Source organism: Vombatus ursinus, unplaced genomic scaffold, assembly GCF_900497805.2.
Source record: "Vombatus ursinus unplaced genomic scaffold, bare-nosed wombat genome assembly UNPS02011767.1, whole genome shotgun sequence".
Lineage (NCBI taxonomy): Eukaryota > Metazoa > Chordata > Mammalia > Diprotodontia > Vombatidae > Vombatus > Vombatus ursinus.
In genome coordinates, this window is record NW_020951545.1 from 4,629,792 (window position 1) to 4,701,880 (window position 72,089).

Below are 72,089 nucleotides of genomic sequence, written 5' to 3' on the forward strand. Positions count from 1 at the left end.
TAACCTACCACTCATCTGATCCACTTCCTTTCCCTGACAACCCTTCCAAACTAAGGCCTAAGTGACTTATTTATATAGATCTAAGTGACCCTTGTTCATACATGCCAGGAACAGTGATAGGAATGGCTCATTTTAACTAAAGCTTTCCTTTCCCAGCTCTAGGAAGTAGATCAGAGACAGGGCAAAATGAAGCAGCTCAGTGGGCAAACAGATGTGCTTGTTGCCAACGACAGAAAAAAGGGAAATATTTCTTTTAATCCTGTGTTCCCCAAAATCCCAATCACTTCAGGACAAAAGTGATTCTCAGGGCCACAAGTCTTAACTACTATTGTACTTGGCAAAAACAAAACAACAAAATAAAATAAAACCCCTAATTCTACCTCTGACTCAAAATATGTGTTCTTGTGATTTTTTCAATAAATCAATTGCTTGATTCAAAGATCAGAATAACAGAATATTAATAATAAATTCCAGCAGTTCCATTTCTGAATAAATTGCTTCTTCTAAGTCAGACTTACAAATTGAATATGCTCATTACTCCCCAAGTTTGGCATCACATGACCAACAAAAATGAGGACTAGTTATATTTTCTGATCCCTACAACCTGTCAAACGTCTCCAAAATGGGAGATAAAGCAATTTCATCTGTCTCCACTGCCTAGAACATCAAGAACCCACACAAGGCAAAAATTCAATGAACCAAAAACAAAAAAGACTAATCCCTAACTCCTGACTCACTCAACAGCTCCTCCCTTACCACCACCTATCACACTCCCACCAGCACAGATGCACAGATGCACAGGCTTGCAAAACCTCAAGCTGGGACAATACTAAGGAACAAGATAGTAGCAAGGAATGGTACTGCTTTGTGCCACATTAGAACTGGGCCAGCCAACTGAGGAACAGGGGCACATGTAGGGGGCTGTGTGGCTCTACTAAGCTGGAGGGAAAGAGCCTAGAACTAGGGCCAATTCTATCCCCTCACCCCCCACCCCTCCACCCTCAAATTCAGCTGAGGAAGAGACTGAGGCTAGAGAACTATGAATTTCCCAGTGTGGGAGAAGGCTGAAACAGCTTTGAGATTTAGCTCCTGAGAAAACTTCCACCAAAGGGGAGGGAGTCAGAAAATAAGGAATAGGGGAAAATTGGGGGGGGGGTGGAGCTGAAATTACCAAAGATCTTGGGAAAAAGAAAACTCAGTAAAAGACCTTATGCACAAATAGAGAAACCAACAGGAAAGATATCAATAATGAAAGGGAAAAAGTCCTCCAAATCAGGGGAAAAGATTCAGGCATCTATGAATAAGTATTGCAAGACAAAGAAAAATGAATCAATACGTGATAAGGCAGAGGACCCTGAGGATTTCCAAGAGAGTACGAAATAACAAGCTGAATGGTTTAAAAGAGAAATAACAATTATAAGAGCAGAATTTATAGCCTGCACAGGAGAAATAACTGTCAAAATAGGAAAACTTGAATCCATGGTAGCAAGTGTCATTAAAGAAATAAAAAAGATAACTGATTAGCAATGCAAATACATAAAAGTGAAGAACAATCTGCAAAAGAGAAGCAAAAAGCAATAAAATTAAAAGAAAGCATAATCTCTATACAAGCAAAACACATCAATCTTAAAGGCAGAATGTATAGATACAACTTTGGAATTAGAAGTCTCCCAGGACAACACAAGTCCAAAAACTTTAACAACATTATGCAAAAATGATACAAGAAATCAAAAGAATTTACAGGTTGCCTCCAGAAAAAATAAAACAAACAAACAAAAAACCCTTATGCTACAAACTCCAAGATACGGTGGTTAAATTTAACAATTCCATTGAAACAAATTTTGCAAGTATCTAGAAGAAAGACCTTCAAATATAAAGGAAAGGAAGTTTAAATAACACAAAACAATTCTGCACCCAATAGAAACCCCAGAAGGTGTTCAAAGCATTCCTAGGAAAAAACTAGACCTTCAGAAATAATTTGCTTCTCAAACAGTCCAGATAACAGAAATACAAAAAGGGTAAATGAATACAATAACCATGGACAACACAACAACAATAACAACAAAATAATAACAGAAACCATTAAGAAATTCTTTTCTAAATGTACATAATGGGAAAGGGGTAAAAAGAGGTGAAATCAGTAGTTAAAAAGAAGTGATGGTGGAGAAATGGGTCTAAAACATCAAGAACTGACCCTCACAACATCTCACCTATAGACAAATGATGTTTTTTGTTGTTGTGTTGTTGCTGGGTTTTTTTTGGGGGGGACTAAATTACAGAATGGGAGGGAAGACAAAAGGAGGGGAGAGGGAAAAGACAGACAAGAATATGTGAACCAAAGGCTAACAATGAAGGGAAAATAACTCTTTTAGTCTCTCAGAAAGAATAGAGCCTCAGGAGAATGGGCAAAGAAAAGGAAGGGATTGAAAAAGGTGCGAGGGAAAAAGGGGAAACCTTGTTTCAGTGGTGGGAGGGGGTACCTGATGAATGCTCCTATGGAAGAAGGTAGTCTAGAAGCAGAAATGGAGACTTTACAATGGTCTGAAGGATTGGGTGCTTAGAGAAACCACTTATCCTGCCTCAGGAGAAAGGGAATTAGAGCTCTTGAGAGGAAATGACACCCAAAAGAGTGGGAGGGCATTAATCCTGGGAAGAGACTTCAAGGCAAATGGGGGAAAAATTTACCAAGTAGAGGACAAAGGAGAATAATGAACTGCACAATCACGGACAAAAGAAAATTCCTAGTGTGAGGCAATATCATCTCTTTCACCTGCAGAAATTGGGATTTCTAAGAGTGAGGCATGACAGAAAAAAGGGGGCTAAGGCCAAGACCTACAAGGCAAAAACAGAAATGTTAGAAATACATATCCAATATAAGTACCTCAAAAGGCTTAATCTCATGAGCAATACAGAGAAAAAAGAGTAAATAAGTATGAGCCATAAATCAAAAAAGTCTACAAAATAAAGAAAAGAAAGATAAATAATGAAGAAAATGAGGAAAGAAAATCATTTTTAGAAAAAAGTGCAGAGAATGTAATTTTATAACTAATGAACAAAGTAAGTTGAAGGGGAGGAAAGAAGAAGGATTCTACTTGATTACTTAATTGAGAAAAAAAGAGGGGAAGAACTAAATAACTAAACAGAGAAAGAAAAAAAAATTAATAAGCAAAACTCTAAAAGTAGAGAAAGGGGTAACAAACAGAAAGCGAGAAGGTAAGAAGACAGGGAAGAGAGCCAGTAATAATGGGGTTGGCATTGAAACAGAGTAAGCTAAAATAACTTAGGAGACATAGTACTATGTTTACAATGGAGAGGGGCGAAGGGAGAATCCTGATTTTGGGGAAAAAACATTATTAGAGACAAATGGAGGAAAATATAAACCTAACCCTCATAACTTGACATGTGAATGAATTAAATAATTCAATAAAATGAAAAAGAGTAACAGAATGGATAAGAAAATAAAACCCTATGGTCTGTTGCTTACAAGAAACACATTTTAAAAACAGTGGTATACACAAAATAAAACTGAGGGATGGAAAAAAAAAATTACTATGCATGCATCATGTGAATCCAAAAAAAAAAAAACAAAAAACCAGAAGCTGTAATCATGCTATCAGACAATGCAAAAACATTCAGAATATAATTAACATAAACAAGTAAACTCTTTTATGCTGAAAAGAACATAGGCAAGAAAAAATATCAATATTAAACACTTCTATGTTACAAATGTCATAGAATTCAAATTCACAAAGGAAACATTAACTGAGCTATAAGAATATACAGACAATAATACAATAGTGACAGGAGATTTCAATGTCCCTTTTCCAATTTAGGTTAAATCTAACATAAAGATCAACAAAAGGAAAAAAAATAAGGCACATACACACACGTAAGCACACAAATACACGTGTTTTTTTTTTCCTCAACACCACATGGAACTTTTACAAAAATTGACCATGCATTAGGATACAGAGATATTACAAACAAAATTAAAAAGTCAGAAAGAGTAAATACATTCTTTACAGACCATAAGGCAATTAAAAAAATTAAGGGACCACAATCAAAAGATAAAGAACCAAATAGACTTAAAAATAAAATCCAAAATAATGAGTGGGTTAAAAAACAAATTATAGAAACAATAAATAATTATGTAAAAAGAAAATTTTAATTATGAAACAATATGCCTACATTTCTGAGATACAACTAAAGCTGTTCTCAGGGGGAAAATCATATCACTACAAACATACGTTAACAAAGTATATCGGATGGCTTTCTGGGAAGTACAGGGAAAGGATATTGGAGGAAAACTATGGTGATGTAAAAAAACAAAAGACATTAATAAAAACTTGCTTTTTAGAAAATTCCCAAAATGTCATACTGCAAGAATCTATGATTTCATTGGTATAGGCACTCCCTCACTGGATCAACACACCCAATTCTTTTTTTAAGAAGTTGTAGCATCTTCCCCCTCCTCCCCCCTGGGAAAAAAAAAAACCCAAACCATCACCTGATAACCAACTTCTTGATAATTAGATTTTCTGAACTTAGCCAGGCTGGGCTTGAATGACACATCATCTGTTAATGGAATCCTATCTGAAGGCTTTCAAGCTTGTGAGGACCAATGAGAGCTTGCACTCTTCTGGCATAGATATTGAGAATACAGGGTCACTTCTAAACTATAACACATGAAAGTAGGACATTGACTATAAGGAAGATGCCACTTCTTCCTCCTCACCCAATGTGTGAGGGGACAGCCAGTAGGGAAACTGGCCAGGGATGCAGTGTCTTCTATTAGGACTCAGTTTTCTATGAAAGCAAGAAGATAAGGTTCTGAAGGACATAAAGAAAGGGGAGAAATAGAACAGAGAAAGGACTCAGGAAGGGTAGAACTGACTATGGTAAAAGGGGACGAGAAAGTGAAGAATGGTGATGTCTTCCTTGACATCACCATGTCTCTCCTAGGAATAGGATTTGGAGGGAGAAGAGCACACAACAAGGTATATGATCGAGTACCGTTATCTGATTGAGGCACGAGGGCCTTAAGACAAAGGAGGGCAACAGCAACTTATTCAAACACCAGTAACAGGGGCAAAAGAAAATACTTGGTGACTGGGGTCCTTGGAGGCTTGACTGGGTGCACACTCAGCATCAATTTCTTTGCTACATTCCACAATATGAAGTCAGAAAATATTCTGCAAGTGTGGCTGGTGCCTGGTTAGGCCTGGTATTTGAGACCCTGCTCAAGAGGTTCAGGTGGCAACAAGTCTAGTGTGTGAGGCTCTGGTCCTGGTGGCAAGAAGTCTGAAAATTTGATAGTTACAGAGAGTTGAATGTGGTTGACTTTCTTTTTAAAATTAATTTATTTTTAGTATTCAACATTCATTTCATAAGCTTTTGAGTTTTAAATTTTCCTCCCCTCCCCCCCTTCTCCAAAACAACGTGCAATCTGATATAGGCTCTACATATACATTCCTATTAAACATATTTTCACATTAGTCATGTGGTAAAGAAGAATTAGAACCAATAGGAGGAACCATGAGAAAGAAGAAACAAAACAGAAGAAAAAAAAAGAGCAAATAGTATACTTCAATCTGCATTCAGACTCCATAGTTTTTTTCTCTGGATGTGGACAGCATTTTCCATCATGAGTCTTTTGGAGATGTCTTAGATCCTTGCATTGCTGAGAAGGGCTAAGTGTTATGGTTGACTTTCTAAATAAGAAAAAACAGCTGACTGGCTCCATGGCAAAAGCTTTGGTCCTGGTCAAGGTTATTGTAGCAAAGTTCTCAGACAACGGTTATGGAAGACTGAGGGATTTATGGATTTCCTCACCCTTCTAATACGATATGGCCACACCTACTAAATGCAGAGCCCTGTGCTAGGTACAAAGGTAGACACAAAGTTTAGATAAAACATGGTTCCTACCCAGTGGTCCTTGAACTCTAAAAGAAGGGCAAACTATAAGGGTCAGTCTATGCTTGAATAGTAGTCATCATCATTCTCTAAAGTTTCAAAAGATTTCTTTGTATATATTTACATGTGTGTAAAGAAAAAAAAAACAGCCCTCTCAAAGGCAATTTTTTAGGATGGAAACACAGGTTACTTTAAATAAGTCTCAGGACACCAGAGAGCAATCAGTAATAAAAATCAGTTTTACCTGGCAATACAATATACACTGTATACACTGTAAAAATGTAAATTATTTCTGATCACTTCAGATTCGCTTTCAGCTGGCTCATGTTAACCTGCACTGAGAAGATAAATATATTAATAATGGTGTACATATTAGCATTTGCCTCCAAATTGTTCTGACTGAATCCCTATTTTCTCCCTTCCATTAGATGAGGAGTCCCAATTAACGTCCCCTAAATGAATCTTCACCAATCTAAGAAATCTTAAAAAACTCACCTGGTGCGTGAAAATCTAGTTTAAATGGTCATTCACTATTCAATATTTACCCCTAATATATTCTGCCAAGAAGCTGTGTTCTCATATTTCTGCAAATCCTAAATCCTTTAAAAGAACACGATTCTTTGTAATCTCTATTGTTCTTAATTATGTCTTGATAAAACAAAGGCTGAGTAAATTTCTAGAGCAAAATGATCTTTTCTATGTTCCTCAATTCTAACCAAGTTAAGGAAATGACAGTTTCAACAAACAAGTTTTATTTGATTCATTCATCTTTTATTATTCTTTTGGCAAGCCTCATAATATGAGCAAAACTATATTGCTCGCAATAATTAAACACATTCTTTTACTTTATACAAGTTGTAAACATAATAAAGTGGATAAAATACTTGGACAAAGACATATTCCAGAACTCTGACATACCCCTTTCTGCTCCAAGTTAAGGACAAAGGAAACCCTATGAAGCTCCAATTAGACCAGATTTTATATCATACAAAAACCTAAATTAGCACATATGTTGCACTTAATCAACATCTGTCATTATTTAAACTTTGATTTTTAGGTTAATACTTAAATGATGGTAAGTAATGTTGAATCAAAATACAAATTCTATTAAAAAAACAAAAAACATCTCCCAATAGAAATCTTGTTCATGTCTGCTTTTTAAAATCCCATGAACAAGACAATATTCATCTCATGATAAAAATGTGATAGCTACCAAATGAAAAATTGCTTTTAAACCTTTTAAACCTATTTGGATAACCTACTTTGCCTGTCATGTTTCATGATATCAAATTCATATGAATATTACTGCTTAAAAGTTATAGAGATTACTTAGAAAAAACAGGTCAAAAGCATTAATACTTTAAAATTCCATTCTTTTGTATATTTTTTACTCAAAAAGCATTTATTTTAAATCATATAAACTTCAGTTATCTACAAAAAAGTTCTGCATATTGGGCAAATATACACAAAGATTATTAATTTGAGGTTGACATTGCATTGGTATTCACTCTTCCAAAAAACAAATATACAAAACAAAAGTTATTTGCACTTGCCTTTTTGTAGAGCAAATGATGCATTTACATAAAGGATTTAGGAGCACCATCTAAATATGGATCCTCTTATGGCATGTTGCACTTTGGGATAAGAGAGATCCATCTTTTATAACTGAACATACTACATATTACAGGGCAACGGGCTCCCAACTGGTAACTTTACATTTTACCCATAACTGAATTATAACCAATCCTCTAATGCTCAATTAATGGAAAGCTAACATAATACAGTAAAATGGATCAAGTAAGTAGGGCTTTTAAGAAAAGCAGGAAGCTTAAAAAAAGGCAAAGTGGAATTGAAGATGTGAGCATGGTTAATTCAGACATTTTGATCATGAGACCTAGTCTCTTCCTTATTTTGTACAGGAGAAGAAAAACAGAAGCAGTCAATATTTCCCTAAAGAATCAATTGGGTAGAATGATGAGATCGCAAGCCATGTGTGGAGAAATGAAACTAAATTTTTTGCAGAAAAGGCAAACCAAACTGAGGAGTTATGGAGGAAGGTTAGGAGTTAGCTGTGATAGCAGCTGAACATTCAAGAGTAAAGCAATACAAAGCACATGGATAAGTTTTTAAGATAATCATAAATGTATAACATTAATTCCAGAGTCTAAACCTTTAAAAATAGCAATAAATATCTAATGAATTAAGATACATATGTCTAAAAGCTTACTTGGGGGGAAAAAATTCAGTAATTACAGACGTTTTTAAAAAAATCACAAGTGTCACACTTTAGGCATAAACTGTTAGGTGTCCTTGACTTTGATTTACACCTGCATAAACACTATGAAATTCTTGATTACTCAAGCATGCTCTTAGTAGTACCTTAATTTTATAAAAATAACATTGTGGAGAAAATTCAGATCATTCTATCAATAATACTCAGGCTATAAGCATTCAAACTCATCTGAAAGGAGTATTAGAATTCACTATCACCACTGCCACACAATTGCTGAGTATTCACATTTTCAAGAGTTAGACTGAGACACTAAAAGCTTTTTACTAACAATTAAAAAATATGACCATTTTAAATTTATACCACGTTAGAGGAAATCTATTTTAGAATACAATAAATACCAATATTTGGAGGCTTTGTCCTCAACCTGCTCTGCCTATGCTGCTCTCACACGATGCAACCAAAACAACTTTTTAAAATGCCACTAAGTGGAGACTAGAGTTTATTTCTGATGTGTGTTCAAAATCCATTAGTAGCTTTGCAAAAAAAAAAAAAAAAAAGAGGAAGAAAGAGGAGGAAGGAGAAGAAAAAGGAGAGAGGAGGAAGAAAAAAGAATTAAAAAAAAGAAAAGATTCAATTCCCTTTGGAATAGTCCAGGCCTTCATATGAATGCCCAGATTGTCATACTGCACAGAACCAATATATAATTGTACAAACTTCATAAACTAGCTACCATTTTCAGTAGCTGTGTCCATCAGTTGTTTCACAGAATTATAATGCTCTCCTAAGCCATATGCATGTCTCATATATCTGGGGGGAAAAAAGAGAGATTGCTATTATTAAATACTAGTTTAAGTAAAAAAAAGAATGGATGTGCCAATGGTTTCCAATGTGGAAGTCAAGAACTAAGTAACTGTTCAGTACAGTACCATTTAATGCATAAGATAATTTAGTTAATAAATTGCTTAAGAATTAACCAACTCCAGAAATGCCTGACATAAAATAAAAAGCAGGATACAGTTTACTAATACAGTGCATTGGTTTGGTAATTTTACATACTATATATATGGTGGAAGGGTGAGAAAGAGTCAAAACAATGAAATATTGAATGCCAAAAAAATTTGGAGTTCTCCTTATCTGAGACAGAAACAATTCCCTTCTTCCATGATGGACGTAACTTACCTTGTTCCTAACCTAATACTAATAATAAACAACTTATCAAATTTTCCATGTTACTTACCAAACAAAAGATTAGTATGTCATTTTAAAATACGTACACAAGTACATCTAAAATAATGAACTTTGAATAATTCATGTGGTAACATATACACTACCACTTTAAAACTTAAGTCCTAAAGTATTTGAGCTCTTTAGAAATGGCACTATTCCTGAATCAAACATACAAAATGCTGCTCAGTGTTTAATCTATCAACGAACAATAAAATATTTACCAATCTACATTCTAAGCACTTTCTATTACTAAACATAAGCTAAACTGAGTAAAAGTATTTGGATACTTACACAAGTGTTAAAGGTTTGTTTGAATATTCTTCACCCACTACAATCGGAGGAGAATCTGCTTGTATTACTTCTATTGGTGTTTGTAAAATGTGAGACAGAGCTCTTAGCTTTAATAAAGAAAAAGTGTATTGATAAGAAAAACTGAAATTCTGAGCTTACTCATTACCACACATCATTAAAGTAGGTTTTTAAGGGAGAAATGGAGAAGAAATGAAGATTTAACAAATACTGAAAACCAACTACGCAAGGTATTCTTGCTAAGCATTTCTAGGAACATTAAAATACACCAGGCTTAAACATTTACCGTCAAGAATCTAGTAATAAAGAGATTTACCCATTTTAGTAACTTTAGTAAAACAAACCAGGGCTTCAAGTCTGATAAAGACTATGAAGAGTTGTGAATAGCCTTCAGGATGTGGAAGAGATATATTTCTAGTTTCCTGGATCCACATATTGAAACTCCTTTCCCACTAAAATAGGTTAATCAATTGAATATCTAGTCTGAGGCATGGCCCATTTGCAAGCTTGGTGCATTTAATAGAAAGGAAAAAATTACATTCCTCACTGGACCATATTTAAGCCTATGCTGGCTTTTCCTTTGTAGGTTATTCCTCTGAAGAAGTCCTTTTTCTTTCTTTTTTTTTTTGGTGGGGGTGAAGGGGTGAGGATGGGGAGTGACATAGGAAGCTTGTGATAAAATCATTAGTTTGTTATTACAGGTGAAAATTGTTTTTGTTAAGATCATGTGTTTAAAGTATTAGAATATTAAAGAATGAGACTTTAAGAGTTTGAAGAAACCTTGACAGACATCTAGTCCAGTTCATACAAAAATAAGTCCCTCTGTAACAAACCCAACACATGGTCAATCAGTCTCTGCTTGTACTATAAAACTGCAAAAGAGTATTCCAGTAAAGTACCACGTGTGAAAGCCAACTCAAATGGAATTTAGTAAGGGTTAGAGCACGAAATCTCCAACTTTTAAAGAGAGAAAACCCCAAGTGAAAGGAAGCCTCTAGGGCTTTAAATGGTCCAGATTTAAGACCAACATGGGCCAGGCCTGGGTTAGGCTGCTCAGTGCTAGTAGCTAGAGGCAAAGAAGCCAAAACAACAGCAGGGATTCTTAACCTTTTTTGTGTTCCAGAGCCCTCTGGAAGTCAGGTGACTTTCATTCTCAAAATGTTTTCAAATGTATACAATACAGAGGATTACAAAAGAAGCTAATTATATTGAAATAGTTATCAATACCTACATATATTTGTTGGTGAGGCAATTAGGGTTAAGTGACTTGCTGAGGGTCACATAGGCCAAATCTGAACTCAGGTCCTCCTGACTGCAAGGCCAGTGCTCTATCCACTGTACCACCTAGCTGCCCTCAAAATACATATTTTTTAAGAAGGTCACAGACCCCAGGTTAAGAACCTGCATCTTGTCAACATTGGCTAGGATTTATGCTTCAGATTACTTAATCTGGACTATAGGAAAGATTAGATTTTCCTTTGCTGAAGTTAAGCAAAGTTAGCAAGGATTAAACTGAAGGAGATCCTTACATTTAAAACCTTTGCTTTCATACCTCACTTAGTTTTATTTTACTTTTCCTGATTTTTAAAAGCCCTAATGATGTCTCTCTTTAAAGGAAGGAGGACTCTGGTCCAGCCTCAACCAGGAGTTTCCTGAAAGAACCAGAGCAGTCCAAGGCTGAAGCTATTGTTTGGTACCAGAAGAATTACAATCAACCTCATGGATAGAGGTTTGGTAATCCCAGTAACAAAAGCATTTCTGGGCCTCCCAATGATATCACTTTACAGGGCCTATATATTGACTTTTTTTTAAAAGGCAAGGGGAAAAATAAACCTTTTCAACATTGCTAAGATGGCATGAGCCCATTAGGAAAGTTTTAGCAACACTGAAATTTCAATAAGCTGAATTCTGCTTTTATAAATTTTTTAAAATCAAAATTACACAATTAAGCCTTCTGGGTTATCATGTAAAAATGATAAAAAAATTCCAATTAATCAATTAACAAGCATGTATTATTAGAGGCAGCTAGAGTGCTAGCTGGACTTGGGAGAAAGACCTAAGTTCGAATACTATTTCAAGAGCTTACAACTGTGTAATTCTGGCCAAGTCCCTTAATTTTTCTTAGCCTCAATTTCCTCATTTGCAAAATGGGGATAATAATAGCATCTCCCTCCCAGGGTTGTTGTGATGATCAAACGAGATAATATATATAAAGCCCTTTGCAAACCTTAAAGTGCTGTATAAAAGCTAGTTATTATGTTTTAAGTGCTTCTTACATTTCCTGCACCAACTCCTGTCCATCTACTACTCATCTACAAACTGATCTTAACGTTCAGATCTGACTATGTTACCCCCCCATTCAATAAATGCCAGTGTTTTCCATCACTTTCAAGATCAAATATAAAATGGCTCTTAAAGCTCTTCATAATCTGGCTACTGCTTTACCTTTCTAGTGTTCTCACAAATTATATCCTTCCATGGACTTTATAGTCCAGTGACATTGGCTTCCTTGCTATTCCTTGTACAAGATATTCCATCTCTAGACACCATGCAGTTTTACTATCTGTGCTCCATGTCTGGAACTCTCTCCCTCCTCATACCTTCATCTCCTACCTTCCTTAAGTCTCAGCTAAATTACTACCTTCTGCAAGAAGCCATTCCCACTTCTCTTTAAAATCAGTCTCTCTCCTCTGAGATTGTCTCTAATTCAACCTGTTTATATCTTATACTTAGTTGTTTGCATGTTCTTTCCCCCATTAGACTGTAAGCTCCTTGAAACCAGGTATTGTTCTTGCCTTTCCTTGTATCCCCAGTGCTTAGCATACACAATACCTGACACATAGAAGGCATTTATTAAAGGTTTACTGACTAATACTGTGGATACAAAAAAAAAACCCAAAACACCCCACAAAAACTGTGTATGCCCTCACAGAGTTTACATTCTAACAGAAGAGACAAATAAAGATATACTGCTACAAACAAGATAATAGCCAAGTGGTAGCCTTAGAAGGGAAAGCACTTAGAAGTCAAGGGGATGGGGAAAGCCTTCCTGTAGGTGGTACTTGAGCTGAGTAATAAACAAAGATGGGAGGTTCTCCAAAGCAGAGGTTAAGAGGGAGAGTATTCCAGGTATGGGGAGCAGCAGGTGAAAAGGTAAGCTGGCCAATGTGCTGGACCACAGAGTTCATGGAAGGGAATATGTGTTAAAAGACTGGAAAAATAAGAAAGGATTATGTTGTGAAGAGTTTTCAGTGCTAAAGAGTTTATATTTGATCCTAAAGTTAACAGGGAGTTACTGGAGTTTTGTTGTTGTTTAGTTGTTTTTCAGTAGTATATGACTCTTTGTGACCTCTTGGCAAAGATACTGGAGTGGTTTGCCATCTCCTTCTCCAGCTCATTTTACAGATGAGTAATTGAGGTAAACAGGGTTAAGTGACTTTCCCAGGGTCACACAGCTAGAAAGTGTCTGAGGCCAGATCTGAACTCATGAGTCTTTTCTGACTTCAGGCCTGGCACTTTGTCCACTGTGATACCTTGCCTGTCCTCTCCCTTCCCTCTCCCCCTCCCCTACTGGAGTTTATTATCTAGGTGACATTTACTCATAAATTATCTCATTTGATCTTCAAATCTCAAGTATAATTATTTTTACAATTTTTACAATTTTACAATAATTTTTACAAATTAGGAAACTAAGGTTAGAGAAGTAAAATGACCTTTATTATAACTAAAAACTTCTGCCAACAGGCTGATCACTAAAGAAGTTGCTTAAACTTATGCTGAAATGTCCTTACTGTGTCCTTTGAATTCCATCTCTAATGAGGAATCCCCTTAATTGCAATGGAAAGAGGACTAAATTTGGAGTCAGAACGCCTGGGTTCAAATGTCAAGTCTGCCGCCTATTAACTATGTGACCTTAGACAAGTAACTTAAGGAAATGGAAGCCTAGAGAGGTCAAGTATAAAAGAAAGAGGCTGGACAAGATTACCTCTAAAGTCCTTTGGAGCTATAAATCCTATTATCCTGCAAATGTCTAATTTTCAAATAAATCCTGAAGGACAACTTCAAGCATTTCAATTAATCCTAATGTTGTCTTGCAGCATTCACTGTTTTAAAAAACCCCCGGAGGGTTTAGAATTAAACTTCCAGTAATATTAATAGTCTATAAACAGCAAAGAAGTCATCTACTAAACTAATGAATTCAGCTCCCTCTGGTGGCTCACAAGAACTAAATAACCACTAAGTTCACATCTTCAAACATGTTTTTTTCAATGAAAACAGAAAGAAATATTAAAGATAAATATGCATGTTAAAAGAGCATTTAAGATTATCAATCATTTGGTCAACTATGCTTTTACGTGAGGCTGGAAGACAGCATTAAAATAAACAACTATAGGTAAAATCCTGTTACAACTTATCCCAAGAGACCGACCAAATTCTCTTATTTTATTTCAATTATGTTATGTCAAATATATAAGTGAGGTATCACAGATGGGGTTTTGAAATCCTTTCCTGACACAATTTTTGGTTAAGTGGAATTTGATTTGTAATTTCCCTAAAAAAGCTGCTTCTACTACTTATTTGTAATGGTGGTGTGACTTTTCCCAATAGTTACTACACTCGGCTGGGCCAACAGGGTAGATATTCCTAAAATTAAATGAACTCTGCACTTCTGTCACTCAAGGATACCAAATATATTGTCAGAACTGGACAACTGGAAAAACTTAAGCAGATACAATGCCAGCAGAGAAATCTTCCAGTATATTATTTATAATGAAACTTTATTTAATCTTCCCCCAAGGTACATACTTTAATCAAAGGCATAAAAACATCAGCCTTTCCCTATTAGGATGGTACAGTAAGGAATATAACTTATTTGATGAAAAGTGAATCTTTAAAGTGGAATTGGGACAGTTTGAACAGCATGCCTAAAAATAAATGATTGGATTTTAAAATCATTTAACAGATCCACTATATACAACCACTGTGAATAATCATACTTACCTCAAGCTGACCTCCCCATGCAGCTGTGTTTACAATATCATCACAGTACTTTCCAAACTCTTCTATAAAAAGGAATAAAATAGTTCAGAGTATATAACTTTATAATTTTCATTTATAAATGTTAAGATTCAATTCAATTCAAAGGTCACATTTATTAAGAATCTACGTACAAGGCATTATGCTAGGCACTGCAGATACAAAAAGTGGAAACCAAGAGACATGACAAATACCCTGCTCTCAAAGATCTTACAATCTAAGGAGGGACAAGACACATGATCAGATAACCACCACACATGGTAAGTGAAACAAATGCAAAAGAGAGCCAAACAAATTGCTATGAAAATATGATGAGACAGAGAGAGAGAGACTGACTTCACTAGAGGGCAGGAAGTCAGTGAAGACTTCCTAGAGGAGGTGGTACTTTGAAAGGTGAAGCTTCAACAGATGGAAGGAGAAAGTTAGAGGGAAGAAGTAGAGGAGACATGAAGAGAGCTTAAGTAAAGGCAATGAAAAGTAGCAAGACTACTAGATGGCAGCACAACAGAACACAGGATTGCTGATTTAGAAAACTAGAAGGAACCTCAGACGTTATCTACTCCAATCTTCTCATTTCACAGATGAGGGAAAGTGAGGCCTAAGAAGGCTTGCCCATGGTCACACAAGTATCAGAGGTGACATCTGAAGCCAAGTCCTGTGACTGCTCTAGAACTAGTGTTCATTCCGCTACACTACTCTGCTTCCCAGAGAGTAGTTCAGTTTAGCTGAAATGTAGACTATGTGAACAGTTGTAGTATCAGATGAAGATGTGGAGGCAGACTGGAACCCAGAACATAAGGGAATAAATACCAGGACTATGAGTTTGCACTTTATCTGACAGGTAATAGGGAGCCACTAAAAATTTACAAGTAAGACAAAACACAATGAGAGTAGTGTACTAAAGGAAGATGCTTTGGGAAATGGTGTGAAGAATGGGTTCAAATGGAGATATACCTGGAAGCAGGAAGACCAGTTTGGTAGTCTATAATTATCTTAATGAGAAGCACAGTATAGTGCAAAGAGGGCTCAATTTGGAGTCTGAGTACCTATGTCTGAATTACAAAGTTGCCAGTTATTACCTGCTGGAGGTACGTCATTTTTACTTCTCTAGGCTTCAGTTTTCTTGATTATGAAATCAGGGGATTGGACAGAATGATCGAAGATCCCTTCCAGTTCTAGATCCTATGATCCTATTAGAAAGGATGATGGCCTTAATTAAGAACTGTTAACACTGAGAATGAAGGATGCAAGAGATATAAGGGACAGCTCCTTCAGAGTAGGGATTATCTCCACCACCTAAACACAGAGGCACTCGACAAATGCCTGCTGGCTGACTAGTTGAAGAGAAATCACTCAGCCAGAACAAGCAGGTTACTGATGATATGTGGGGTGAGGGGGAGAAAAGAGTCAAAGATAACTCTGACATTACAAGCTTTGGTGACTGGGAGATGGATGGTAGTGCCATCAGCAGAGATAATGAAACTTTGTGCGTGAGGTTTATTTTGTTTTTTGGTAGGGAGGTGAATCAGGGAGAAGAAGGTCAGAAGAAGGTAGAATGATGAGTTAAATTTCTGACATGTTCAGTTTGATGTGTCCCTTAGGTGAAAATATCCAGCTGGCAATTGAAAAACAGAATGAGAGCTTCTGGAAAGAGACTGGTCTGGAACTATAGACACGGATGTTAGCTGCAGAGAAGTGAAAAATGAAGCCATGAGAATGGATAGTATCACAAAAACAAAAAGCGCAAAAAGAAGGAATGCAAGAATGGAATTCTGAGGTATAAGCATGTTTAAAGGCATAAATGAAGACAAAACGATAAAGAGGCAATAAGATGGAGAAGGAGAAGTCAAAGAGGTAGGAGAAAAACTGAATCTAGTTTCATGGAAGCTAAGAGACACTGTGTTATCAACAAAGTGGAAGTGAGCCATAGTGTCAAATGCTACAGAAAGAGGTAAAGGAGATTTAGTGGGGAAAAAAGGAGCACTGCATTTAACACTAAGGAGGGCATTACCTGCGAGAGAGGGGCTTCAGTATGGTAATGGGAATGTCAGATTTTAAAGGTTTAAGGAGTAAATTAGTAGTGAAAAATGGAGTCACTATCCAGTGTTTGCCTTCCTACTATTAATGGCCTTGAATAGAGAGTCTTGCAAAAAGTGAGATATGAGCTAAGTCTTGAAGAACATCAAGAATGCCACTATAGCTAGATCACTGAGTACAGAGAAGGGAACAACAAAGACAAAAAGAGAATGGAATGGTAGGAATGGATCAGATTGTGAAGGATTCTAAAAGCTAAATAATGGATTTCATATTGGACACTGGAGACAATAGGGAGCCACTGGAGTTTATTGGGGGTGAGAGGGAGGCAATGATATGGTCGTACCTGTGCTTTAGGAAGATCACTTTTGGCATCTAAATGGAGGATCAATTGGAGTAGAGAGAGATAAAACAGGGAGAACAACCTTATAGTGGTCTAGGAGTGAGATGATGAAGGCCTACAAGGGTGGTGGCCGAGTCGATTTTAAAAAACGGGCATAGACAGATGTGTAGGCAGAAATGACAATACTTGGCAACAGACTGGACATGTGGAGTGATGGTAGTGAAGAGTGGAGGAGGACACTTAGGTTGGGAGCATGAGTGATTGGGACGATGGTGATGGCCTCAACAATAACAGTGAAACTGGAAAGGGGGATATTTTGAGGGAAAGATAACAAATTTTCTTTCAGATACGAGATATCCATGGGACATCCAGAATGAGATATCAAGTAGACAACCACTAGAAGACTAGAGATCAGAAGTGAGGTTAGTGATGAATAGATATGAGAATCAACTGCTTTAAAATGATAATTTAATCTGTGGGAATTCATGAAATTGCCAAGCCAGATATTATAGGGGGAGAAGAGAAGAGGGTTAAGGACAGATACTTTGGGGACACCCATGGTTAAGCGAGTAATCAGACTAGTAGGTGGGGAAACAGGAGAGAGCAGTGTCATGAAAACCTAGAAAGGAGAGAGTATCCAGGAGAAGAGGATGAATGAGAGTTTCGAAGGCTGCTGAGAGGTTCAGAAGAGTTAGTACTGAGTAAAGGCCATTAGATTTGTCAATTAAGAAATCACTGGTAACTTTGGAGAGAGCAATTTCAGTTGAATGACGAGTAAGACTACAGAATTTAGTAGAGAAGGTGGAATAAATATAAGAGAAAAAGGTCCAGGATGACTGATGGTTTCTAAATAGTGGGCAATGAAGCTGGGGACAGGTATGGGAGTGGGGGAAAAGCACCAAACCACCAGAGATGGTTTACAGAGAACTTTGTAGGCTAAATCAGCTCTGTTCAGAATGGCAGTGTGACAGTGTTCCACAGCTTAATCCTCCATGCACTTATTTACCATTTGATTTCCTAGGTGAACTCACAAGAGCTGAGCTGTGGAGGGATAGGCTCTTCAGTTGGGGCACTCTCAATTCCTTATGAAGTCACCTAAGTTCTGCCCTCCATATTAGAATTTAAGTCACTCCAGCTACACACCCTCTCCCACTGCTAAGGTCCTAAGACAAACTGTCTGAAGCTTATGTGCTTTGTTCCTTCAGATTTGGTTACCAGGGACCTTGACTCTACCATAAACTTTTCTAGACATCCTCATTCTGTTTACCTCCTACAGAAACAATCAGTGTGTGGGGCAGCTAGGTGGCGCAGTGGATAGAGTACTGGCCCTTTGGTCAGGAGGACCCAAGTTCAAATTCAGCCTCAGACACTAGCTATGTGACCCCGGGCAAGTCACTCAACCCCAATTGCCTCACCAAAAAACAAAACAACAGTGTGTATTCATTCCCCCCCTTTAGTGTTTTCTCCATTTGAGCCCAATATCTCCATTGCAAAAAAGCAAAATACAGTAGAAGCCTATTAAAATGTGGTAGTTAATATCTAGGCCCAGGTGCATTACAAGCCAAACTGTAAAATCAAATTATAGAATCAGCGCCAGATATCACAGTAGGGGAATAGGTAGAGCAAGCCACAGATCTAGATCCCTTCACCAGAAGTAGTGTCCTCATCATGCCCTCCCTCCTTTCCATCTTTGAAGTATTCATCTATTTACTAGCAGTGACAGTTCCACCCCACAGAAAGGGCCCCCTGGCCCTTTGTTGTGATCATAGAACTACAAGGATTTAAGATACTATCAAGTCCAACCTATTCTTGAAGGGGAATCCTGTACAATGTCCCCAACAGTTAAATTACTCTTCCTGACTTCAAAAATTCCATCAAGGGACAAGTTGCCAGTGGGCAATGTCTTTGCTTCTGTATTGTATTCTCAGCACTGGATGCAGTGCTTATCTATTCACTTCACATCACAGTGCTTGTCATATCAGCATCCGACACTGGCCCACTTTCTTAATAACACCAGTCTCTCAGCTTCTAAGAAATTAGATCCAGCTTTCCTCCTACCTCGGTGACCTCTCCTTCTCTGCTAACTTTACTACCTCTTCCATTTCTGTCTTCCTTTATGCCATTAAGCATGGTTTCTACCACTGCTAATGCCTTCTCTCTGAGATTACCTTCCATTTACCCTATGAATGCATGTGTATATGTGTAATTTGAATGTTGCACCTCCATTAGAATGTAAGCTTCTCGACAGCAGAGACTATAGAACCTTTCTTTATATCTCCAGCATCTTAACACATAGTATGAGCTTAATTAATGCCTGTTGACTGACACCTCACAATGAAACCTGGCTTTTCCCTGAGGACTCCTCAGATGCTTATTTTGCTACTTCCTGCAGTTGGCATACTCCTTTCTTCACCACTGTCACTTTCAGGTCCCTTCTATGCCATCCCTTAATATCCCTTTCATATGAACCTCATGCCATGAAAATACAGGACTTTTTTTAAAAAGTGAGTTATTGATATCTCATTCTTACAGATGGTCATTTCAGGAAATAACTCTCCTTCCCCAATGAAACTTTCCTTTAAAAAAAAAAAAAGGAAAAAGAAAAATACCCAATATAGGGACTACATCTGACAATGTATATAACATTCTGTCCTTAATAGTCTTCTACCATGCCATAAAGACATGTTTCGTTATCTGTTCTGAGACCATTTTAATTTTTTTCAGTTTTTTAAAGATTCCTTTCATTTACATTATTGTGATCATTGAGTATACTCTTTTGGATCATTGTATGTATTCTTTTGGCTCCACTTATTTTGTGAACAATATATTGCTGGTAATATTTCCATATTACGCTTTTGATATTCAATTCTCCTTCTCTACTGACCCTCTTGCACATTTCTCCATGACTATAACACCTAGCAAATAGTCTTCTCATACATTTGTACCAAGGGCAGCTAGTTGCACACTGGAAAGAGTGCCTAGCATAAGGAAGATTTTTATTCCTGGGTTCAAATCTGGCCTCAGACACTTATTAGCTGTGTGACCCTGGGAAGTCACTTAACCTTGTTTGCCTCAGTTTGCTCGTCTGTAAAATGAGCTGGAGAGGGAAATGGCAAACCACTTAAGAATCTTTGCCAAGAAAAGCCCAAATGGGGTCACCAAGAGTCGGACACAACTGAAAAGGACTGAACAATAACACCTATACCCCTGCTGTCAGCCTGAATTTAAAATCCATGTTGATGACCTTTACAGCACCACATGTTCACAGTTCTTTGAACACCTCAACTTCTATGAGCTTCTCATTCTAAACCCTATCATTACTCACAAGTGGTCTATCTCCAAAATTCTGAACTTTGAAATTTCCCTTTCGGACCACAATTTCTTATCCTTCCTTACTCCTTCTATACCTATTTTAATTCTCATTCTGACCATCTTCCTTATTTTTTTCCATTCCTGTATCAGCCAATCCTGTCCTAGCATCACCTTCCTCACTATCCAGTCTTATTCTTGTGGTCAACTTCTTTAGTCCTATCATTCAGTTTTTAATCCTATGTTCTCTTAGCAGTACAGGGTACTGAAAAGATCAGTGGATTTAGAAGGGCTGGGATTGAATCCTCTGACACGAATGTGATGATGATAAAGGCTCTTAAACTGTCTAGGTCTTAGTTTCCTTGTCTAGAAAATGTTAGCATCCCAGCTCTAAATCTATGCGTAACCTGTCACCATTTTCTCTATGCTAAAACTTAACCTTAGGCAATTTCTGCCATTCACTTCCTCTGCTCTTCCTCTAAAGCTAAAGAATCCTGTTGGAAGAATGAAATTATGTTGGGTCCACAAGGAATTCAAGCAAAATACTAAATTAAATTTAGTATTTAGCTATCCCTCATAGCTTTGTGTCACATATACAAATATGAAAAGTATGCCATTTGTGAAGACATCAATAAAGTCAACTGGGCCTTCAATGCTGTATGATTACCTTTTTATTCCTCTATCGTTTGAATCCATCACAATCCTCACAATGGCTATTCTAAACCCCTCTTTTCTCAGAGATGACCAATGTGTTAATTTGTTTTGTCTAATTGTATGCATTTGTTGTGAGAGTTCCACTAAGAAGCAGAACAACTGGGAAATGACAGTGATGTCACAAAACAAAAGAGCATCAATAAATGATTTTTTAATCCATAAAAGTTCTAATAAGGACTTCTCTTTTGTTCTTCTCTATAACAACTACATATGCACACTTAAAAATAAATTGTGACATTGTCAAGACAACTTTTATTATGTCTACAAAAAGTGTGTGACATTTATTAGCATGAGTAATGCTGCTAATTCTGTAGGAGCTAAATGAAAATGAAACTAACAACCAAAATAACTGTATCTGCCAGTGTTGTACACTTTGTACACAAAGTCTCCCACATTTCCTTTGAAAGAAGGTGCATTTTTTTATCTCTTCTTGAGGCCAAGACTAGTCATTTCAATTACACATTGTTTAGTGTCATTAGAATACATAAATATAAATTCAGTTATGGATAACTGAGTAATTTTTCTCATATAACTCCAATTTGTTTTCTAGAATGACTGGACCAATTCACAAGTCCTCTAGTAATGTTACTGAGTGTATTTACCTTCATACAGCCCTTCCAACAATGACTATTTTCATTTTTTGGCAACCGTAACAATTTGCTGAGAGTGAAGAGAACCCTCTAAATTGTTTTAATTGGCATTTTACTCATGAATGATTTGAAGAAGTCTTTCATATGACTGCATATACTTTTGCAAATCTCTCTGAAAACTGTTCATATCTACTACTGAATAATTTCCCTTCATGATTTCTACCTGGAACTTTTAGGTTTTTCTCTGCACCAGCACAATGATTCTTTTAGTATGCTAATTGCTAAAGTGACAGATAACTGATATTTTACTCTAATACAGCAGGACATACCTCTAATTGTTAGGTATTTAACAAAAGCATTCAACTAAACCATCCTTTTCAATTATCAGTTATCTTAAAATAAATCAGAGTTTTCTGGCATAGTTTCACAAGGGATTAGAATGGGCAAATTCTTGTGGTTCTATTTACTCTGCAACAGAAGTTTCATTAATTTTTCAAAAAAACTTCAAGGTGATACATTACGACCTATCTCCTCTAGTTGATTCAGCATTAATAATCATGCCTCAATGCCTCTTTTTAGTAATCATGAAACAGCAAAAGCTGTCTGGATTGAAAGTAAGGATGAGATGTTGTCTGATTGGGTCAAAGAACAGCGAGACTGCTTATTACAATACTTCCCTCATTTTGGACACTCTATCTTTCCTCAATTCAGCCTAGCACTACAATAAATTTGTTTTGTTTTGTTTTTTTGGACTGCCACATTGTACCTATTGACTTATTTTGGCTTGCACTCCACTTAAAACCTCCATGGTTTCTCCATGGACCTTCTTTTTTCAAAGGAAATGCTATCTAGCTCTAGCTCCTCCATCTTATAGAGATTTAAAAAAATTAATTTTATATTTTTAAGATTTTACATACAACAAAATATTAAATATTACCTTATTATACTGAACTTAATGTTCTAACCTTTCAAAATGGTTATCTAATGTGTTAGCTATCCCTCATAGCTTTGTGTCACATATACAAATATGAAAAGTATGCCATTTGTGAAGACATCAATAACAATGTTCAGTATTTTAGGGGCCACCTACTTCCAACGTGACCATTGCTAACTACTTTGGATCCAACCATTCAATCTGTTCTGATTCCACCTAACTGTATGATCACCTAGCCCAAAGCTTTGCCATAATACTAGATCTACTAATACTGTTATCAAATACTTCGATAAAATCTAGGTATTAGCATTTCTTAAGGGCCTCCAATAGGCCAAAAGCTGTGCCAAACACTGGGGATATAAAGAAAGGAAAAAGACAGTACCCAGCTCTCAAGTAGCTCAGTCTAATGACTATTTATAACCTGTTTTGATATAGCCAGTCTGGCTCTTTGTGATGACCACTTACATTTTTAGATATTCACTAACCATCTCCTTTTATTTTGGCCAGGAATCAGAGTAAAGTTCACTGGCCTACAGTTTTCAGACTACTCTTTCTGAAAATCAGAATAATGTCTTTTTCCAGTTCTGCAGTAACTTTTTATTCTCCACAATCAGTGGATCAACAATTACATCTGCCAGTTCTTTCAGTACCTGAGGATGTAATTTGTCTGGGGCAAGTAACATGAATCCATTTAAGGCAGTTAGGTGCTCTCTTAATATCTCATTTATTTTGAGCACCAATTCAGTAATCATCAATTTTGTTTTGTCTTTTTAGTCCAAAGATTAGTCTCCATGGAAAGAAAGACATAGAGTTAAGTAGCCCCATCTTCTGTCTTCTTTTATCATCACTACATCCACCCCCAAGCAGTAGTCCTAACCTCTCTTCAATGTTCCTCTTTCCCCCAATATAGCTAAAAAATCTCTTTTGTTATCCTTAGATTTCCTCAGTAGCACATTCTAACTTTCAGCACTACTGATGCTATTCCTAAAGGTTCTGTGCCACCATTCTGTATTTATCCTTCATTACTTGACCTCGTTTCCTTCTTTTTCCTCATTTCACATTACTTCCCTTCACATGTGTTCCAAGCAAAATACTATAAGCTCTTTCAATGTCATCTCCCACATCCATGTATTCACATAAACCATTCCGCATGTCTAGAATGCCCTACTCCCTCCCTGAGAGTAGTATTAGCTGCTCTCTGGGGAACCAACTTGCCAACTGGAGCAGAAGTTAGGGAATCCTATTATTTCTTCTTCCTTCACCACACATGGTCCGTTTCATCACTTGGGACACCATATCATTACATGTGGGTGCTCTGTCCACAGGAATATAATTTTTGGTTGCTTATATTTTGTAAGAAATTTGGAGGTTTAGGGGCTAGATTTTTTGCTAATTTTAATTTTATTCTTTTTTCCCCCAAAAAGCTGGGACAATTTACATTTTTGGCCTGTGCAATTTTTATTTATGATACAGCTCTGAAAAAAACAGGTTTCTAAAAAGCCCATTGTGTGTTTCAAATGGAGCTACTGGAATAGCCTTTAAACCCAAATAACTTTGGCTTCATTGAATGGCCAAAAATAGCCTCCAGCTCAAGCTTCTGTGGCTCATTGTTTAGATTTTGATGACTTAGAATGAGTGTAAATAGCAATTGTTTTCTGTTCTGGCTAGAAACTATGAGAGTCTAACCCTCCCAGATTGATATTTTTGTGATAATAAATTAGACCATTTTTTGTCTCAATTCTAACCTAGTTCTTAAGTCACCGAATGAGCCTTGCCTCAGACAAACTGAGACCTGGGAAAGATTTTATTCTAAAAAGGTCAAGGTTACCCACTGCATCCTGCGCCATCATCAGTCCTCTTGACTTTTGTCTAGCCACGGGATCTGATGACTCACTCTTGTGATGTCATTGGTCCCTTTTGAGAAAGAAGGAAGGACAAACAACATCCTTTCAGAATCTGTCTCATCCTTTCAAAGTTCAGCAGGAGTACCATATCTTCTACAAGGTCTTCTTTAATCCTGAATCCTTAGCATTCTCTCCCTCTTCAAAACTATTTTGATATCTCCCTTGTCTCCATTATACCTCCTACCTCCTATTAAGCTTAGCTCTTCATGCTATATGTCCTCTTCTCTCTACTCTCATGGTCACTGTCCTAGCACCTTTCTCCAGGACTATTATAACATCCTCCTAATACTTCTTCCAACCACCAATCTCTATCTTCCAGCCACTCCTTACATTACTGCCAAAGTAATTTTCCTCAAGGATACTCAAAACCAGTGACTCATTGGCTCCAGGATAAAAATATCATTTAAAACCCTCCACAATATAACTCCCCACAATAGTTCTATTCTTATTTAATATTATTCCCCTTTGTGCCCTTTCTATTCAAACTAGCTTGCTAGCTATTCCCTACACACAAGAGTCCAGATCCTGCTCCATAGCTTTGTAGCAAGGCCCTCCCATATCAGCTTCTGGTAACTCTCTCCTCACCTCCACCTCTTAGAATCAATCCATAGCTGCCTTCAAAGAACAGCTCACATGTCACCTCCAACACAAGGCTTTTCCTGATCCCCCAGTAAATAGTACTATATTCCTCTTTAAAATTGTGTATTTAATCATTTTTCAGTCTTGTCTGACTCTTCATAACCCTATTTGAGACGTTCTTAGCAAAGACACTGGAATGGTTTGCATTTCTTTCTCCAGTTCGTTTTACAGATGAGGAAACTGACATGAACAGGGTTGACACACAGGTAGTAAGTGTCTGAGGTCACATTTGAACTCAGGAAGATGGGTCTTCCCGACTTCAGATCTGTGTCAACTATCCACTCCTATTTAAAATTACTTTGTATAATTTTGCATATACTTTGTATCACTTACCTATCTATATTTTGTTTCCCTCAAGTCAAATCAGGAAAGGAATTGTTTAATTTTTCTTTTTATCTCCAGAACTTAAAATAGTGTCTTGAACACAGCAGGTTCTTAATGTTTGTTGAAATGAAATAGTTTGAGGTGGCATGCTCCATTAACAAAACTTTACGAACAAATGACTAACTTATCTTTATCCAAGTTAGGATACAAACATACTAGGAATGTGTTAAGAAGCATGAAAACCCTTGAAGTTTTGACCTTACGTATACATTTAATTCTTGATTTTCCACAAAAATGGATACAAATGGTAATGCAAAAATATTAAAGCACTGATGTCTGGCTTTAGAATGTTGATTAATCTGTAGATTTATTTTCCTAATCATTTTTTACTTAGACTAAAATTAAATCTGTGCTCCTTAAACACATGGGTCAAATAAACAAAGCCATTTGGGGGAAAGAGATGTAGGATTTGCCTTTTTTCCACATGCATCAAAAACTGAAGATACAATCATCAGCAAGGATTCCTTCCAGCAGCTTTTAGGAAGAGAATGTATTCTTGTGTTTTAGGTCCTCACCAGCATACAGATACGAATCCTGGTACAAAGGTAGCAGTCTATAAGCCTTTCAGATAATGATTAATTCTATTCCTATTTCATCCCCACACAAAATGAGGAATGTACTTTTTCTTCTTAACAGCTAACCACATGAAAAAATTATTTTGATAGTGCTATACCTACTAACATCTATAATTATGTGCTATACATAACAAATAAATATTGAGACATTATAGTATTTAGGTTATAATGATTTTTCCTACAGGGATAAATTTGAGTAGGGGATAGAATATATAATCCTTTCACACAATATTTATTTTAAAGAGAAAGCACAATAGAGAACGCAAATTATACTAAAATGTTTACCTGGAGTATATGTATCTCCCGTATTGGGATTCGTTAAGAATGGCAGGAAGTCTTCTACATGGTTTTGCATATATTCAGCAGTTTGACTTCTTAAAGTAGCTACAGTCAGGGGGCACTCCTGTTCCTTCAGCTGGTCTTCAACAGCTCGATACATACAGTGGCCATCTGATGGAATCTGTTTAATCTCTAAATGTCTAGCAGCTAAAATTCGTGCAAGTTTCTGATTTTCTAGATGTCTGGCTCCAGATAAGTTTTCAATTTCAGCTTCTGCTATCCTTTCTTCTCTTTCCTTCTCCAACGCAGCTTTCTTCTCCTAAGGCATAGTGGGGGGAGGGGGCGGGAGTAAGACCAACTCTCAATTATTTAGGGACTGATTATATATAATGAGGAATGTATAAGTCTCTCATTATTTATTATAACAGTACAAAAAATCTGAACCTCTCCTCAAGTTACAGAATTTTATGGTTGAAAAGAACTTTTACAGACCATCTAGTCCAACTCAAATCCTTTTAAAAAAATCTATGTTAAGCCTGTCAGTGATCAAACTGCTTTTTACTTACAGATTTCAAAGTACTGATGGTCTCATGACCTGTTCCCAATCTACAATGAGTACAATAGTGTCAGATCTAAGCCTTAGGCTAATCTATGCCTCCTGACTGTCTGCTTCATATCACAAGACCATAAAATGCTAAGATCTTCATGGTGCAAGACATTCCTCTTGCCTACTGATATATCCAACCAAAGAAGCATTTGTATCTTCTTGTATATCTAATACTCAAAATTTAAAAGAACCTTGTATTGTTTGGCCTGAACCAAAGTTTTGCAAAGAATGTGAAATAAAATTAAATTCTACAAATTTAACCATTTGTTAGCTCTTCTAATGAAAGGTTTTAAAATTTGGGGAAGGGATGCAGTAAGGAATAATAATGCCTCTCAATCAAGATACCCACATGAAGAAAAACAGGAATAGAACAGCACAACTTCCAAGTCAATTAACTGAATAGCAGTGGAATTTCCCTAATATAAATGGTCTCTTTTGAAATAAAAAAGGTGTAAGAGGGAAATAGGAATTCTCCTAAGCACTGAATTAAACATATTTGTACGTAAAGAATCAGACTTTGAAGTCAGAAGACCTAGATAATTCTAGCTCTATCAATTATAAGATATATATAATTTACCATTAGTATCAGCTTCCTCATCTGTAAAAAAGATATCAACTTCTCAAAAAAAAAAAAAGAGGTAAAAAGCTCAAATGAACTAAATATATGAGAAAGTACTTTGAAAACTTTAAAATCAGAATATAAACATAAGGTATTATTAACATATTTGTCAAAAGTTCAACTCTCTTACCTTCACCTCTAAAGATGGATCCTCTGAATGCTACTGGAAGAAATCTCCTAGTCATAAGATTTCTTGCAGAAACAAAATTTTAAGCCTACATGGGTAAATTTTAGCTGTTTGTGACAAACAGTCCTCAACGATAGGGCACTTTTAATGTTGTTCTTCATGAAGAGACCACTCTATGCTGAATATAGTACAAAAAGCAAGACTGGAATAAGTCTAAACACTCCCTCTTAGCTATCCAACCCTATCTTTTCACTACTTTTCCAGGTATCTTGCTGTACCCAAAATATATCATGCTCATGCATACTTCTGTTTCTGTCCCTGCTATCTTCCCTGAGTATTTACTATGCTTTTTAATACAAAAACCCAACTGCACCCCCACAATGATATATCTCATATCTGAGTTCCTAAAGCACTTAAGAGTTTGCACCACACAATCTACCATTTGTATACTGCCTTGAAGCATTCCCTAGTTATTCCCTTGCAGAGAGAAAACACTTGAATCTGCAATCAAATTGTAAGTTCTTTAAGGACATAAACAATATTTCTTTGTTGAACACAGCAGACATTTAATAAATACTTGATAAATTTGATTCATACCCGCCTCTTCTGTGCTTTTGATATCCGAGGCTGCTGATTCTCAATATCCAAACTTGCAATGTTAACAACAGAGTCTATCTAATGAAAAACAAAAGCATTCATAGTTTATGGAAAATTATTAACAGATTAAATAATACTCTAAAACTGTTTTTATGCATTTTTAAAAAAAGAGAAGCTAGTTAATCACAGCTTCAATTTGAGAAAAAGCACCAAATACTATGATGGTGTTACTTTATTTTTACATCTCATCTGCACAAGAACTCCTAGGAGCTTTATTTCTGGATTCCAAACAGTTAAATTATATCAGTTTGTTAATCTAAAAATTATAAAACTGTGGCAGTCAGGGCCTCAGTTCATCTAGCTTTTATAATCTATGAAAAGACACACAAAGCTAGAGCATTTTTATTGATAACCATATTATATATTTAATACTAACATCCAGTTTACCTAATGTAATATATCTAGAAATCTAACATTTACCCTTTTCCAAAAAAATGCCCCAATTTTATCACACTAAGATTACAGTATTTCTTCAAAACAGTGCAACCAAGTTGTGGCAAATCATAGTCTTAGTCTTCTTTGCTTACTAGCAGAAATCCTTGCTTAAAAACTCTTGCTTCTGGGGGCAGCTAGGTGGCGTGGTGGATAGAGCTCCAGTCTTGGAGTCTGAAGGACCTGAATTCAAATCAGGCCTCAGACACTTGACACTTATTGGCTTCGTGACTCTGGGTAAGTCATTTCACCCCAAATGCCTCACCAAAAAGCAGAAAAACAAAAACAACAAAAAAACAACTCTTGCTTGCTATATGAGATGCATGAAAACTCATCAGAGAAAGTTCTGCTGAAATTATCTGAAGTGCCATTATTTAATTGTTACAAAGCAGAGGGTCTGCAAACTATGGCTTGTGGGTCAACTCCTGCCTGTGGCCATATTTTTTATGGTAATATTTTTAAATGAAGTTTTTTATATGTAAAAAACTAAAGCTTAGAGTATTTTTTTAAATTTTTAAATAGTCTTATTATATTCAAAAATATAAAAACCATTCTTAGCTTGTGAGCATCAGTTTGCTGATCTCCCCTCCAAGAAAATACTTGGAGTTTAGGGGGTCTAGAAAACCAAGACTACTTCTATTACCAAAGACTACCCATGGACCTCTTTTCCTTTTAAAAGGTTTGAATTCCAACACACAACTGTAATTTGACTTAAGTGCATCATTTGAACCTGTTACGACCATCTTCAAAAGGAAGACACTTAGAGGGAAAAGGAGAAAACAGAAGGGTCTATTTCTAAATGTGCTTTCTAAGCTTTCCCAATTTACCTTCCTTTACCTATAAATTGCTGATAAGACACAAGCAGTCAAGGAAGAACAACAAAGCAAACCTGTCCAGCAGCTTTTTTTTTTAACTTATAATCTTGGACAAAATCACAAGCATCACAACTTTAGAAAAAGGATATAAATGAAAGGCTAGATATTTGTACAAGTCTTACCTTCCCTATTACAGAGGAACTTCTATGAAGACAAGGATAAGTCCATGTCTTTGTATGCCCCATTATGCCTGGCCCAGTGCCCTCCACATAGCAGGAGCTATATAAATTATTTAAATGAGTAAAAGACTATAGCCTAGCAAAAGTAAACTCTCGTTTTTGTTATTGTCACTCCTTAATATTATAGATCTATTAACCCTCATGGCACTTTTGCTTGATGCTGGGGATACTCAAACAAATAAAATGCAGTCTATATGCTCAAGATTACAATTTTATAGATGTAGAAAATCAGAGACAAATATAGAGTTGTAAATGCATGGGCCAGCCAAGTGAGACATAGTTTCCAGCAGGGAAAAAAATAAGGGATGTTTCAAGAATAATAGATCAACTCAGCATTAAAAGGTCTGAAAGGATCTCAACGGGGAGGGAGATGTGAGAAGGCATGTCAGCAAAAACAAAAACATAAGCAGTCCAGAATAAATTCAGGGAACTATCAGTATTTTAGTTTGGCTGGAATACAATATGTAAGAGGGTGAGTAGTGAGAATGCTGGAAAGGAAGGATGGTAGTGAAGATCCTTTAATGGCATAATAAAGTGTTTACATATGATTCTGTAAGCAAGAAGAAACCACCAGCCAGGGGAAACAGATAATCACCAAAAATTCACATTAGGAAAATTAAGATGGCAGAAGAATACAGACTGGACTACAGAGGTGAAAGAAAAGAGACAAGGGAGCAGTTGGTAGGAAAGAGCTACCCAGAAACAGAAAGAATTAGGTTTAAGCCACAGAATAAAACACCATAGCTAAAACTTACCAGAGCAATTTGACTCCCTTCTAAAAGCCAGGTTAATGTCAAATATTCATGTATAGTTTCAGAAATATACATTTTAACATCCATACCTGACCTGTTGAAATTAACTGGAAAATTTGATGACTAGATCAGCTGATGATAAAAGCAGTACCCAAAAAATGAAGGTTGTCAATATAACACTCTATTAAGTCCCAAGGCCCCCTGGAGAGTAATGCTGTCATACCAAGAGGACTACACCAAGACTCTCTTCCTCCTGAGTTAAAATAATACTTTTTAACCTCTCTTACTGTTCTTTAACATAATAACCTTATATTAAAGTTATCTGAATGTCTCATCTTTCCTCCTAGATTGTAAAACACATGAAGGGAGGAATGACCTCTCATTCTTCAGATTCTGTAATGGCAGGAATTATGTCTTATTCTTCTTTGTATCACCTTCAATAAAGACCAAAATGCCTTGCACAGAGTAGATATTCAACTGTTGAATGAATAATTCAGTATTGCAACAGTAGCATGGATAGAAGAACTGTTAAGAATGAAAACTGAAGACAGTTTAAAAATGTACAACATTTTAAAGTTATGGTGGGGTTTTTTCTTTAAACACTTTTGATGCTAGATTGTATTAGAAATAGAGGTTGACAGATAGGGATGTTGACAACAGTAACTTACTATTTAAAATCCTTCTGTTGATCTACTTTTTACAATCATTATTGTATCCATGTTAAGAGCCAAATTTCTTGAAAAAAAAAAAGAAGTCTTTTCTTTGCTTAAACTTCCATACCACAAAGAAGAAAGTATGGTGCCACTATAGAACTGTTGGTATTCAAACGTCAATTAGAGTCAGCCTTGAAGTCAGGAAGAGTTTAGTTTGAATCCTGCATCAGAGAGCTTACTAGTATTGTGATCCCGGAAAAATAATTTAACTTTTCTCAGCTTCATCTGTAAAATGTGTATACTAGAAGTACCTACCTCACAGGATTGTTATTAGCCTCACAATGTAACATATGAAAATACCTTGCAAACCTTAAAGTGCTATATTAAAGTTAGCTTATCATTAGATTTTAAGTTCCTTGAAGACAGGAACCATGTTCTCAGTGTCTAGAATAGTGTTTTACACGTGCAGGGCTGTTTTTGATGAACCATGAAATTGTAATCCATGTATTGGTTTCCTGGTGTTTTTGCCATTCCTGTGCCTTTCTGCAACACACATCCTACAAAAGCATTAAATGGTAAGACCAAGCTATAAACAAAGCCAGATGGGATATACCGTCACACACCTCATTCTCCGCATGTGAAGTCAGCTTCAAATGCTCCAGTTCTTCTTTGTGTCTCTGTTCCATTTCTCCTTCCAATTTAGCAACATCCTCAATCAATTGCTTCCTCCTCTTTTTGTCGTTCTTGGGAACAACATTTTTCATACTTTGAATTTTGGCTGAAGAGACACCAATAACGGTTGATTAGAGTCCCAAGAAGAGAAAAGTAAAAAAGGAGAATGGGACAAGCTTGTAGAAGCAAGCACACTCAGCGGATCTTAGGAGATACAAGTTCTTGCTGCAAAGCGTTTTTACCTCTGTGGGCCATCCCTTAAGTATAAAATGATGGGGGTAGGGGACTGGAATACTGGACTTCTATCTTTCCTTCGGTCTTAACTCTTCTGCAAATGTGACAGTTAAGCAGTATTGAGGGGAGAATAAAGAAAGGTGGTTGGTGAGAAAAACACAGAATTCACTAACCAGCGAACCAGAATGGGCAAGTACAGAAACCCGCCGGACTAAAAAGAAGAAACCAAAGACACGTGACAGAATCGCTTTGGACTAAGGACAACCGCTTTGGTGCCCCAGAATCTACATAACCTCGGCAAATCATTCCCGGTCTCAGTTTCCACCTACGCAAAATGAGCGGGCTGGACCAGATCCCAAGCCTACCATACTGTGGCTAGTAGCTAAAGGCAGGTCCTCAGGATCCGGTTTTTATTTTGGGGAGGGGGTAAGGGGAGAAGAGGGAGAGGGAAAGACAGCTGCTCCGACCAGGCCTGGAGGTTTCCTCCGGGGTAGCTCAGCCCCGCACCCCGTCCCAGGGAGGGAGGGGAGGCGGTGAGGGAAGATAGCGGCGGCTGAGAGGCCCCCCTGGATTCCCAGCTCACCCTGCAGCTCCTTCTTCTCCTTCCGATGCCGCTTCAACAACTGATCTTGTTTTTCTTCCTCCTCTTCAGGCAGCTCCTCAGCAGTGACTGCCTCCATGACGACCGCCAGGCGCGGCAGAGCCGGCACTTTCCAATCTTCACCCCTTCAACCCCTCACCTCTGACCCCGCGGCCCCATTGGACACGGCTGGGACGTAGCCCCGCCCCTGACCCGAGACTGACTGAAGTCCGGCACAACGAATGGGGAGGACCCGGCCGCTGGTTACCTTGAAGGATGCCAAATCCAGGGAGGGGTAGTGAGGCGCGGCTTGGAGCTTTCATAGCGCGCGCCCAGGCAGCCAGGAGTGTGCGTGCGCAGCCGCAGCTATGAAGCCGAGTATGGAAGGAGGGAGGGCGCTGACCTGGGCCGGGGGCGGGCCCAGCACGCAGTGCTGCTCGCGAGACTGTACGAGATGACGTCACGGAGAGCGTCCTTGTCGCTCCTTTTCGTTCCCCGCAGTTATGTAAGCTGTGAGGGATGTTAGCGTTGTGCTTATCGCGAACCGTCCGTTTACAAGTGGGAAAGCTGAGGGTCAGAGAAGGGAAGCGAGTTGCTCAAAGCCGCCAAGCCAGACCATAACCCCATTTCTTGATTTTTAGGCAGGTGCTTTCCATTACCGTCCACCCCTCCCCCAACTTTTGGTCTCCCGTGGACTCGGTAAGGATTCCACCCCCACAACCCTCGCCAGTCTTACAATTAATTAAACACGTGGGGTTTTTAAGTAAAGCTGATAAAAATTTTCAGTCTGTTCTTGCTGGCTCCTCAGACGCCCGAACCTGTTTTAGTTCTCAACAGAGTTTAATTAAATGTGATAGAATTTTATCAAATTATGAAGGGTGCCTTTTTAAAAATAGGTTGATGAGGAGACCCCATAATTTGATATCTATTGAAAATTTTAAATCATTCACCCTATCAGCAAAACCATTGTGAGCCCATATCCCCAGATTTATTTACAATTTATGTACGTGTACTAATGCATTGTAAATCGCAAAAATAGACATTAAGAAAGAATAAGATGACATAAAATGTTTTAAATCTTTATTACTAAAATAACTTTAAAATACTGCTCAAGTGACCTTTACACAATATAGTGAAGGCAAAAAAGTGGGTTATTAATAAAACTTTAACATTTAATTTCATCTTTATCCTTAGTTATTATATTCCTGTTTTACAGTGTTACTGTTTTATCATATGAATGAACGAATAAAACATTTATTAAGCATTTACTATGTGCAAAGCATTGTGCTGAGTACTCAGGATGCAAGTAGCCAAGTAAAACAGTACTTTCAAGGAGTTCCTATTCTAGTGAGAGAGGTAACACGTGGAAGGTTGCAGGGGCAAGTCAGACGGAAAAGTCCCTAGAGTTGCAGCTGGCACAACAGATGGTAATACCTCTTCTTTAATGTCATTTCCACCGATTGATGGTGACAAAAACTTGATTTTTTGGGGGATCTACAAAAGATACGGCTGTAGCATTGGAGGAGCAGGTGCTGCCCTGCGTCCACAGGGATTGCCTCCCAGTGTGATGGTTGAGGACTATGAGCTGGAAGCTTGGCTATTTTAAAGGTTCTTGGGTTTGGGATCCTGGGCTATTTCCATCAGAGCCCGAGGACTTTACTTGTCTGGCATATGCTACCTCCTGGTCCTCCCTCAGGGTGCCTTGCTCATTTCAACAGGCTGGCTTGCCTGTGCTGTGGATGGCAGCTGATTGGCAGTTGGTGGGGATGGCTTGACTCCTTCTCCACAGTAGCCACTTCCCCAGCAGATGGCTGTGAGGTCTCTGTTGGAAGCATAAGTTGGGGAGGGGGATATTGTTACTCCCTTCTGGGGAGTAATCATTCTGTTGGTTGCCGTTGATTAGTAGTTATTTCTGTTTATTGCTTCTCCCCCTCAATGGCTGCTGCAGGGGCTGGACTGGAAGCATGTCTGGTGGCTTAGGGGACACTTTTTCCTAAGGCTTTGGGGTTCAAGGTTCTAGGATACTTTCATCATAGTCTTTCTGGAAATGGTCAAGGTGGTGCTTGTGGTGGTTTGACTTGTCTCGTACTTGCTACCTCTTGTCTTTCCCTTAAGGTGCCTTGCTGTTCAGCTAGGCTGGCTTGCCTATCCTGTGGATATGCTTATATATAAGCACATAATATATAATTTAATGATATGATCAATAACAAAGTATTAGCAATAATATTTTAGTGAGAGTAATAGAATGGAATATACTTCATTTTTCAGGGGGGAGAACCATGCATATCCTGGAGGATAAGGTAGACTTACAAATAGTGATTGCTAATAATTAATTATTCAGCTAATTTGATCCTTGTAGCTAGATAAGCAGGTGAATTTCTTTTTTTGTAGATTTTTTTGGTTGATTTATACACAATGCAACATGAGTGAGAAGTAGAAGATAACTCTGAGGTTGTAAACCTCAGACAGAAAGGATGGTGGTGCTTTCAATAGTCACAGGAAAGTTCCAAAGAGGGATAAGATGAGAAGAAAGATAATGTAATGAGATCCCAAATGCAGATCAAAATCTATCCATGCCTGCAACTGTGCTGGGGTGTAGCTCTTAGTGCTTTGGTCATCCTCCTGGAGTGCAGGACCTATACTCTGAGGGGCATTTGCCACAGCCACAAGGTGATCTGGAGGGCAAAGTCAGGCATAAGGGGAAAGATGGATTTTTTCCAATGGCACCTGCTGAGCTATTGCTGTGGGCAATCAAAACTTTTTTAGGTTAAAATTACCCTGAGTGGCCTATACCAGTTCAGAAAGGGAGCTTACACAATAAAGGAGGGGGCAAAGTTGAGAAACAAATCAGTCCTTTACCCCAGACTCGAATGCCAGAAAGAGAACAACTATGTTGTAGGCAGATTATTTTAAAGGTATGAATGGGAGGCTGAAATCCAGACATGTAACCAAACAGCTTATGCTGTGTGATGATTAAAAGTCTTTTAATTGACTACGGAGCCAGAATAACTGATGACTCGGGGGTTGAGTGTGAAATGAGGGAGTATACAAAAAGGGGAAACCTTCCCCTTCTTTGTTCTCCTTTCTTTTGTGGACGCAAGGAGGAAGGACTACATAGACTTGGTCCATACAGTTCATTGTGGGAGAGATGAAACTCAGTCTCACGTCTGAACAGGATGACTGTGAGCCCATAGCCATCTCCGTTTCTTTGTGTTTAATCTTTCCTGATCCTCGGTGAATGAGGATTATATACATGCATATCTATAGATCCAAGCAATTGCTAAGTGTTATTTCCATCTCTGCAACAGCTCTCACATTTGTCCCCTTCTCTTCACTCACAAAACTACCCCTTCATCACATCTTACCAGGACTATTGCAAAAAATTCCTAATGGTCCTCTCTGTCTCAAGGCACTTCCTGCTTCTATCTGCCTCACGCACATCTGTCAGAATGATTCCTAAAGTCCAAGTCTGAGCATATCACCCCCTACTATTGGGCAGGCAAGCCAGCATTGTCTAAGCAGTAAGGCAACCTTGGAAGAGAAACGAGATGACATGCCAGGAAAGTTAAACTACCCTCAAAAACAACACTTTGACAGAGGCAGCTGATGGCACAGTGGACAGAGTGCTGGGCCTGGCGTTAGGAAGACATGAGTTCAAATGTGATGTCGGATACTAGTTGTGTGACCTAGGACAAGTCACAACCTCTATTTACCTCTGTTACCTGTAAAATGGGGATAATAATAGCACCTACCTCACTGGGTTGTGAGGATCAAATGAGATATTTGTAAAGCACGTTGCATAGTTTGTGCATACTAAGTGTAAATGTTTATTCTCTTCCCCTTCTGTTCCCTATCACCACCACCCCTCAAATCCTGCAGCCATCACTGAGGAGAGTAATCACTGTAGAGAAAGGGACCTTGATACCACAAATGCTAACTACTGACTAGTTGCCACTAATAGGCAGATATGCCCCAAAGTGCTGGGAATAGCTGTGCCCCCTACATTAGCTTTATCAGGCATAGCCATACAATCAAGGGGTCATTTTCATAAGAGAAACAAATATTGTGGATGTGGGACCTGGCAACCCTTACTTTTTCAACAATTTCAGCTACTAAAGATGGGGAAAGGAACAATTCCAGGAACCTAAAGATGATATGGGAGATGGATCTGTGGGTGTACCTCAGTTTCCATCAGGGCCTTTGTTTTTTTTTTTTAAGAATAAGACCATCAAGGAAAGGGATGTCCTTGCTTAGGAGAGGTAGGTGGAAGACCTTCTGTCTGGGTAATAGTTATGGTGACTACTAAGAGTGTGTGTATTTTAGGAATGGGTATTAGAAGTTCTTAGGAGTCAACCACCTGATACCATTCTTCTTCTTCATTGGGCACACAATTATTATAAGGGAAGTTTGCTAAGGGAAATACTCCAGCCTCCTTCCTCTCCATTATTAGGGAACAAATGTCTTTTATCCCTTCCCCCGAGGACCAAACATTGCTTAATATTAGAAGGAGAATATGGTTCAGGTAACTCCAGAAGTTTCCATTTGGCCCTTCCCACAATTGCAGGCATTAAAATTTGCCAAAACTGACTCCAACGAACTTATAAAAATAGTCCTTCAAACAATGTACTCACCCTGAGTAGAACCATAACTGTGATCCCTACAGAGGGTCTTCCACCCACTGCATTCTGAGCAAGGATGCCCCTTTCCTCAGTGGTCTTTGCCCCCAAACCCAATAGAAACTGAAGCTCCATGTTGTGAGAAAATGAATATTTCTCTTTTATATTTAATAACTAATTATTCTATTAGGACCAAGGTTTTTCCCCTTTTCTACTTCCTCATCCAGAAATCAACCAGTGAAGGAAATCACTCTTAGAGATTTACCCAGGCCAAAATCTAATCAGACAATAAAAAAAAAAAATTCTAAGTTTGGGCTAATGGGTGCATTTCTGCTCATTGCTCAGAAGGGTCTGAGAAATATTGATTCTCCCTATTATCAAGACAGGTGATATGGAACTTGATGTGTCTTTGGCCAAAATTTGAGTGATGTAAGTCACATATCCCAAGACCTTCATTTTAATGTAGCCCACACCTCCCATTGTGTTACCCAATCCAAGTTGATTGCCATCCCCCAGGAACACCTACTCGTCGATGGGCACATAAACTGTGACTCCACCACCATTAAGGGTCATTGGTCTAAAAGAGATGGTCAAATGACTATTAATAACATGCTGGCCTTATTAATAATATGATTAAATTACCCAGAGAATATGTCCCTCACACCTTTTTAATCATTGTACCATGGGTCTGTTGAGAGTTGCCTGGTATAATAATAACATGGCTATATTAGCAGTAGTCCCTCATATCTTTGTGGCTTCTGCACTCCTTTCCAAGCAACCCTAACACAGGCATTTGGCTATCCATTCTCTTGTGATTCTGCAGTTAGAATTTCTGTTGTTGTTCAGTTATTAGAGTCATGTCTAATTCTTCATGCCACCTATTTGGGGTTTTCTTGGCAAAAATAATGGAGTGGTTTGCCATTTCCTGCTCCAGCTCATTTTATAGATAAGGAAATTGAGGCAAACAGAGTTCAGTGACTTGCCCAGGGTTACACAGCTCATGTGTATCTGAGGCCATTTTTGAATTCAAGTCTTCCTGACTCCAGGTGTGACACTCTACCTACTCTGCCACCTACCTGACCACAGTTAGAATAGCCCAAGCCCAATTCTATGGCGCTCTCCATCTCCCAGCTCCATGCCTTTTCGCCAGCTATCTTAAATGCATGTAATGCTCTCCCTCTTGACCCCCTCCACTTCCTGGCTTCCTTTAAAACTCTGTCTACCCCTGAATAGCTAGTCCCAGTGCCTTTCCTCAGACATAGCCTTCTATTTGTACTATATGTGTGTGTGTGTGTATTTTTTTTTTTGCATGTACATTGGGTTCATCACCTTAAAGGAGCTATAGGAAGAATAACACTTTCTTGCCAAAAGGGAGAAAGAGAATTGATAGATATTTTTAGATTACATGATAAATAGGTCAAAAACCTACATAGATACTTTTGGAACAAGTAGACATCACTACCTTGAGAAACTGTAGTGACAGGTAACAGGTTTATATCATTGGAATTGATAAATATAACCAAAGGTTGATCACTTCCAGAAGGCACCTATACTATAAAATGGCTAATATCCTAGAATGGAGTCAAAAGACCCTCCATGGATAACATCCACATTAACTCTGTCAATAATATGTTGATAAAGAAGTATCAAACAGCTGGTTAAGGAAGTAGTGTATAAGAAAGGGATTTCTATTTTTGGACCATGGCTTGAAGTAATTGTATGCCTGTGGATAAGTGCAGAGTACATCTGATGAGACTAGGAAAAAAATGTATGTGTATATATATATATATATGTATATATGTGTCTGTGTATATATATATATATATTTGACTGGAATCTTATGAATATAATCAGGAGAATTATAAACTGAAAAGGAAGGGAAAAGGAGAAAACTGTGTATATATATATATTTATATATATATCTGCCAAATCAGCTACCAACAACATATAAAATAAGCTGGTATAAAATAAGACAGAAAACATGATATAGGAGACAAAGAACAAAACCTTGAAAAATAGTGACATTATGTAGCAAGAAAGAGCCCAAGGAGCCAGCAAAGAGACAGAGGAACAGTCAGAGATAGGAAGAGAGCCAAAACAGAGTGGTATCTATGAAAACCAGGGAACATAGAATATTCAGCAAGAGGGGCCGGACGACACTGTCAAGAGCTGCAGAGAAATCATGGAGGGTGAGTATTGAAAAAAGCTATTAGATTTTATTTAGATAATTGCTTCACTAGTGGCAAAGGCCCAATTATAAGAAGTCGAAGAAAGGGTAATTAATTGGTATAGAAGAGTTGTGATACAGTGTGGATGGAGGGAAACTGTGATGTAAGAAGAGAGAATGCTGGACTCAGTACCAGGAAGACCTGGCTTTGATAATCAAGAGTTCTGTGACCTTGGTCAAATCACCCTACCTTTCTTTGCCTCAGTTTTCTATTCTGTTAAATGGGGACAATAATACTTTACTTTCTGTCTCACAAGGTTGTTTTGAGGCAGATTCTTTGTAAACTTGGGCCTGTGGTCAGGAAGACCTAAGTTCAAATATGGCCTCAGATTCTCACTAGAGTTTATGACCCTGCTCAAGTCAGCCTCATTTTCTTCAACTCTAAAATGAGGACAGTAAACTACCTACTTCCCAGGCCTGTTGGGAGATCAAATAAAATAATATTTGTAAAGCACCTAGCACAATGCCTGGCATATAAAAGAAGCTTAATAAATGCTTGCTTCCATTTATATATAGGTATGTGTAGATGTATACATGTACATATATATACACATTCACACACACACATATATATGTACACATGTAGAGAAATAGGTTTTCCCCAAACTAGAAATTCAACACCAAAGCAAGTAGTCAGTCAATAAACATTTATTAAGTGTATACTATATGCCAGGCATTGTGCTAAGCCTGGGAGATACAAAGAAAGGCAAAGAAAATCTTTTTCTTCAAGAAGTTCATAATCTAATGGAGAAGACAACACATAAAAAAAAAGATGAAAAATGGGGGAGGTGGGATGGGGAGGACCTGGCAGCACCTGGGAGGATGACGTGCAGAGACTTGATAAGAAATGGGAATAATGAGATGGCTGTCACCTTAAAAATCTGGGAAGTGCTGTCCACTCTCCACCTTCTCCAACCAGAGGGAGGGAAGGGCCTGGGGCAGGGGCTACAGAAGAACTGTGATCTTTCAGGATAATGGGATGGAAAATGAAGTTAGGCTTTGTCTTTATTATGCATTTTTACTGTTGACAGATACAATAGAGACAAGAATATGGCCTGGGTGGCTGAAGAACTCAGAATCCTGTCTTCTCAAGTTACCTTCTGTCCAGACTTCAAATTTATTTGTGCTTTTGTCTGAAAGGATCTTATAAGTAAGAGTTTTATGTTGTTGTTCAGTCATGTCCACAATTTTCTTGGTTCGTCATTTCCTTCTCCAGTGTGTCCCCATTTTACAGATGAGACAAATATAGGTTAAATGACTTGCCCAAGGTCACACAGCTAGTATCTCAGGTCATATTTGAAATCACATCTTCCCAACTCCAGGCCCAGTGCTTTATCTACTGTGCCACCTAGCTACAGGACAACTATGTTAGTTGTTGATAACTGAAGGCTTTGATCTCCAGCCCAGACAAAAGAGCTTGAAATGTACGGATCTAATCTTAGCCTGAGGGCATTCTGCCTGCCTTGTGTTGGCTGGGTGTGGAATAGCTATGATTAAAAAACTGTCCTTCTGCCTTTATCTGAGCAGGTTCTGGTCATTCTACCAGCATGGACTGTTGTCCCCAGCAAGGTGGAAACTCCACAAGCAATGAGGACCATGCTCAGTGAGGAGCAGGCCTAAGCAGAGCAACAAGAACACATCACCAGAAGATCCACAGGATTAAAGGAGCAAGTTGCCTGTCCACAAATAATCCCATGTGGACCCCCTCATTCCTAATCCCTTCGTGTGCTCATTCTTTTCCCTTGATGGTATGTATATTTGTGGGAAAATGTGCTTTATGTTCAGTTAATCAACAAGCATCTATCAAGCACCTATTATATGTGCCAGGCATTGTGTTAATCACAAAGACAAAAATGAAACCGTTATTGCCCAGTGTTAATGAATGAAAAAGCATCTATTGAGTGCTTACTATGTGCAACGTACTGTCCTATGTGCTAGGGATAAGAATAGAAAAGCAGAGAGAGTCCATAACTCTAAAGGGGTTCACATTCTAAAGGGAGATAATACAATAGGAGGTTTCAACTGCAAGTCAGATAGAAAGTTCCTGTGGCTCTTATGGTAGGTTACAGCAGCAAAGCAGGTGGTAATGCATCTTCTCAAATGTCATTTCCACTGATAAAATCACATCTGTTTCCGACTTTGAACTATTTGACAGTGTCAAGAATTACGGTGTCAAAAACTTTCTTTTCTGGGTCCTCAGGAGCTGGTGTTGTTGAGAAGGCAGGGTCTTTAGGCCCTGCAGAAGTAGTTGCCAGGAGCTTACATTCTATTGAGGAAACATTTAAATAAGTAAGTACATAATATACAAATGAAATAAATACAAGGCAAATTGGGGCATATATGTGTATACATAGGGCAGATAGGTGGCACAGTGGATAGAGTATGGGGCCTACAGTCAGGAAGACTCATCTTCCTGAGTTCAAATCTAGTCTCAGACACTTACTAGCTGTGTGACCTTGGACAAGTCACTTAACCCTGTTTGTCTCAGTTTCCTCATCTGTAAAATGAGCTGGAGAAGGAAATGGCAAATCACTCTAGTATCTGCCAAGAAAACTCCAAATGGGGGTCATGAAGAGTCTGACAGGACTCAAAAAAAAAAAAACCACAACAAAAATGACTGAACAACAATAACACATGTTAATAAGCATATATCAAATAAACACAAGGTAATTGTCTGGGGTAGAAAAGCACCAGCAGCGGGGGTATTAGTACAGTCTTCATGTTGGAGGTGTTTTTCTCCCTCGAGTTCTTCAAGCAAAGATTCAGCAACCACCCATCATGTATGCCACAGTGGAGAATGCTTTTTTGTACGATTGGAATACATAGCCACTGAGATCTCTTCCACTTGATTGTCACTTTAGAAGAGCTCACAATCTAATGATCAAGACAATCTGTGAACAATGATGTACAAATAAGACATGGACAGGATAAACTGGAGAATATGTCATTATATTTCTCAGCCAAACTGTGAAAACTGAGATGTTCAGTCTTCTTCACTTGCTTCAGTCTGGCTTCCAACCTCATCACTCAATTGAAACCTCTCTCTCCAAAGTTACCAGTCTCCTGCTTGTCAAACTGAGTAGGCTTTTTCCTCACATTTCTGAGTGTCTCCACAGCATTTGACATTATTTTTAGTAGTTTTTTAGGTTTTCATGATACGAATCCCTCTTGATTATATTCCTACTGGCTTGTCTACTTGTTAGTCTTTTTTGCTGGTCATCCATGCCATAAGTACTAACTATGAATGTATCTCAAGACTGTCCTGAGTCCAGTTCTCATTTCTCACTATATTCTCTCATCTGGTAACCTTATCAGCTCCTATGGTTTCAATTATCATCTGTATGAGAGTGACTCCCAATTCTATACATCCAGCCCTAATCTTTCTCTTGATTTCCAATTTCACCAACTGTCCATGGGGCATTTCAAACTGGACGTTCCATAGACATCTCAAACTCAAGATGTTCAAAACATAACTCATTAACTCTCCCCCCAAACCTATCTCATTTTGGAACTTCCTTATTATTATTGAGAGCACCACTATTCTTCTAGTTATCCAGTTTCACAACTTGGTGTTATCCTTAACTCTAAATTTATACTCACTCCATATATACAATTACTTGTCAAACTTTGCTATTTCTGTCTTTACATCTTTAATATATTTCCCCCTTCTCTCTACTCATATAGCCACCACACCAGCCACAAAACTGGGCTATTACAGTAGTCTCCTTGCTTCAAGCCTCTTCTCACTCTAATATGGCCTCCACAAAATCACAGAAATTGTTTTTCTAAAGTGAAGGTCTCACCATGACGCCACTCAGTGGGCTCCAATGGCTCCATTTTATCTCTAGAATCAAATATGACCTTCTATGACTGGCTTTTAAAGCTCTTCATAGCCTGGCCTTTTCCTTCCCCTTCAGTCTCCTATATTTCTCATCTCCATGCACTCTGTGGTTTACCCATACTAGTTTATTTGCTGCCCTTCACAAAAGACACCCCATCTCCTACCTCCACCCCTCTGCACTAACTTCCATGTTCATCTTCAACTCTGGTGGTCCCTGGATTCCTTCAAGACCCAGCTAAAGTGCCACTTTCTACAGGATGTCTTCTCTGTTCCCCTCAGAGGATAATGCCTTACTTCACAAAATGACACTGTATTTATTTTGTTAATACGTACATACATCTATACATGCATACATACATATGTACATATTATCTTTCTCAATTGAATGTAAACTTCTTAAGGTCAAGGATTGTTTTGTTTTTTTTTTTGGTCTTTGCATCCCCAAAACAGTGCCTGGTGCATAATCTGAACTTACTAAACATTTTTGAATTGATTGCTCCATTCTCTGCTTGAAGACCTCAATTGATTGTAACCCATTATGTACAAAGGCAGCCTGTGTACTTGATAGACAACTCTCATTACTAGAAAGTTGGGTTTTTTTTTTCCTGAAATCAAGCCTAAATTTGTCTCTTTGGAATTTTCTCATTGCTCTTGGTTGTAATCTTTGGCACCAAGCAGATCAAGTCTAATGCTTCAACTACTTGAAAATGTTTATCATGTCCCTTTTCAGTCTTCTCCTTATTTAATGTCCCCAGTTATTTCAGTTGATATTCACATAGCATAGACTCACCATCCTAACTACCCTCCTCTGGACATTCCCCAGCTATGTCCTTCCCTAAACTATTGCATTCATGTCATCCGAGAGCAGAATATTCCAGGACTATCATCAGCATATTCTTGGAAGCTGTATTTTTCTTAATGTAGCCTACAACCTCATTACCTTGTTAGTCAGGCATCCAATTGTTGACTCAAGTTACCTTTTAGTAGGAACAGTATCTATTTCACCTAAGGTCAGATGGTTTCCCTTAATGGAAGCAAGGAGGCTGTCTTCAAGATTTGGTTGACCCCAGGGACTATGGCTTGAACCATTAACAATGGTTTTTTCCTATTGCCTGAGGCATAAAAAGTTCTTCCTATGGTAAGCTGGTGTGCTGAAGATTTAGTAGAATTTCCATTCTTTTGTGGGAAGTTTTTCTGACCCAGTATTGCTGCCATGGTAAATATGAGAGAAAAGCACATTTTCTGTTTAAATAAGTAAATTGTCTGTTTTTAACCTTACTGTAAGTAAATTTATTTTTTATTGCATTTTACAGTCCGTGAGCGCTTCAAAGTATTTCAATCCTGATCCTAAATCGCTGAATTAACCTGGGCTATGCCTGGCCCAGAACATATGTTGCCTCAAATGTTTCCCTGTTTTATGCCTCACTTGACAATGACACTCAGAAACTCACTGAACAAAATTTTTTCCATAACCTTATCAGTCATAGAATTTAATAAAATTTTAGCATATGTTTGGTATCCAGCTTGTTTTAGGGGAATTTTTAAAGCTACATTTTGTACTATTGAGTCAAATGCTTAAAAAAAATTAAGAGAAAGTGGGATTTTATATTCTAATCAGTTGTGACTGAAAAAAAAAAAAGGCTACATAAAAGCCTGCCTACTACAATCTTATCTTTTCCCCATCAAGGATACCTGCAATGTGTGCATTGACCATTCTCAACCCTTGTGTATAATATTCTTTCATATTTTATACATACATACATATATATACATATATATATATATATATATGCCTGTTACATTTATACCACCACCTCCTTCCCCTGCCTTTAGGGTTTTCAGATATCCTGAAGTGAGTTGCAGATATCTTTTCCTCATTTACTGCCATTGGCTTGAACTCTGATTTTTAGGGGGAGACCAATGACTAGAACCCCAGTTTTATTTAACCACTTAATATCAATTATCTTTTACTTCACAAAGACAGCAAGAACAAACATATACCCTAATACCTTGGCGATATAATACATGCCTTCCACTCCCCCACCCCCCCCCACCCAGGTTTTGGTCTCTGTGGATAGGACTGGGAGATTAGGCTTAAAGTTTAACTCAGTTCCTACACAGCAAAGGTGTGATCAAGTTCACATCCAGACATGGCATGACTACTGGATGAGTTTATGTCTCACAATTTTAGCATCATAAAATCTGATGAAAGAAAAAAAGGTGGGCTGGTCATATGGCAAGAAGGAGGAATATGAGTTTGATAGCCTGTGTGCTTACATTGCTACACAAAACAAAGTAAAGAGTAAGACTCCTAGCATGTTTGAATGGAGCATCTATGGAGCGTATTTAGGAAGAACATGGAGAAGAGTCACACAAGCTGAGAAGTTACAATTGAATTGTGCTCTGTGTTGTTGGAGGAAGTATCTATATTGATGAGATAGATCACAGGTTCAGCTATGGTTTGAAGTATAAAATCTTAGTAAGAATGATCTTTGCACGTGTAGAGGGTATTCTTGATTTAAAAAATGAGGAATTAATAGGCAGGCTCTTTTATAGGCATTTTAAATTATGCAACCGATTACAATATAAAATCTCACTATCTTTTTGCTTTTTTATAAAACAAGTAAGCTTTTTACTAAATAGAACAAAATTTAGCTTTAAAAGTTCTCCTTTCCAAAGAAATTATAATTATGTAATTATTTAAATATATAATTATAATGTATTTTATCAAGGTACTTTATATTTTTTTCATGCCGTTCTTGTGGACAAAATGAAAAGAGGTGGGCTTGCTGATAATATAGCTGGATAGAGTCAGAACAGACCCAAAGATTAATCATTAAAGGACCATGTGATATTAGGAGAAGGTCTTTAATGGAGCTTGTGTCAGTAGGGCCACTTGATAATATCTTGACATAAAGATATATGGCATATTTATCAAATTTGCAAAGGACACAAAGTTTGGGAGGACACCTAGTACATTGGAGGATAGAGTGAGGATCCAAAAGGAGCTTCAAAAGTACAATTTGGGGGTGGCTGTTATATATATGTTTGTTGATTTCAAAAAGCGTCTGACTTGGTGCAAAAAGCACTTTCACACAAGGTGCCTTTCATGCATACGTTAAAATACAAGATTCCATGACAGATGCAACTATGGAGATAACTTTGTTCAGTGATCCACTAAGTATGAACAACAAATGAAGCATGAAATAGGGAGACATATGTTCATTAAAGCTATTTGATGAAGTCATGAAAGATACCCAGTGGATTCCAGACTTTATATGGCACCACCATTTCCCACCTCCTAGAAAATCTTGCCCCCCCTTTTAAAATATTTTACTTTCCCCCAATTACATGTAAAAACAATTTTTACATTTTTTTTAAAGTTTTGAGTTTTAAATTCAATTCTTCCCTCCCTTCCCTCCCTCAGATGGTACGCAATCTGATATAAGTTATATATGTGCAATCTTGTAAAACATTTCCATATTAGTCATTTTGTGTAAGAAGACTCAGAAAGGAAAAAAAGAAAGAAAGAAAGGAAGGAAGGAAGGAAGGAAGGAAGGAAGGAAGGAAGGAAGAAAAAAAGAAGGAAAGAAAGGAAGAAAGGAAGAAAGAAAGGAAGAAAGAAAAAGGGGGAGGGATGGAGAAAAGAAGAGAAGAGGGGAGAAATGAGGAACTGAAAAATAGTATGCTTCAGTCTGTATTCAGACAACATCAGTTCTGTCTCTGGAGGTAGATAGCTTTTTTTCATCATGAGTCCTTTGGGATTGTCTTGGATCATTGTATTGCTGAGAATAGCCAAGTCATTCACAATTCTTCTTCATACAATATTGTATACAATGTTCTCCTAGTTCTGCTCACTTCACTTTGTATCAGTTCATGTATGTCTTTCCAGAATTTTCTGAAATCTTCCTGCTTGTCATTTCTTATAGCACAATAATATTTCATTACAATCATACATCAAACTTGTACAGTCGTTTTCCAGTTGATGAGCATCTTCTCAATTTCTAATTCTTCACTACCACAAAAAGAGCTGTTATAAATATTTTTGTACAAATAGGTCCTTCTCCTTTTTAAAAATCTTTTTGGGATACAGACCTAGCAGTGGTATTGCTGGATCAAAGGGTATGCACAGTTTTATTGCTCTTTGGGCATAGTTCCAAATTGTTCTCCACGATGGTCAGATCAGTTTACAATTCCACCAACAGTGTATGAGTGTCCCAGCTTTCCTACATCCCCTCCAACATTTATCCTTTTCCTTTTTTGTCATATTAGCTAATCTGATGGGTGTGAGTTAGTACCTGAGAGATATTTTAATTTTCATTTCTCTAATTGATAGTGATTTAGAGCATTTTTTCATGACTGTAGATAGCTTTGATTTCTTTGTCTGAAAACTTTATTCATATCCTTAGATCATTTGTCAATTGTTCCCCCTTAGAATAACCTATACAAATAATGTTCTAGATTCCATATATTTTCTAAGAGAAAATTTAAATATACAGATACTTGAGAGAGTCCTTTAGTTTTCACATATATACTTTATAAGAATAGCAGGCATAAAATAGTATTATTAAAATAATAGATAGATGTTTCTCAGTGCAAGTTTCTCAAAATGTGGTGCCATTGATGACATTGCTACCTGTAATTATTAAGTGGAACCTAGATGGCCCAAAGGATAGGACACTGGATTTAAAGTCAGGAAGAACTAAGTTTGAACTCTGAGCAAGTCACTTAACATCTCTGAGCTTCATTTTCCTCACTATAAAATGGGGATAATAATAGCACCTACCTCGTAGGGTTATTGTAAAGGTCAAGTGAAATAATATCTGTAAATGCTTTGCAAATCTTAAAACAGTACATAAATGCTAGTTATGTTTTCATCTACTAATACTGACATTGTCTTTTAATAGATACAGCAGAAAGCTTTTATACAAATAAAATGCTAAATTTTTATCATTTTGTTTGATCAACATTAATTTTTAATGAAAATGTAAGATTTTCAGATTCAAATGCTTGTTTCGTCATACTATCATCAAATATCTATTAACCATTCTTGTTCAGGTGGAATAAGATCAAATATATCATATTTATCCATGAGAAAGTAGATTTTTATCTGTTTATGTTTCAAAATATTCACATATTTATAATAAAACAATTGCTTCTGTAGGCTAGTCAAGTAATTAACATGTAGATGTTTAATTTCTTCTATTTCATATTTGCAGAACAGGTATTTTTTAATTGGGAAATATGAAAAATATTTTATAAATGTATTATTTATAACTTTCAGTTTTTTACAAATTCAATCATTTTCTGGATCAGAGTATGAATCTGGGGACCTTTCACTGATCTAGAATAAAACAAAAAACACCAAATATGTCAGATTGGGGGCAGATTTTCATTATACCTGAACTTCATCTTTATTATTATCATGAAGAAAAAAATGGTGCTTTCTTCTTTTAGCTCAAATATCTTTAGGAATACTTTGGCATGAAAAAACCAGTGTATTTGACAATAATATGGAAGTGCAATATACTCTGTTCTCATATGATCAGCCAATTGTGTACCAAGTTGGTTACCCTTATGGCAACTTGAAAAACTATATGTAGTACTCTCATACTTCTTGGTAGAAGTGACTGTGAAGCCTGCGCTATGTTCAAATTGCAAGAGGGGACGTATTTTTAAATAGTTCTTGAAGATTTGCATATCATTCTGACATCAGTTGAGCTCTGTCAGTAAAGTCCAATACATTATACTATTTTTGTTTTAAAAATCCATCAATTATATTGACTTTTCTCTTGATTTTACATTGCCAGCAATAGTTTTGCAATAGTAACAGATTTTTTCCTAACATTATTTGCAACATATGTTGAACTATTAAGGCTTAATTAAACCACATGACACTTTGGGGACACTTTGTAGAATCAAATGAGCAGAGGGCAGAGCCAATGGCAGAATAGCAGGAATGAGTACAGTGAACTCCTCCTCCCCTAACAAAACTTCTTCAAGTAGATTTAGAAAATGCACCTGACCTAATACTGATCACGAAATGCAAGAAAAAGTTGTAGTAACTCATGTTTCCAACCCAGGTTGTCATAAGGAGCCGTACAGAGAGGTCAGTGGACATTGGGAACATGGTCTGGCCAGGAGATCACTTCGGGGAGCATTCTGGTGCCTAGGGACTGAAAGATGACCAAAAATGTAAACTGGGACAAGACACAGTCCCAGATCCATCCGGTAGCACCACAGCTTTGTACCAGGTGTGGGAATAGGTGTCAAATGGCAGCTTTGTTGCTTACTACCAAGATCTAGGTCACAGATCCAGAGCAGACTGAGGAGGGGACCTGTTCCCAAGAATGGCAGTCATGGATAAGGAGTAGTAGCAGGTCCTAGGCTGTGTATTAGGGGAGGAAAGAGTTCAAAAGCATGTTGCTGTGTGGCTTGGACCCCAAGAGCAGTACAGGGTTTTAGCTTCAACTTCTAGTTCTGTCTGAAGCCTGTAGAGGAATAACCAGAGTAGGAATCCCAGTCCAAAAGGAAGCCTGTAATTCTGTCACTAGAAACCAGTAAAGCTTTCCAGCTGTTTGATTGTGGGTGAGAGTTCAGCAGAATCATACTGAAATTCCAAAAAGGCAAACCCACAGGCTTGTTGCTCAGGCCTAAACTCAGGTCAGGAACTTGCAGAGCTCATAACAGTAGGGCAGCAATCAAACTTGCTCTGGATCAGACCACTTTGGGATTACTGAAAGCTTACAGGTTCCCAGATAGCTGTCCTGAGATCCTGGAATAATAACACAACACTCAGTGCCCCAAGAAAGCAACAAGACTAGCCAAGATATTCCCTCCAGCAGCATGTAGTGCATGGCTTTACCATATAAAGGTCAGGAGATAGGCTAGAGGAATGAGCAAACAAACAAAGGATTCCCACCCAAAAAACTATTACAAAGACATGGACACTCAAGACACAAACTGGTGTGGAGTTTACTGTTGAGACATGTACATGAGGTAGAAATACTTTCAGTGGTATTTGTTTGCTTAACTGGATGATCCTGAGGCCTGGTTTTGTTTTTATGATACAATAAATGCTAAGTCCATCATGGATCCATGCTGGCTCAGAATAGCTTAGTCTTTTAAAATTTTTCAAGAAAATATTAACACAAGTTGGTCAGGACGAGACTTGAATTATTTGGTGATTTTTTTTCCACCTTAAACTGCTAGATAGAGCTATTCTTGGGCGTTGTAAACTCCACCTTTGGGTTCTTCATGGTAACTGATGATCCTAGAGCCAAAAAGAGAATAACTCCAAACATTAACAAGTGAAACCTCAAAGAAATACAGAGCTTGGGCACAAATTCAACTAGAAACAAAAGTTAAAAAAGAGAGAGAGATAAAGTGAAATGTGACCATGAAAGGAAAAAAGAGGAACAGAAATGAGAGCTATAGAAGAAAGAATTGGAAAGGGAATTAACAATTTGGCCCAAGAAGTACAAAACTTTCCTAAGTAACAAACTCCCTAAAAATTAGAATGGACCAAATAGAAATTAATGACTTCATGAGAAAATAAGAAACACTAAGGTCAAAAGACTGAAAAAAAGAAAAAGAAAGGAAATTTAGGGTATCTTAGTAAAAAAGAAATACAACACTTTGAAAAACAGATAAAAGAGAGAAAATTTAAGTCATGACCTCCTCCCCTAAAGAGCCTAGATGTCATATTTCAATAAAAGTCCTAAAATAAAATTTCCCAGATCTCTTAGAACCACAGGACAAAATGGAAATAGAATGAATCCACCAATCACAATCTGAAAGAAATCTCAAAATAAAAACTCCAAGGGATATTATAGTCAAAATCCAAAGTTTCCAGGTCAAAGAAAGAAAAAAGAATTCAAGTGAGGGTCCACAGTAAGGATCATGCACAATTTAGCAGCCACAACTATAATAGAGCAGAAACCTTGGAATATGATTTTCCAGAAGATAAAAGATAAAGGCTTACAGCTAAGAATAACTTTAAAAAATAATTATTTATTTTTAATACTAATTTTTAAAAATCACGTTCCAAATACTCTCTTTAAAGAGCAAAATGAACAAAACCAAGAGAACATTGTATACAGTAACAGCAGTATTGTTTGAATAACAACAACTTTGAGCAACCAAGTCATTCTGACTATGATAAATACCCAAATTAACTTCAAAGATCCTATGAAGGAAGATGTTGTTTGAATCCAGAAAGGAATATTGCTGTGCTATAGGAAATGATGAGTTGGTTGATTTAGAAAAACATGGAAAGACTTGGACTTATGAAGGAAGATGCTATCCACCCTCAGAGAAGCAGATGATAAGAGGAAATAAGCATAATATGGTCTTGCATATATGTGTATAAGTGTATATGTGTATATATGTCTATGTTAATATCTATTTATGTATATGTGTATGTATATATATATACATATATATATATATATACACACATGATTAATTGTAGCTTTCTTCAGGGTGGTAGGGGGGAGGGAGGGGAAAAAATAAAGTAAAAAGTACAGAGATCAAAAGAAAATCAACAAGGAAGCAAAGAAAAGCTGGGTAGCCTTGAAAACAATGTGTAGTATTTATTATATAGGTTTTCTTGATATGGAAATTTATTATTTAATACTGAATCCTCTCTTGTAGTCTGCTGTGTGCACAGCAATGTTTTTTCTTTTCTCATCTTATATTTAAGTGTAAAATTTTTTAAAAATTACAAAAAAATCCAAACATTTTCCTTCCCTCTCACTCTCACCTTTGCCCATCAAGAAGGCAATGTGATATGAGTCATACATGTGAAATCATGCAAGGCATACGTACATATTAGCCATGTTGCAAAGAAAAAGAAAGCAAGAACAATAAAGTGAAAAAATTATGCTTCAATTTGCACTCAGACTTCATCAGTTCTCTCTCTTCAGATGGATTTAATTTTTCATCTTAAGTCCTTTGGAATTGTCTTAGATTATTGTATTGCTGAGAATAGTCAAATCATTCACAGTTTTTCATCATACAATAGTGCTTTTGCTATGTACAATGTTCTCCTGGTTCTGCTCATTTAACTTTGCATCAGTTCATCCCAGGTTTTTCTGAAGTCTGCCTTCTCATCATTTCTTATAGCACAATAGTATTCCATCACATTCATATACCACAACTGGTTAGGCATTCCCTCAGTTTCCAATTCTTTGCCAGCATAAAAAGAGCTGCTATAAATATTTTTGTACATATAGGCAATTTTCCTTTTTCTTTTATGTCTTTGGGATACAGACCTAGTAGTTGTATTGTGAGGAAAGGATATACATAGTTTTATAGCCCTTTGGGCCTAGTTAGGTTTTTTTTCCAAAATGGTTGGACCAATTTACCACTCTACCAATGGTACATAAGTGCCCTTATTTTTCCACATCCTTTACATTTATCATTTTTCTTTTCTGTCATGTTAACCAATCTGATAGGTATGAGGTGGTATCTCAGAGTTGCTTTAATTTTCATTTCACTAATCAAAAGTGATTTAAAACATTTTTTCATGTGACTATAGGTAGCTTTGATTTCTTCTGCTGAAAACTACCTGTTCATATTCTTTGACCATTTATCGATTGGGAAATAACTTTTATTTTTTATAAATTTGACTCAGTTACTTATGTATTTGAGAAATGAGGCTTTTATCAGAGAAACCTACTGTAAATTTTGCCCCCAGTTTCCTGCTTTCCTTCTAATCTTAGCTATATTCATTTTGTTTGTACAAACCCTTTTTAATTTAATGTAGTCAAAATTATTCATTTTACTTCCTATAATCCTATGACTTGTTTGGTCATAAATTCTTTTCTTCATCATAGATCTGACAACTAAAATTTTCCATGCTCCCCTAATTTGCTTATGATATCACCCTTTATGTTTAAATCATGTAACCATTTTAACCTTATCTCGGTATATGGTGTGAAATGTTGGTCTATCCTAGTTTCTGCCAAACTGATTTCTAGTTTTCCCAGCAATTTTTGTCAAATAGTGAATTCTTTCTCCCAAAGCTTGGATCTTTGGGTTTATCAAACACTAGATTACTATGGTCATTTATTACTGTATATTTTATACCTAACACATTCCACTGATCCACCACTCTATTTCTTAGCTAGTACCGGCCTGTTTCGATAATTACTGCTTTGTAGTATAGTTTGAGATCTGATGCTGCTAGGCTTCCTTCCTTCACGTTTCTTTTTAGTTGATTCCCTTGTTATTCCTGACCTTTTGTTCTTCCAGATGAATTTTGTTATTATTTTTTCTAGCTCAATAAAATAATTCTTTGGTAGTTTGATTGGTATGGCACAGAATAAGTAAAGTAATTTAGGTAGAAGCTAAGAATAACTTACTGAGCAAACCTGAGTATTATCCTATGGGGGGCAGGGGAGGAGAGAGAGAGATGGACCTTGAATGAAATAGATGACTTACAAGTATTCCTGATGAAAAGACCTAAGATACATAGAAACTCTGAAATACAAATACAGGACTCAAAAGAAATATAAATAGGTAAACATTAATGGAAAATACTAAAGGTTTATATAAAGATAAACTTTATATTCTAATATGGGGTGATGATACATGTATTCCCTCTGAACCCTATTATCATTAGGTTTCAAAGGAATCTAATTAGACAGAAGGTCTAGGGGTGGTTCTTTTATATCTTGATTATCTTAAAAGAATGTAAAAGGAGGGAAAGAGGAATACCAGGAGGAAAGGGAGTAGAACTTAGGGAAAAATTTTCTTTCATCATCAGAGCTCACAAAGAGAAATCTATAAGGCAAACAAGTTGTTGGGAAAACAAGGAAGAAGGTGTTAGGGAAGAGGCTGATATTTGAATCTAATTCTAATCTGAGCTGGTGAAAGAAGAGAAGAATACACATACACAAAGTTGAATACATAAGTAAATTTCTCCTAACAGGGAATTAGAGGGAATGGGGAGAAGGAAGGAAGAAGGAAGAAATTAGAGAAAGGGAAGATCAAAAGAGGGATTAGTCCAAAACAGACTAAGGATGTACAAAAAATATTTATAGGTATTGGGAACCAAGAGCGTAGCCACCTATTAGAGAATGACTGAAGAAGTTATGGCATATAAATGTGATGAAATACTGTAAGAAAAGATGAAGGGAATAGTTTTAGAGAAGCCTAGGAAGACTTGTATGAACTGATGCAGAATGATGTGAGCAGAACCAGGAAAACAAAAAAAAAGAATATTGCAAAGCCAAACAACTCTGAAAGATACAGGAATTTTATCAGCATAATGACCAACTGATTCCAGAGGATTTATGGCAAATGATTCTACCTACCTCCTGATAAAGAAGTAAAGTACTCAGAATGCAAAACGATACACATGTATGTACATCTATTTATATATACATATATACACATTTATGTATGTTTATGTATATATAAAATATGATATGACCAATGTGGAAATTTGTTTTGCTTGATCATATATGTCTATAAAAGGAGTTTTGTATGCCTTCCTTTTTTGGTTGGGACAGTGGGTGTGGGAGGGAGAGAAGGTGATTTTTTACTAATTGAGAAAAGTAAAATTTAATATAAAAATATTCAAATGAGCATCTAACTGCATCTGTTGTTTTATTCGCTTGAAATGCAGGATGGAAAGGTTTTAATTTTTCAATTAATTGATCACAAAAAAATTCACCTTCAATCAAATGGGTGATTCTCTTTCCCACCACATAATCTTTAAGAGGAACTATCTCAAAGTGTTTTGCTTGGTTATCAGTCATCATTTCAACTGTATCAGAAGTTGCAGTTGGCAACAACATTTAACCTATCAAATCAGACTTTTTATATTCTGCAATTCTGTAACCAACCTTATGTGATATAAGCAATTCTTCTGATTTTTGTGAAAATTGGTTTTTATTTATTAAAAGCATCTGGGAAAATTTTCATTATGTCAATGTATTCTGCATGTACACTTTGAACATGTTTCAGTTTATCAGCTTTTATGCTATTTAGAGCTGCTGCAGACAGCTAGGTGGCACAGTGAATACAGTGCTGGGCCTAAAATCAGGAAGACCTGAATTCAAATTTGACCCCAGACACGTACTAGCTGTGTGATCCTGGGCAAGTCACTTTACCTCTGTTTGCCTTGGTTTCCTCGGCTACAAAGTGAGTACCTAACTCACAGGGCTGTTGTGAGCATCAAATGAGACAATGTTTGTAAAGTGCCTGCTTAATAAACAATTATTCTCTTTCTTTCCCCTACTGTTTGAACTTCTAACATTTGTACAGGGCACACAAAGAAGTTTTTCCTCTCTATCAATAGTAGGACTAGTGAATCCCAATGATAAATATTATGTTTTTAGATGTGGACTTTTTTGTGTGTGTTTCTCTATTTCTGTTGCTTTAAAAATAGTCCCTGTTACATTCACTTGAAAGAATTTTAGCTGTTCCAGTAGAATTTTCTCTTCAAACCAGTCATAATTCCTAATTGAGAAAAGTAAAATTTAATATAAAAATATTCAAATGAGCATCTAACTGTATCTGTTGTTTTATTCACTTGAAATGCAAGATGGAAAGATTTTAATTTTTCAATTAATTGATCACAAAATTAATTCACCTTCAATCAAATGGGTGATTCTCTTTCCCACCACATAATCTTTAAGAGGAACTATCTCAAAGTGTTTTGCTTAGGTATCAGTCATCATTTCAACTACATCAGAAGTTGCAGTTGGCAACAACAAATAGTTATTTATCATATAGAAATATTATGTCACTTAAAAATTAGAAACAACAAAAATGTGAGAAAATTAAGTTTAAATTTAATTGTTCACAATTTCAAATGATTACAGATGCTTAAAAAGGGCTTTCAATATTTTTTAAGCTGCAGTTTTTAGAAACTAGCTTATTATGCTGAACCTAACAAAATGTATGATACTGAGATATATGGCTGATATTACAGTACTTTTAACTTCTACACAAATTGTTTAGCTTTAGGTATGAACATATTAATTCAAATTCAGCACTAAACCTGACAACTCATTTTTGTCATGAAGACCATCAGTACTAGACAGCTAGTTCATCTATTTCAAAATCTGACACTCATCAACTCAAATTTGGCCCTTTTGTTCATACAGTATTAAATTAAATCTGCATGGCATTCACTGTCAGTTGGAACAAACTTACCATGTTATTTCTATTTTTGTTGACTTTGATTTACTTATTTTTTTCACTGAAAAAAGTGGGAGATATACTACAAATATACAATAACTCTGGTATTCCTTCCTATATAACCCTATTCAGAGGGTTTCATGTGTCACACAGTTCAGAAAACTGTAATGTATACAGCATTCAAACAGAAGAATTTCCTATTGATACAAAGTTCTCCAAATATATATTCATAAATGCTGATTAAAACACGCCTTTGTTTTACTCATGTCCAACTCTTTATGATCCCATTTGAGGTTTTCTTGGCAAAAATACTGGAATGGTTTGCCATGTCCTTTTCTAGCTCATTTACAGATGAGAAACTGAGGCAAACAGGATTAAGTGACTTGTCCATGGTCACACAGATAGTTTATATCTGAGGTGAAATTTGAACTCAGAAAGATGTCTTCCTGACTATAGGCCTGGCACTCTATCCACTGTGCCACATAGGTGCCGCAACAGTAAGTCTTGGAACACTGCAAAGCCTTCTCAATGAAATTTTTTTTTTCTGGTGAGGCAGTCAGAGCTAAGTGACTTGCCCAGAGTCACACAGCTACTAAGTGTCAAGAGTCTGAGGCTTGATTTGAACTCAGGTCCTCCTGACTCCAAGGTCAGAGCTGTATCCACTTTGCCAACTAGCTGCCCCCTCAATGAAATTCTTAATCATTTGAAATTTGGCCTAGATATTTACAGTGAGGAAATAAAAACACATATCCATGTTATGACATTCAGTTGAACACGGTTGAGTGGCAGAAGGTATTCAAAGAACCACAGGGTCAAAAGTTTTGAGATCGATCAGAACTCAGAGGCCATCCAGTTGAATTCTCTCATTTTATAGACAAGGAAATAGGTTCATTGAGATAAAATGACTTGCCTAACATTATACAGGTAGCAAGAGGCAGATCCAGAATAGAAACTCAGAGACAGCTAGGTGGCATAGGGGATAGAGCACTAGGCCTAGAGTCAAGAAGACCAGAGTTCAAATTTAGTGTCAGACACATTGATTATGTGACCCTAGGCAAGTCACTTAACTTCTGCCAGCTCATCTGTAAAACTGTATATTCCTAGTGTTTTGAGGATCAAATGAGAATATTTGTAAAGCACTTAGCACAGTGCTTACACATAGTAGGTGCTTCATAAATGCTTGTTTCCTTCTTTCCAATTTCAAATCCAATTCTCTTTCTACCTTACCAAGCTGCAGTTCATTGGGTTAGTATATTAGTACACAGAGATGGTTTGTTGAAGTGGAAAGAGCATGGAATTTGAAGTCAGATGACCTGCATTTGAATCCCAGCTCTGCAACTTACTACCTGCATGACTTTGAACAAATCAAAACTTTTCTGCTTGTTAGTTCTCTCAAATGTAAAATGAGGAGAGGTTAAAATGGATGACTTCTAAGGCCTCTTCCTGTTCTAAATTTATGGCCCGATAACCAGTAATCCCCTGGTAATATCAAATAGCTATGAATCATGGAATTAATATGATGATCTCAGAAGAATCAAAACTGCAGGTTTATCCCAATGTCAATGGAATGACACACAGAGGATATGTCAGTTATACCATACTAATGAGGGCAGCTAGGTGGCACAGTGGATAGAGTACTAGGCCTTGAGTCACATCTTCTTGAGTTCAAATCTGGCCTCAGACACTGACTACCTATGTGTTCCTAGGCAAGTCACTTAACCCTCTTTGCTTCAGTTTCCTCATCTGTAAAATGAGCTAGAGAAGGAAATAGCAGATCACTCCAGTATCTTTGCCAAGAAAATTCCAAATGGGGTCACAAAGAGTCAGACACAACTCAAATGACTAAACAAAAACAACCATATTAACAGTGACTTGCATATAAGGAAGAATATGAAAGATGTCAAGGACCACGTATGAACTGAAAATGATGTAGGGCTGTCAAATTCCACAGGCAAGAATTGATTAAAAAAAAAATGAATTGATGCCGAAAACATATTAAGAGGCAGTGGAAATCCTTCAGGACAAGGGTTGAATGTTTTACAAAGGATTATGGAGAGATGTGAACAAGAACCACACAGGATGTGAAGGCGTGGAAAAGGGCATAATCTGCATGAGTGGAAGGAATACTTGAGTTGAAGAAATAAAAAATTACTTGAAGCATTTAAATAATTTGCCTTCACTTCCACCAGCAGATTACTGATACCTTTTTAGGGGCAGATGACATAGCATCTTGAGCAGGTTAGTCATAGAAAGCTTTGCGCAAAAAATCAAGGATCCACTTTACAGTCAGTGTTTACATTAAAAAGCAGGCATTTAAAAATACTTGTTTGATTGACTTTAGGACAAAGTAAATAAGATTCTTTTAAAAATGTACATGAACATGTATATTCAAATATGAATATCACATAGACCAAAAGGGGAAGATCTTTAAATGTAAGGTGTATACTGCAGCACTTACCTGTGATTAAGTGCCTGTACTGTTTTGAACTGCCATCTCATCTTACAGCTTTTAAATAGTCAAAGTCCCTGTATTAAAATATCACATTAACACTACTTTGTAGTCTCCAGGGAATGATGCTAATCCAACAAGTTTAAGGGATCATTTTATGCACAGTGTATTTTCAGATCTCTGTGTTCACCTTCCTTCATAACTACCCTCTTTCTCCCTGTGTTATCCACCTTTCTAACAGTTAGGTGATAGCCTGGTGCTGGCCCCAGCTATTTCTAGTTTTTCCCCCCAAGCTCTTCCTGGGTAAATGGCTTCTCAATGATTTAGAATCCTGATTTATAATGGAACCAAGCTGTATTGTAAGTGAAATAATATAGTTCAATCATTAAAAAGAGCAATATTAAATTAAACATATATAGATTTCTTCAGTCATCCTTAGAATCAATCTCTGCTGTAATGGGTACCTACAAATCTCAGCTAAAAATTTATGGTGATTAGCTGCTGTAATCATGCCCTTATTTCAGCAAATTTAGAGGTTCAAAATTATGATTGCCTTTCTCCATAGTTCCAAGTTGCTAACTTCTATAGTTCTAAATAATTAATCCCAAGGAGTCTTAACAGAAATGGTCACTTGGATTGCAAAGAGTACTAAGTAGGATGTAACTACCTTGGGAATATTTCTGAATTTGTGGACCAAAGCCAAGAAAATGGAGCACTGAACCTTGTACAGAAGGCATTCATACTTCAGATTGAGTCTAGGCTAGATGACTGCTAAAAAATTTTACAAACTCTGATAGTCTATGAACATTGTAAAATGTGGTTTATTAATAATAGCTAGCATTTAAGGTTTGCAAAGCACTTCACAAATATTTTCTTGTTTATATCTTCATACCAACCCTGAGAGATAAGTGGTATTATTATCCCCTTAGTTTGTAGATAAGGAAACTGAGGCAGATAACAGTTAAGGGATTTGCTTAGGGTCACACAGCTAGGGAGTGTCTGAGGCTAGATTTGAACTTAAGTCTTTATGACTTCAGATTCAGCACTGTATCAACTATGCCATCTGACTGCCTCTCGCTTAGTGGACAGAGCACTGGGATGCAAATGAAGAGGAACCGCAGGGTTCCTGTGAGAATAAAATGAGAACAGAATGTGTCCCAAAAGATTTAAGCCTTAGTAGTTTAAAACTGTGCTAAGACTTTTGGCACCTCCTGTATAGGAGGAAATGCTCTGAAAAAGCCAAATATTATACAAATGTAAATTGTCCTTTATACTTTACAATCTAACTAACCCCTGTACAACCTGAAGAATGAGAAACAGGGTAAGACCATAAAGTGCTTACCTGGAATTCTTTAAGCAACCAAATAACCAACAGAGAGATATTTATTGAATGTTTCTTATATTCAGAGCATTTTGCTAGGCATTGGAGAGGGCAAAAAGATGTGCACATTTTCTACCTAGTAATCAAGGACATTCAGCCCTAAGTATCTAACTTTAAGTGCTTACTCGAGCAAGAGAAATATGCTAGTTTTTTTTTAATTTTCTGTATGCTTATGATGCCATAGCTATTATAAGAAATTTTTGAAACATAAAATGAATCTGAATAACTATAAAGGATATAACATAGGAATAATACACAAGCAGAAGCTTTTACTTTAGATGTAGAATTCCTAATAAAAGTAAATTTTAGTGCCAATGTGGGGAATAGAAGATCAAGTCTAGAGCAAATAATTTTGTGATTAAATAATGAAAATGTCACAGATGATGGACATATAGGCACATGCTAACTGAAGCATGAACAGCTGCAGCCAGAAGCCAGCAGAGTAGGGGAAAACGGACAACAGAAGCCATTAACACTAAAACTACTGTTGTTTGTCAGACCAAGATGTCTGGAAACCTCCTCATTTTTACTTATCTACCTATGAAAAATTAGAATAATGATGACAACAAATTACATTTATATTTTGCTTTAAAGTTTGCACAACGGATTTTCCTCACATAGGTACATAATTTGTACCTTGTGGGTACAAATTATACCGAGCATCATCTGGGTTTTATAGGTGAATTAACAACTGCCTGATCATCTGGCTAGAGTTCGGAGAAGGATTGGTGAGCTGTATCAGGCCATGGAAATCAATCAGAAAGCATTTGTTAAACTCCGACTCTGTGCTAATTACTGTACAAAACCAGAAGTTTCTGCCCTCCAGAGGGTTATGTTCTGTTGGGGAGAAAATATAAAGATACAGCCAGTTCTCCTTAATATAAGTGGACCATTTGGTCTCCATATGGCCCCACCCCTTCTGTAATTCTGAGGCTGGCAGCCCCTCAGGGCCCACTGGCCCTTCTTCCCCTGCTGTAGCCTGCTGGGAGTCAGAGCCAGAGCCTGGGCTGGTGCCTGGCAGGGAATCAAACTTGTGTAATACGAATTCACATATAAAGCAAGAACTGTCTATATTTAAGCAAATATAATTTGGGGGGAAGGGCATCAGTGCTCAATGTACATAAAGCATTTTAAAATTTTAAAGTGTTACATACATGTCAGCTACCATTATTTAGGATGTCAAGGCAACAAGTCAACAAGCATTTATTAAGCATCCATTTTGTGCTAGGCAGTCTGCTAATTGCTGGATAAATATAAACTTTTCAGCCAAGTGTTCTTCAGCCCTTTACAATATAAGTGATATGAGACTTGTATCACATTCCTTGCCAAGCTGTCCCCTAAACTTGATATGCCATCTCCTGTCACCATAACTTGGAAAAGCTACCTCCCTCCTCCTCTCTGCTTCTAGGAATCTTTTATCTTCCTTCAACAATCATTATGAGCTGCCATCTCCTCTTCGAAGCCCTTCACTGGTTACTCTCCTCTTTCCCTACTCAAATTACTTTGTACTTAATTATTGTGTACCTGTCTCATTCCCTCCAGTGGAATGTAAACTCCTTGTTGGCCAGTACTATTTCATTTCTAACTTCATTTCATCAACATCATCTTTCATCTAGTAGACCCATAATAAATGTTTGTTGAATTGAATTGAGCATGTTTTCTTACCATTATGTATAGGACAGTTCTAGCTAAATTCTAATAGCCACCTTCCCTTGTCTGATTTCCCTAAATTCCCTGAGGCTGAAGGAATTTGGGGGAGGGGGGAAGGGAGGACAGGCCATCAGGAAAGACCTCCTATAGGACCTAGACAATCTATGAGGCAGGGGTGAAGAGGGAACGAATTACAAGCCTGGGGGACAGTCTGAAGTCAGGAGATGGAATATTGTGTGTGTGTGGAAGACCAAATAGGCTTGGCTGTGACAGAGAATGTGTGAAAGAGTAATGTTCAATAATCCTGGAAAGGTCAGCTAGAGCCATACTATGAAGGGCTTTTAAAGGGCAAAGAGAGGAGTACATATTTTAACTTGAAATATTAGGGAACCACTGAAGCTTCGTGAGCAGGGCAGTAACGTGGTCAGTCTTATATTTTAGAAATAACAATCTGGCAGGTGTGTGGAGGACAGAGACTGAATACAGGGAGACCAAGTAGGAAACTACTGCAATAAGTCCAAGTTAGAGGACAGAAAGATTCAGGAGTCACTGATTAGATATTAGGGGTAAGGGAGAAGAAAGGTTGAGGTTATGAACCTGAGTGATTGGAAGCACTGTGACACCCTTATTAGAAACAGGGAGGTTAAGAAGAGGGGATGGTTTTAGGGGGAATGACAATGAGTTCTGTTTTGGACATGATGAGTTTAAGATGTATAGTAAGCAGGTGATGATGTGGAACTGGAGTGCAGGAGAAAGACTAGGGATGGAGATATAGGTAGGGAGTCATCTGCATAGAGATGGTAGTTTAACCCATGGAAATTGATGAGATAACCATTCTGTCTTCCTTCAGTCCCAGCTCTGGCATTTATTAGTTGTGGAAACTTGGGCATTTTGATAATTCTCATGTGTGATATAAGATGATACATGAACTATATACCTTACAGAGTTATAAGGAAAGTACTATGCAAACCTGAGTGTAATTATTAACATCTTGTATTTTGCTTATTTGTACAGATGTCATTCTCTCTATTACATTAGAAACCCCTTTACGGTTTGTATTTATTGTACTTTGTATTTCCAGTGCCTTGCACAAAGCAGCTATTTAGCCTGAGGGTTTTTAAAAAATTGATCTCATCCTTCCAACCTCCTTCCCTCAATATCTCCTGGCTAAACATTCCTCTGTTCCCTCAGATGATCTTCCTACAGCTTAGAGAATCTCTTCACTATGCTAGTTACCCTCCAGCTTGTAAATGACTCAACTGGACCACACTTCATAAGTGGTCTAACAAAGGCCAAGTGCAGAGGAACTTAACTCCCCTCCCTTTGGACAATAAATATATATCTGTGTAGGATATGTATTTATACTGTAGGACTCCTTACCACCCTAGGTTCAGTGTGTGGTGTTTTGAGTAGTCAGTTTTTACAAATACAGCTAAAGCCCTCATCCAATGTATTTTTTGCTAACAGACCAAGTGTGAACCATAAATCAAATAGTGAAGTTTTTAATTGGTACACACTGGTCAAGTAAATAACAGAGAAGATCAAATAATAGACTCATTCCCAGGACCCACTCCTCTCTCTACAAAGGAGTACAATCTCTCAATTCTCACGTTGATGTGTGGGTGGGGGAGGAAGGGAGAAAGACATTTTCCAGACAATGATTGCTCTGTGGTGGATTGCATAATGATGACACCTCTCTTGACTCTGTCCTCTGACTCACCGCTATGCCACAATATTGGCAACTCTGCCTCTCAGGGTTACCTTGTCTCTTTGTCATGCTCCCAGACCCCCAGCGAAGGTCATTCCACTCTGCCTCCAAAGAGGCTAGTTACTACTATTGGTGGAGCTTTCACGCACTGCAGAGTCTTTTTGTTATGTTTTTCTTTCCTGGGGAAGTGTTAGTACTCTTTTGTGAGACTGTTCAATATGCCTTGAAGCAAAACAAATGCATATTTAACCTCCCCCCCTTTCAAAAAATTATGGCTTCATCACACCTGGCTGATACACAAAAGAGTCACTTGGATAGCTATCAATACCTTTTCTTTCTTTTTTTTTTTTTCTTGCTTTCCCTTCCCAATAGATTCCCTGTTCCCTTATTCCCAGACAGGTTGAGGGGAGTGAATTTATTTTGACTCCCATCCTGCCTCTGCAGCTAATTCCTCAGCCATGCAAATTATTCTGAAGCTTTGATAGACCTTAACAATGAATCACCAACAGTGTCAGCAATCAAATCCACATGATTTCAGGACCCTGGAATATAGATTCAAAAAGCCTCAAGAAGGCATTTAGCCACACTAGAGGGAGAGAAGCACAGCTACAGACCTTTGTCCTGCATTCCTGCCACTAGGGCAAAGTGATCTAAAAATGCTCCCTTTACATTTAGATTAAGGCAGCCTAAGAGTAAATTAGTTTGTTTTTTTTTTTTTGACTGCCATATCACAATGCTAACTTATATAGATTGCATATAGATATTGCAATCTACTAAGACACCCTACATCTTTTTCACATAAACTGTTTCTTAGCCACGACCTATCCAGACTGAAATTGTACAGCTTATTTTTTTAACCTAAAACTTTGTTATCCTTCATCAATTTCATCTTCTTAGTTTTATTCTACTATACCAGATTGTCAAGATATTTTCAGATATCAATTATGTCATCCAATATATTAGCTGTTCCTTCTAATTTTGTATATAACTCTATTAAAATAACTTATTAAAAAAACCAAAAAACTGAACTGCTCAGGAGCAAGGACAGATCCCAGTGACATTGCAGTAAAGATATCCCATGAGGCTGACATCAATCCATTAATGAACACTCTTGTGGTTCCATCATTAAACTAGTTGTGAAGTCACCTAAATGTATTATAACCTGGTCCATTTCATGAAAACTGTGTCAAATATCCTACACATGGCTTTTGGCAGGTAGGTGGCCCAGTATATAAAGTGCTGGATTTGGAGTTGAGAAGACCCTCAGACACTAACTTCCTGTGCTAGGCAAGCCTCAGCTTCTTCATATGTAAAATGAGAATAATTATAGCACCTACCTCCCAGGGTTGTTGTGAGGGTCAAATGAAATAATATATGAAAAGACTTGGAAAATCCTAAAGTGCTACATAAATGCTAGCCATTATTTTTATATCTGAGTAGGTATTTTCAAGATCCACTATTCTAATAACTGTCAAAAAAAAAAACAGGCTAATCTAATATTATGCTCTCCCTCTTCACTTCTGTTAGCAACTCTGGCTTCAAGATTCACTACCTTCTGTAAGAGGCCTTCTTTGGTGCTTCTATTCAATTTCTTTTTTGTATTTGTATCTCCAGCATCTAGCACAATGCCTGCCACAATAGTTATTTAATAAATTTTTACTGATTGATGCTGGTTGGATGTAATCATGTCTTCCCTTTTAAGTATTCTATTCTAGATTTTTGTCAGGAATACACATGATGTTTACTATTTGAAATATAAGTTTGAAATACTTGCCTTTTCACCATTTGGAAAACTGGTGAATTTTCCATTTTCCAGTTCCACATCACATCTCCCATTTGTCATGATTCCTGAAGCATCACTAAGTCAGCAGTCACATGCACACATCCCATGAAGCTGCTTATCTGTGCCAGGTGACTTTAACAAACTGAGAACTACCTGGTGCTCACATATCATTGTCTTTCTTATTCTTGGTTTTCAACATACTGTTAATTAGTTTTGTCCTATTTTTCCCAGTGTGAAAGGTATTCTATTTTGTTTTGTTTTGTTTCTTTTTTTAGGCAATTGGGGTTAAGTGACTTGCCCAGAGTCACACAGCTAGTGAGTGGTATTCTATTTGATAGAAAAAAAATAAACAAAGTCAGAACTGAGTAGTCCAGACTTCTCAAACTGTTATTTTCCTATCCATACCAATAAGAGGGTCCTAGTCCTCTCCTTGTCTTCATCTTGCCTGCCTCATAGCTAAAAAAGAAAGCAAAAAGCTTTTGGAAGTTATTTTCAGCATTTATTTCAAACTTCAGAGACAGAGAAACAGAGAATTATGGAAGGTATTTGTAGAGTACAAATTTTCTATTACAACTATATCCTATAGCACCTCTTTGCCAGTTGCGTGATTTGCTTCAGAATCTTATTTAATTCCTCAAGCTAGTCTGGCAGCTTGTAGCACACTATCACCACTGTATCATTTCTTATTTCCCCTTCCACTGATCTGATCTTCATTAAGGCAGTGTGGTACAGTATAAGGAGCACTGAATTTGGATTCAAAAGTCCTAGGTTCGAATCTTAGCTTTGCTGCTTACTGTCTATTTGGCCTTCAGCAAATCACTGGGCCTCAGTTTCCTAATTTGTGAAATAAGGGGTTGACCTTGATGACCTTCCTGCTCTGTCTAATTCCATATACATGATTCTTACCAAAATATTCCTCACTGCATTTCACCTTTTTTGAATTTCCATATATGTAAATAATTTTTTGACATACAATGCTACCCCCACCACCATTTCCACTTAACTGGTGTCTCTTGAACAAAATATACCATTCTTTTGGCATATATTAGTCAAAGGTCACATTCCACTGACTGAGGTCATGTTTACCTTTCAGATTTAAAGTCTTTTGTTTACTTGATTACGCATATTCAATTCTTGAGTATAAAGGCTTCTATGGTGGGAGCAACAACATAATTCTTTTATCCCATTTAGGCTAAATATTTTCCCCTGAAAGTCATCCCTTGGACTTAATTAGCTTAAGCTGTATCTCCCTTGATGCTGTTTCCTGGTAGCCTATGGCCACACTGACATGGATTCCTGATCACTTAAGGGCATAAAAAGACTCACTCATTCGGGGCCCAGATGAGTAGCCATACCCTTTCCTGCTGAAGAGACCTATTTCCATATGGAGAACAGTTGGGCCCAGTCAGCCAAAGTTAAGTACTGGAGTATTTTTTACTGAATATCTGTTCTATGTTATGGCTAAGTAAACCTCCTTTTAGTAACTGCTGAGTGACCAATGAGTACCTAATTGCATTCCAGTCTTGTAGCTGAACTAACTGTATCAGCCTGAGTCAGACCCACCCTTAACACTGAGTACAATATTTGTCTCTCTCATTAGTTTCTCCTATGGATTACTGAGCACTTTACTACTGTTCTTCTCAGGTTATATCTACTGCCCTTTGTGGTAAATGGTTGGACAGCTTTATCAAGACATGTTTCTCTTTTCCTCTTTGTTTAGTTTAAATCCCACTTAATCAGATCAACTAGTGTTTAGGCACATATGTTCTTCCAAACCTTCATCAGTTGAAGAATATTTTTTTGGTTGTGTTCTTCCATACTTTGTACCCATCCATTTAAAAAATTTTGAGTTTGGAGACCGTGCTATATAGCCATACTTGTTTCTTTAGGAATATCAAAATTCATTTTTGGTAGCTTGTAAATCTTTTAACATTAACCTCCTTTTTCTCCCCCCTTTTTGGCTTTTTTTTTCTTGAAACTACATCAGAACCAAAAAAAATGTAAAGGAATCTAAGAGGTCATCTATTCTCTTGCCCACAACATGAGTTCCTTCTATAATATGCCCAACAGGTGGTCATCCATTCCTTGAAGACCTCTAGTGGCAGGAAACTAGAAACCTATAAAGGCAGGCAATTGAATCTTTGGAAAACTCCTAATTGTTAGACAGGGATGTATGGGATGTTCATGGAGGACTAGTATCTCTGGTGTGAAAGCTACTGAGTCCCTTTCAGGGCTGCTTATCCACCTTTGGTGTCCACTTGCCACCCAGTTCTCAATCTGTAGCTACAAGAGGCTATAGCATGTGCAGCTGCCACACCATAGTAAACCATCTTGGCGGATGGGCTAAATCAGGCTGAGAATAACTTATGGGCCTCCAATCCATTGGTGAGTTAGGGGGTATCTACCCCAACTACATGAAGACATCTCTTAGTGGAATGGGCAGATGTGAACATTTTGTTTCAGTGGGCCATGAAGGCAGTGGAAGCAGATATTGTGGAACCCTTAGAGCTTGGTTAGACACCAAAGATGCCAAGGTCATCCATTGCATCCTGGGCCATTGCCAGTCATCTTGATCTTTGTCTTGCCACCGGACTTCAATGATTCTGGAAAACAGAGTGAGGCTAATGAGTATTTGTGCTCAACCTATGGTAGAGCTTTCCAAGCTCGTATTGGTATGATCAAACACAGCAGACACACTGTACATTAACTTCAACATTATAAAGTCATTTTGGTCCTCTTTGAGCACAAAAGACAAACAGCAACAATTGTTAGACAATTGTGCCATATATCATGCTGAAATTTGCTGCTGTTTCCAACATCCACTCTCTCTCTCGAATTTGTAACCTCTTATTATCTATTAGCTAATTCACTGTTGTGTACACATCTTCCCCTTCCTTAAAAAAAAAACAACAACCTTTCACTTGACTGACCATTTCCCTCAAGCTATTATCCTATATAACCCCTTCATTTCACAGCCAGATTCCTTTATGCTGTTTATACCTGTTGCCTTCATTTTTTCTCCTCCTACTCACTTCTCAACTCTTTAATGTAGCTTCCATTGATACCACTTTACTGAAACTGCTGTCTCCACAATGTTTCTCTTTATTGTTAAATTGTATGGATTTTTATTCTCATCCTCATTGACCCTTCCACATGTAGCTTGACACTGCTGATCACAACCTAACTTCTGGATATCTTCTCCTTCCTGGGTTTTTGTGAAACTACTCTGGTATGGTTTTAATCTAACCTGTCAGTCCAATCTTTTTCAGTTTTCTTTGATGATTCATCATGCATGTTCTACCATTCTTTCCTAGGCTTTCTCTCTCCACACGCTTTTTTTTTTAGGGACCAATTTTATTTTATTTTATTTTTTATTCGTTTATTTTGATTTATCAACAATCACTTCCACAAGCTTTTGAGTTTTTTTCTCCCCCTCCCTCTCCACCTCCCTCCCCAAGATGGCGCACAATCTGATATAGGCTATACATATACATTCCTATTAAACATATTTTCACATTAGTCATGTTGTAAGGAAGAATTAGAACCAATAGGAAGAACCACCAGAAAGAGGAAATAAAATACAACTGAAGAAAAAAAAATAACAAATAGTATGCTTCAATCTGCATACAAACTGCATAGTTCTTTCTTTGGATGTGGATAGCATTTTTCATCATGAGACCTCTGGAGAAAGTTTTAGATCCTTGAATTACAGAGAAGGGCTAAGTCTATCAACATCAATCATCGCACAATGTGGCTGTTACTGTGTACAATGTTCTCCTGGTTCTGCTCACTTCACTCAGCATCAGTCCACACAAGTCTTTCCAGGTTTTTTCTGAAGTCTGCCTGATCATCATTTCTTACAGCACAATAGTATTCCATTACCTTGATATACCACAACTTGTTCAGCCATTCCCCAATTGATGGGCATTCCCTCAATTTCCAATTCTTTGCCACCACAAAAAGAGCTGCTATAAATATTTTTGTACATGTGAGTCCTTTTCCCATTCGTATGATCTCTTTGAGATACAGTCCTAGAAGTGCTATTGCTGGGTCAAAGGGTATGCACATTTTTATGGCCCTTTGGGCATAGTTCTAAATTGCTCTCCAAAATGGTTGGATCACTTCACAACTCCACCAACAATGCATCAGTGTTCCAATTTTCCCACATCTTCTCCAACATTTATCATTTTCCTGTTTTGTCATGTTGGCTAATCTTAAAGGTGTGATGTGGTACTTGTTTTGATTTGCATTTCTCTAATCAATAGTGATTTAGAGCATTTTTTCACATGACTATAGATGGCCTTAATTTCTTCATCTGAGAACTGTCTCTCCACACTCTTGATGATCTTATCACCTCCCATGGATTCAACTATCATTTCTGTGTAGATGATTCAAAAATCTATTTATCTAGTTCCTTTGCTTCTAAGCTCCATTCTTTCATTTTCTATTACCTGTTTGGTATCTATACCTAGATGTCCTGTAGTTATCACAAACTCAGTATATCCAAAACAGAACTCATTATCTTTCCCACTGAACTCAACCCTTCCTCCTAAATTTCCTATTTTTTGGCTATGGTACCACTATCCTTCCAGTCACCTAGTTCACAACCCAGTAGTTCCTCCTTTATTTTTTACTCTTAAACCTCCATATCTAATCAGTTGTAAGAAGTCTTGTTGATGTTACTAAAACATCTCTTGCATCTTTCCCCTTCTCCTTCCACAACCATCCTATTCCAGGACATCCTCATTTCTCTCAGATTATTGCAATACCTTCCCAATTATTTTCCTAAATCCAGTCTCATTCCTCTATAATCTATGGTGGAAAAGCATCTGTTCCTCCCCTTTGCCTCTGCTGCTCTGTCTGGTTTCAAGTCCATGGAACAAGACATCCCTCCCAGAATAAGCTCATCACTTCTAATGTCATCACCATGCTGTTAACTAAAGTCTTGATTAACATAACCTCCCTAAGCCTCCTCTCCCCTAGACTGGAATGTGGAATATCAAACTCTTCCCAATGCTTTCCTTTATAGAGGGGCAGCCTTATATGAAGTCCATATTTCCTTTATAGCTGGACTCTCAGCTCTTCCATTTTGCATCTGCTGCTCTACCTGGTTTCAATTCCACAGAACAGGATACTCTCTGGTGTCCTGTTTCTCCCACACCAAGCTTTTCTGCCTCTTTTTCCATGCTGTCTCCCTGAATTAGATTATAAACTCCTAGAGGACAGGGACTATCTTTCTTTTTATTGCTATCCCCAGCATTTAGAACAATATTTTGTACATAGAAGTCACTTATTAAGTGTTTATTGATTGGAAGTACTTATTGCAGTCAAGTACTGCGCTAAACAATGGGAGTACAAGCAGGACAGCCTCTGCACTCAAGGATCTTATATTTTACTAAGGGAAAACCACACAGGTACAACAGAGTGATGGATGGACAGGAAAGCCAGAGTTCATAGTGATTGGAATCTCAGGGCATTTATTGACATGTCCTTTCCAGAGATGTCAGGATTGATTTGATTACTGTTCTTAGAGTTAAAGTTAGAAGGTGTGAAAGTAGTAGGGGAGCTAAAGTAGATAAATGCTCATTAATCAGAAACCCAAGATCTTGGGGTTGGGACTTGAGTTCCTGAATTGAGGTGGAGGCTAGAACAAAGGCTGAATGATAGGGAAATGGCCAGGAAGCTGCCTAAGTATTATATCTTAAGTGCCAAGTCTGACCATATTACTCTTTGCCATTGGGATAAAATACAAATTCTTCTGTTACTCATTGAAAGCTCTTAATAATTTGGCTCCAGCTTTTCTTTCCAGGATTATATATTACTCACCTATCTCACAAACTCTATATTCTAGATGTGGGAAATAGAGTTGGTGAGATAGCTATAGTGTTGCTTCTGCAATACATTTCAGGCCATGCCCTGTGTCTATAACACTTTCCCTCCTTACCTCCACCTTACTTGAGTTTTTTTTATAACTAAGTTATTTTAACTCCACCCTAACTCCTTTGAAGGCTCAAATCTAGTGCCATCTCCTTCAAGAGACCTTTCCCAATTTCACACTAAAAAAATTAGATTGATTCTGTATAATTTTATAATTGAGCCTATCCCGTAAATTAATTCTATTCTGTATTACTGTCTCATTTTCTGTAATTGCTGAAGCCACATTTCTTTGCTTCTTTGCCTATGGGCTAAGTTTAAAAGTTCCATTCTCCTGCTAATCACTGTTCTATTCTTGCCTCAAGGAAATCTGTTATCCTTGAGGGATACAGGTGGATACCAGGAAGTCTGGTCCAGCATCTTTACACCACCAAGCTATTCTTTAAGGATGTCTGGTTTATTATCCAAAGAAGTCTGGTCCACTATCTCTAACTTTGCAGGTAGACACAAATAATGAACATTTCTTAGTCATGGGAGGGAAGGAAGAGGTTATTGCTAGCCCCTCATTCCCCCTCATCCCCAGGATGCAGCCAG

The 72,089-nt window shown here is 37.3% G+C and overlaps 1 protein-coding gene across 1 annotated transcript; it reads right to left on the reverse strand.

Moving 5' to 3' along the window:
- Positions 1 to 6,668: 6,668 nt before the first annotated feature.
- OTUD6B (OTU domain containing 6B) lies at positions 6,669 to 32,982 on the reverse strand. The gene is made up of 7 exons (XM_027856960.1): positions 32,815 to 32,982; positions 31,949 to 32,103; positions 28,375 to 28,452; positions 26,431 to 26,743; positions 14,684 to 14,745; positions 9,665 to 9,771; positions 6,669 to 8,953 (listed from the first exon to the last, which is right to left on the reverse strand). Exons 1-7 carry the CDS (start codon positions 32,909 to 32,911, stop codon positions 8,869 to 8,871), a joined length of 897 nt encoding a protein of 298 aa, XP_027712761.1. The 5' UTR covers positions 32,912 to 32,982; the 3' UTR covers positions 6,669 to 8,868.
- Between the last annotated feature and the right edge of the window lie 39,107 nt (positions 32,983 to 72,089).

Bases quoted from the DNA above. Each gene is read 5' to 3' on its own strand.
- OTUD6B (XM_027856960.1), bottom strand. From the start codon at position 32,911: ATGGAGGCAGTCACTGCTGAGGAGCTGCCTGAAGAGGAGGAAGAAAAA. The intron at 9,772-14,683 runs GTAAGTATGATT...TCTTTATTAAAG, and splicing joins CATGGGGAGGTCAGCTTGAG to CTAAGAGCTCTGTCTCACAT. The intron at 8,954-9,664 runs GTAAGTATCCAA...TTTTCCCCCCAG, and splicing joins AACAAACCTTTAACACTTGT to ATATATGAGACATGCATATG.